This window comes from Phascolarctos cinereus, unplaced genomic scaffold, assembly GCF_003287225.1.
Source record: "Phascolarctos cinereus isolate Bilbo 61053 unplaced genomic scaffold, phaCin_HiC Scaffold_5;HRSCAF=322, whole genome shotgun sequence".
Taxonomy (NCBI): Eukaryota; Metazoa; Chordata; class Mammalia; order Diprotodontia; family Phascolarctidae; genus Phascolarctos; species Phascolarctos cinereus.
The window spans coordinates 298,681,076-298,741,974 of NW_027555958.1; the positions used below are offsets into that span (position 1 = coordinate 298,681,076).

The following is a 60,899-nucleotide window of genomic DNA, read 5'->3' on the forward strand; positions in this document are numbered from 1 at the left end:
TTTCTGTAAGTGCCCTGTGGGAATCAGAAACCCAGAAGAACGAATAGGATGTGTGAGTGAGAAAAAATGGAAGGCATTTGCTATGAGCTTTCTCTTCTCCTCTCTTACGCATTTCCTATCACTCAGATGACTTGATTATCATCTCCTCCTTCACTCCTATTTCGTATGACGAAGTGGCCTCACTCCTTACCAAGGCCAACCCTCTACTTATCCAAGTGATCCCATTCCATCCCATCTCCTCCAATAGATTGCCCCCTTTGTTATCCCCACTCTTTCACTTATTTTCAGTCTCTCCCTGTCTACTGGCTCCTTCCCTACTGCCTATAAACATGTCCACGTCCTCCTTATTCTGAGAAAAACCTCTCACTTTGTCCTTCCATTCCCTGTAACCACCTTCCTGTATGTCTTCTCTTTGTAGCTAAATGCCTCAAAAAAGCCATCTATAATAGTGCCTCTACTTTCTCTCCTCTCATACTCTACTTAACCCCTTACAATCTGGCTTCTGATTTTATCATTCCACTGAAACTGCTCTCTCCAAACTTACTAATGATCTCTTAGTTGCCAAATCCAATGGCCTTTTCTCAATCTTCTTTCTCCTTGACCTCTCTGCAGTCTTTGCCACTGTTGATCACTCTCTCCTCCTCCATACTGTATTCTCTCTAGGTTTTCAGGACACTACTGTCTCTGGATTCTCATCCTACCTATCTAACTGCTTCTCTTCTGTCTCCATTGCTGGATCATCTTACAGATCATGCCCTTTAACTGTAGATGTCCCTCAGGATTCTGTCCTGGCCCTTCTTCTCTTCTCCCTCTATACTTGGTGATCTCATCAACATCAGATATGGGGAATTTAAAGGAATTTGAAAAGGGAAGAGAAGGAAAAAAAGCAGGAATGAGAAAAGAAACACAAGAAAGGGAGAAGAAAAGTGGAAGAGTGACAACAAAGAAGAAAAGAAAAAGAAAATCGAGGAGAGAAAAGAGAAAGGAGAAGAGAAGTATGGAAGGAAGTAAACAAGCATGCATTAAGTGCCTTATATGGGCTAGACACATACTGCTAAGTGCTAAGTGCTTTACAAATATCATCTCGTTTAGTCCTCAAGACAATCCTGGGAAGCTGGTAATGTTATTATCCTCATTTTACAGTTAAGGAAACTGAAGCAGACAGAGCATAACTAATTTGCCTAGAGTCACACAACTAGTTAAGTATCTGAGGCCACATTTGAACTCAGGTCTTGAAGGGAAAAAAGGGTAGTGAGAGAAAGGAGAAGAGAGAAGAATATGGGGAAAGAAAAGAAAAGGGAGATGAGAAGGAGAGAAGAGGGAGGAAAGAAAAAAGAGCATGGAAGAGGGAATAAAAAGTAGAGGAGGAAGAGAGAGAGAGAGAGAGAGAGAGAGAGAGAGAGAGAGAGAGAGAGAGAGAGAGAGAGAGAGAGAGAGAGATAGTGAGACGCGGGAGGGGGGAACCAGAGGACGAGGCGAGGCTCTCGCCTACCTCCCCTCCTCCCTCCCAGCCTGGATCGCTCGCAGTCCCCTCCCTCGGGGGGCTGCGCCGCTAGGAGCTCTGCTTTCTCAGTTCTGCTGTCTGCGCTTCGCGCTCCGCGGGGCAGGACGGGCCAGGCCAGCCCCGCGAGGGAGGGCGGCGGAGGCGGGGCCGGAGCCGGGCGGCGCTGTCAGTGCGGAGCTGAGCGGAATGCAACGGCCCGAGGCCTGGCCACGTCCGCACCCAGGGGAGGGGGCCGCCGCGGAGAAAGAGGCGGCAGCCCGGGGGGGAACGGCGCAGGGCGCTGGGGCCACGGAGCCCCCGGGGCTGCGGGTACGCTGCGCGCTGGGGAGCGTTCGGAGCTGCGGCCAACTCACACAACTTCCCCAGCTCAGGGGCGGCGGCGGCGGCGGCGGCGGCCAGGGCGCAGCTCCAGGAACTTTCGGCCACTGCCGTCGTCCGGGCTGGGGCGCGGGGGTGGGACAGCGCCAGAAGGGGTGGGAGGGCTAGTGGTGTCCCGAGCCCTAGTAAGGAAAGGGCTCTAGGGTACGAGAGGAAAAAAGTTACAAACTCACGGGGAGGGTTCTGGATCGGGGCTTGGTTGGGATTCTAGATCGATTTGGGATCGGGATGGTGTTGCAGGGTGTGGGCACAGTGAACAATTCGACTGGGCTCATCTACTGAGGAAAAAGTCTGAGTGCCCATTGCTTTCTGGGAGTCTCAGGTGGGCATGCCAACTCTAGGAACCCGAAAGAGAAAAGCAAGGAGGCCAGCGTGATAAAGGATGAAGGGTGGGGGTGGGGAAAGGGGAAGCTGCCCCTCCTCCTGACCAAGTTCGACCCTGTGGATGTGTCGGATTCTGCATCTGATTGACATTCCCAAGCTTTCTGGGAAAGTGGATCCCAGTCCTGGATCAAATCCTGAAACTCTGGAATCAGTAGGGAGAAGGTTCTGCTGGGGGGGTCAGAAAAGGACCCCCGTCAGTCTCCCCAGCCCAGGTTCTGTGATACACTCCGACTTAGACTCTGGAGCAGTCAGTGCATGACAGAACTTGGGTTTGGGTGGACCTTCTGCACGGAAAGGGGTCACCCAGCAGCAGGCCTTGGCCTCTGAGGCAGGGAGTAGAAGCTGCCTGGAAACTCAGCAGCCTCAGAAATGAGGAGTCAGTGGGGATTTCAGTGTTGGGGCAGTGAGGAGACTCCCAGAGTCAGATACTCTGTGGATCTCCATGGAAGGGATCCCTTGAAGCCTGAACAATCCCTTTCTTCAGTCAATGGGATGAATATGTCTGGGGGTCACTTCCTTCCTCAGCCAGCTTACTCTACCTTTGCTTGGGGTCAGTTGCAGGAACCATCTCTCTACACTGTCAAAGCAGTTTTCATCCTGGATAATGATGGACATCGGCTTTTGGCCAAGGTAACTCCCTTCCTCTCTTCTTCCCTAAAGCCTCCCCTGCCCCAACTCATCAGAGAGGTCCCTGGGAATATAACAACTCAGAAACCCAAAGATGAGAGCCCCCTGGACTCCAGACCGATGTAAAACACTAACCCTCTTCCATGGTACCTCAACATATGTTCCATGAGAGGTCCACTCCCCCTGCTACTTTCAGATTTTTAGTTTGGGTTGCATGTAGTATGGGAAAGGAGTTGTCTTCACCCTGCAGCATCTCTTTGAGGAGAATCTGCTTTTTCTCTACCCTTTCCACTGGCCAGATGGATCCCAAGAAAATGAAGGGACATCATATTCAGCCTTCTAGGGATTTAGAAGTAAGGACACAAATAAATGGAACTCAGGAGTCACAGTTGCCCCAAATCTAGCAACTAAGCTCTCTTCCTTATCTGCAAATTAGCAAACAACCATAATATCACAGAATGTCAAAACTAGAAGGCAGTTTAGAAATTATGTGGTCCATCCCCCTGCATTTGACAGGCAAGGGACCAAAGGCCTAGAGGAGGGAGGTAACTTGCCCAAATTCACACAGCTAGTTAGTGGCAGAAGCAGGATTAGAACTCAGGTCTCCTGATCACTAATCTGCTTTATCTGCCTTGCCACATTACCTCTCAATCAAGTCTCCATTATGTGTTTCTTGGTGGAGGGGAATCATGACCTAGTTAGAAAAAAAAAATTATGTAATTAAGTTGTCTCACTTGTCAGGGTACACAACCTCCAAATTGATCACTCTGAAGTTTGGAGTGAATTTTTGGATTTTTAAAAAACTATACTTTACTTTTCATAATATTCAAATGGATTTGTACTCCCAAGCAGACAATGCCCCAGACCATTCTTCTGGGAGGGAGAGAGGCAGCTAGTCCATTGACCTAGAAAATCCACAAGTCAGATGTGCGTACAGTTAATTGAGACTCAATTATACCTAGTCCTGTATAGCTGAGAACAAATCATAGGGTCATAGGATTTAGAGACGAAAGGGTCTAGCTAGTATAGCCCCATCATTTTAAAGAAGTGGAAACTGAAGCCCAGAGGAGGTGAAATAACTTGTCTGTGGCACACAGCTAGTAAGTGTCAGAGACTGGATTTATACCCATCTCTTTGAACTGGCCTGGGATTTAAAGTTCTATCCAGACATGGAAAATAACACATTTTTCTATGGTTCCTTTCTGGAAAAAGTGCTTTTCATCACTGTTATTTCATTTATCATCTGACTACACAAATCTCCATGTTAAAAAATGGTGAACCTAGAGATGACATTGTAAGTTCATATAATACAGCATGCTGGGAAATAGAGCTCAAGTCTCTTTGACTTTGATAAAAAAAAAATAGAGCTTTGGTCTCTTTGGCCAAGGTTTTTTCCTCATCCCAGGTCATTAACTGAACACCTGATCCCAAGCATTCCAGGCTACAGGTCCTCCCAGAAACATCATACTAAGCTATCAGATAGTGGTCCAAAGCTCAGGCCGCAGCTTCTTCATCCCACCTTGAAGAAAGGCAAGGCAGATGTTGTACAAAGCCCCCAGCCTGGTGCCCCACTGGGTAGCTTCCCCTCCCAGAATAGCTAAAGCAGCTCACTGTCACCAAATATCAGATCTGGAAGGGACCTTTGAGATCAGCTAGCCCAACCCCTCCATTTTACTGATAAGGATACTAAGTGGGGAGGTGATTTGCCCAAGGTCATGAAACTAGTAAAGTGTAGGAGGCAGGGCCCCAAACACTAGGTTCTAGAGCTGGAATGTTCTATTCTTCATTCTATTTGAAGCCCCAGTAATTATCACAGACCCTGAAAACTTGAGTGAGATTTGCCTCTGGAAAAATTCTCTGCAGAAGGAATTCCTTAAATTAGGCAGAACTCTGGCTAAACCAGGTTTTTTGGACCAAAACCAGTGGAAAGGAAACCCCTCCAAATACCTGTAAAAAAATGGCTCTAAACAAATTCTAAAGCAAAACCAGCGGGAAGACTAGCGGTGGGGTGATTGTTCCCCTAATGTAGTCTAATTGACATATTAAGGCCTTGAAGCAAATGTGCAGACAGTTAAGAGAAAACTAGATCAGCTGACTGACCTCCAGCTCTTTCTAAAAGAAGACGGTTAGCAGGCTTGAAAAACATACTTTTCTTTTTATAATCTTTTTGTTTGGAATTGGCCTCGATGGGGTGGGACAATGCTGAATGTGTTTGCTCAAGGCAGACCCTAGGGACCTGGGGAGCAATAAGAGGGGGGGACTTTGCAGGGAGGTGGCTCTGAGAGTCCAGCCTGCTGCTCAGCCACATTCATTTAAAGTCCAGGTCCCACCACCCCACACTGTGGTCATCTCTTCTCCTCCCTTTTCTCTAGTATTATGATGATACATTCCCCTCCATAAAGGAGCAGAAAGCCTTTGAGAAAAATGTCTTCAACAAGACCAATAGGACCAACAGTAAGTGATTGCGTTCCCATTGTTGTACCCCAACTTAACCCACTTCAGCTTCACTCCCCATCCCCAAACTCCGCCCTCCAACCAGGCAAAATTTGGCCCTGGCTCCTCTGCACTTCCTTTCCCACCTCTGAGACTTCATACAGGCCATTTCTTTTACTTGAGGTGATAGCTGTCTGACTCTGACCATCCTTCCCTTCCTTCTGCCCTTCTTCTCACATCCCTCCCATTTGCTTCTTAATAGAAGCCTTCCTGACCCACTCAACACCCATGCTTTCTTATTACCTCAAGACTAGTATCTAGAGGCCTGCCCTTGTCCCTCTAAATGCTTGGGTTCCATTCTCCTCTCCCTCCTGGCTTCCTCTAGCTTGGAGTTCTCTGAGGGCAGAAATTATGTTTAGCCTAGCTCTCAATGGGTCAAGTCTCCTTTCTATGAAAACTTTAGATGGTAGATTGCACCCATAATATATCTCTAGGCTGTAGGCTTGCATCCTTGCCTTCATGAAAGCCTCCCTGACCCAGCCTAGTAAAATATGTTTGGACTCCACAGAGGAAAAGAAAGGAAGTTGTGGCAAATGCACAGTCAGTCAATTAATAAATATTTATTAAGTACCTACTACAGTTTTCCCTTCCACATGGCAGTTTTCCCCATCGAGGTTTCTTATATCACAGGGTCAGCATAAGAAATTAAATGGGAATTTTTGGGGACTTTTGTGGAAGCCACAGATAACACTTGAAGGCCAGCAGAGGACACAGAAAAAGTTTAGAAACTCAGAAGTTCATAGAATGTATGTTTAATACCGTATAATATCAACCCAAATTTTACAATAAGGTACTGTAAACACCCAGCAAAAGAAAAAGAAAAAATTCAGACTTCTCTGGTGTGAAGGGAGGGCCTAAAAATTTTACTCAGATTTTCCAGATCTCGGGGCTCCCCATCCCCCTAACTCCTGTGATGTGTGGAAGGGATAACTGTTTATGCCAGGCACTGTGCTAAGCACTTCGGATACAAAGAAAGACAAAGGATGGTCCCTGATCTCAAGTTGCTACAGAGATGGGAATAAGTAAGACAGGGCTGGGCCAACAGAGGCTAGAAGGCAGGGGGAGCATGAGGCCAGTGAGAGGGAGCCTGAATGTCCTCCCTTTCTTCCCTCCTCACATCTTTCCAGGCGAGATTGCCTTTTTTGGGGGCATGACCATTGTCTACAAGAGCAGCATCGACCTTTTCCTGTATGTGGTAGGCTCATCCCAGGAGAATGAGGTGAACACAAGGGCCTGGGGGAGACAGTGGGGACCAATGAAAAGTCTGGGAAGAGGGTTGGGATGGGTTGGGGGGACCACTCTGAGGATTTGGTGGGCGGAGTATTGATTTTCTTTATGGGGCCTAGTGATCCAGCCTGCCACCCAAAGAAAATCCTTGATCCAGAAGAGACCTTGAAAACTCATCTCATCCATGCTACTGCCTCCAGGTGAAATGAGGCCTGACTTATCTTTGTTAGCCATTCATGCTTTTCTTGTCTCAACAAAAGGAGACTCCAAGATCTCTTTTCATACTATGATCCAGCTTCACTCAGATGTGAAGCCATTCACTTCCCCACTAAAGTCTACCTACTTCAGGGCCATCTCAATACTGCTTGGGAATAGAAAAACCACTTACCCCCAGGCATCTAGTATTGTTTTTGAACTCTCTCTTTGGCTTTGCTGGGTCCAGTCTGTTTTTCTTTTCTGCCTCCTGCTATCCCACCCAGGTGATGCTCATGTCGGTCCTCACCTGCCTATTTGATTCCCTGAACCATGTATTGCGGTAAGTGATACCCATGGCCCCAGGGTTGAGCCATTCCCCTGAGCCGTGAAAACTCTCATCCTTTAAACACCTTCTATACCAAGGAGGTGCCTTCTTCTTATCCTCCCCCAGCCTCAGCCTCCTCAGAACTGGAAAGAGAACCTGGGCCCCTCCTTTTCTAGTTCTCATTCCTACCCCCTTAACCCATGAGGGCATGGCCATTTAGAAGGTGTGGCCATCGTGGACTTTGACCCAAGCTAGGTCCCTTGATGAATGTGATGTTGCAGCCTTAAGTGAAGGCTTGGGCGAGTGAGGAGTAGGGTAGTTAACGGAAGTCCTACCACAGGATCAAGGGTACCTAGACATGTTCCTCATTCTCCTTCCCACCATACTCCCCCTCAACCCCTGAGCACCTCTGTGTTTTATGGGAGAGGATAATTGTTGGGGGACTCCATGGTCTCCTGCCAGAAGCAGGAGGTAGCTCAGATGACTGGTTATACCTTCAGGAGGAACATAGAGAAACGTTCATTGGTGGAGAACATGGATGGCGCCTTCTTGGTGGTGGACGAGATCGTGGATGGCGGGTAAGAAGGAGATGGGTGGGAAACAGGGCCACTGTGGACATTCAACAGGAATTGTCAGGGACATTCATATATTGCTATCTAGATAAGGGTCTGAGCTACTGCTTTCACAGAGGGTGTGAATGTAAGAAAATACTTTGTAGACTTAAAATTCTACGTGAGAGGCAGCCTGTGAATAGAGGGCCAACCTGGAAGTCAGAAAGACCTGGGTTTAGTTCCTGCTTCTAACACACACTAAGTGGGTGGCCATGAGCCAGTGACTTAACTTCTCAGGGCTCCAAGCAACCCTAAGATAATCAATTACCAATAAATTGTTAAGCTATTTTGGTAGAAGGACTTTCCCCACCATGAACTCCTTACATAGGTAAAATCATTTGTCTGTCTCCTCCCTCTTCCAAATCTATAGAAATGTGAGTTATTATGATTTAAAAATGCAACTAGACCAATATGGATCATTCTTCACTTTCCACAGTACATATTATTTGTAAATCCTAGGTCAGCTTTTTCCTAATATGCAGCATGGGTTCCATTCACTTTCCTGCACTACTTAGTGAGAGCTTGGAGAATCCAGTCTAATTTTAATATTAGCCAAGCCCAAACAGAGTTAGGGAGTTAGACCTGATGAAAAAACATAGACTAGAATATTGAATAAAAATGACTTTTTGGATTATCTACTATTCGGGGATTATCTAAATTGTGGCCACCCAACATTGGTTCAGATAATTGGGAAGTGGCCACTAATGTCCTTGGCCTTTTAGACAGTATAAAATACTCTATACACAGACTCTTCTCACTCCCTGAGAAAAATCTCAGTCTCTATAGGGAGAATACCAGACAGTTCTGCAATGCAGAGTAAAGCTAATGTCTCCTTGAAGCCCCAGCCTTTCTTGGGAAAATAGGAGGGGTATTTGATCAAGAGGTAGATCTCTGCAAGAGAATGTCCAGGAAAGAATGAGGTGCTTTGGCACTAGGAAAATCCTTGTTTGTTTGTTTGTTTGTTTTACCAGGTAGGAGTGGAATATCTTGGGAGATTTACTATGAAATCATGACAGAGTAATCAAAGAAACTTACCTGAGCTCCCTGAAAGGTCACTGGGGATACCCTGCTGTCAGACCAAATCCTGAGTTCAGGGCTTGGCATTATGAGAGGAAATAGATGCACTCCCAGCTTTTAAGGAGACTGATGGGGGAAAAGAGTACCACCCAAGCTGCATAGAAAGATGGACACATAGAGCAGCTAGGTGGCACAGTGAATAGAGCACCAGCCCTGAAGTCAGGCGGACCTGAGTTCAAATCTGGCCTCAGACCAAACATATGACACTAGCTGTGTGACCCTGGGCAAGTCACTTAATCTCAGTTGCCTAAACAAAAAAAAGATAAAAGAAAAAAAAAGAAAGATGATCACAATGCACACAAACCCTTACACAAATTATTTAAGAGCACAATAAAGCAAAGTAAAAACAAATAGCAATGACTCACATTTATATAAAAAAATAACTCATATTACTATAGTGTCTTAAGGTTACAAAGCACTTACAACACTGTGAGATCATAGGGATCGCAGGAACATAAATTTAGAGCTGGAAAAAACCTTATACACCATAGAGTCTGATATTTTACTTTTCATTTTACAGATGAAGAAACTGAGGCACAGAGAAATTTATTTGCCCAGGTCACACAGCTAGTGTCTAAAGTGAGACTTGAACCCAGGTCTTCCTGACTCCATATCCATTGTGCCACAGATGAGAAAACAGAAACCCAAATAAGTTAGGTGACTCAGCCAAGATCATACTACTAGTGTCAGATCTGACATTCAAACTAATATAAATGAACAGAGTAAAACCTCAGTGATTAGGAATATGTCAAAAGAAAGGCCTGTCTGACTCCTTTAAGTTTTTTAGATAGTGATTTCACAGATACAGGGCACTCCAAATGAGGAAATTCCCTGATTAATGCTGATGGCATCTGCTCCACATTTTATAATTTGAGAGAGTCACCTGGTGAAACTGAAAAATTGAGTGACTGGCCCAGGGCCATACAACTAGCATGTGTTAGAAGTAGGACTTGAACCCAGGTCTTTTTGACTGTGAGGCCAGCTCTCTATCCATGAAACCAAGCTGCCTCCTTTGATTATGGCATTATCAAAAATAAAATGATTTTTGATATGTAAATAAAATATAAATTTTATACATAAATAAATATAAATAAAAATTAAATTATTAAACATGTCATACTTTCAAGGATGGTGCATGTTAAAACTGAAGACAAAAGTGGGATGCTCATAAGTAAAATGAAGAAAATAGATGAAAAAAATTACAATTCACAATGGGACTTAATTATATAAGAATGTTCCCTAAACATCAGAGCCCTTTCAAGTACAGGAGTTTATTGCTGGGCTGAGGGGTGGGGGAGGGGAATAACTATTTATCAATTGCTACTATGTGCCAGGCACTGTGCTAAGCATTTTACAACAATTATCTCATTTGATCCTCACAACAACCCTGGGAGGTAGGTACTATTATTATCCTCCTATCCATCCTATTATTCTTCTCCATTTTACAGTGGAAGAAACTGAGGCAAACAGAGATTAAGTGACTAGTAATTATCTGAGGCTGGATTTGAACTCATATCTTCCTAAATCCAGGCCTAATGCTCCATCTACTGCATTATCTAGCTGCCTATAGAGGTTGAAGGCATAAATTATGAAAGAGCTTTTAATTTTGTAGCTTTAAAAAGCTATGCATTTGAGATTGGATCCCCTCTACCCACTAGTCTAAAAACTGTGATATTTCTGCCCTATAGGCAGTGTAGTGTAGCATAGGGTGCTAAATTTGAAGTCAGGAAGACCTGGATTCAAATCCTGCTTCTGACACTGACTGTAGGACCATGAACCTTAACTTCTCTGAGCCTCAGTTTCCTCCTCTGTAAGATTAAAATGGGAATGGTGTCCCAGATACTACAATTACTAGTAATATATAATATAATAATGTCCTAGATACCACTGCCAGGATTGCTGTACTTCTCCTATTGAGCTAGTGTGTGTAGAGCACTTAGTCAGCTATCATTTGAGACTCAATGGCAGTCACAGTGTGTGAATTGTTAGTGCCAGGTCCCAATTCATAGGATCTGAATGAATGGAATTCTGTTGGGTAGTACTGGAGGCCTAAATGCTGGGCCAGGATGGGGGTGGGAGGAAGGATTTAAAGGAAAAGGGCAATCCAATCCAAGTAAGTCAGGGAAGGCTTCCAGGAGATAATCAGTGTTCACGTGGGTTTTGAGAAGCAAAGAAGGAAGGAAGGAAGGAAGGAAGGAAGGAAGGAAGGAAGGAAGGAAGGAAGGAAGGAAGGAAGGAAGGAAGGAAGGAAGGGAGGGAGGGAGGGAGGGAGGGAGGGAGGGAGGGAGGAAGGAAGGAAGAAAAAAGGAAGGAAGGGAGGGAGAGAGGGAAAAAAGGACGGGAAGGGGGAAAGAAAGATAGAAGAGAGGGAGAGAGAAAGGAAGAATATTTATGAAAAACTTACATGCAAAGCACTGTGTTAGTGCTGAGGACACGAACAGAAAAGCAGGTCAGTCTCTGGTCTCAACGGATGCTTAGTAGAAAGGAAATTGGGAAGATAACTAATTTTGCACCCTTTCCATCTTGTTTTTATTTTTAGTGTAATTCTGGAGAATGATCCCCAGCAAGTGATTCAGAAAGTGAACTTCAGGGTAAGGGTCTCTGCTCCCCATCTTTGTCCTAGCCTGAGGCACAGGGTAGTAGGGAGGGTTGGCTGGAAACCACCTTTCCTTCTTTTTTTTCTCTTGTGACTGGATACTGGAGTACCCAATACCTGGAAGGCTGCAGAGACCTTATTCTGTAGAGACCTGTCTGTTCTTTGACCTAGCCCTCAAGGTTTGGTTGGATTTGGGACTGCCAGGAACTGAACGGAGAAAAGGGCAAGTTTCCTAGAAAGAAAAGTGAGGAAGCTGTAATAAGTGAAAGATCATTGCCTCTTTAGACCTCAACCCTCCACCTGGCACAGCTACTACCCACTAACCCCAACCCCTTTAGATCTCTAAGCACTTGGTCCTACTACTGGGAGTAAGCACTCTTTGCCAAAGAGTTGTAAAAACCATGTCCTCTAAGAAAAGCAGTGAGTTATAATAGGAAATCCACCGGATTTGGGTCTACAGCAGAGATATCAAAACATCTGCTAGGTCACGTTAGGCCAGAGTAGGAACCAGAGTAAAATGTAATTGGGAAATATTTAACACAATAAATAAAAATACAATAAAATGTAAATAATGTTACATTTTAAAACTAAGTCCATATGCAGCCTGCAGCGATCCTTATGCACAGATTAGTGGCTACCTTTTCTTTTTCTTTGGGAGGCAATCAGGGTTAAATTACTTGCCCAGAGTTATATAGCTAATGTCTAAGGCCAGATTTGAACTCAGGTCTTCCTTACTCCAGCGCCAGTACTCCATCCTAGCTGCCCCTAAATAGCCCCATTTTCTTTTTTTTCTTTTTTTTAAATTTTATTAATTTATTTTGATTTATCAACAATCACTTCCATATGTTTTTGAGTTGAAAATTTTTCTCCCCCTTCTTCCCCCTCCACCCTCCCCAAGATGGCGCACATTCTGATATAGACTTTACATTTACATACCCATGAAATCTATTTTCACATTAGTGAAGTTGTAAGTAATAATTAAAACCAATAGGAGGAACCATCAGAAAGATGAAACAAAACTCAACAGAATGTAAAAATGAGTGATAGCGATTCGACTTCCATAGTTCTTTCTTTGGATGTGGACAGCATTTTCCGTCCCGAGGCCTCCGGAGATGTCTTAGATCCTTGTAATGCTGAGAAGGGTTCAGTTTAACAATATTAGTCACTGCATAACGTAGCTGTTATTGTGTACAGAGTCCTCTTGGTTCTGCTCACTTCACTCAGCATCAGACCATACAAGTCTTTCCAGTTTTTTCTGAAGTCAGCCTGTTAATCATTTCTCATAGCATAATAGTATTCCATTACATTCATATACCACAACTTGCTCAGCCATTCCCCAATTGATGGGCATCCTCTCCATTTCCAATTCTTTGACACCACAAAAAGAGCTGCTATGAATATTTTTGTACATGTGGGGTCCTTTTCCCATTTGTTTGATCTCTTTGGGATGTAGCCCTAGAAGTGCTATTGCTGGATCAAAGGGTATGCACATTTTTGTAGCCCTTTGGGCATAGTTCCAAATTGTTCTCCAAAATGGTTGGATCATTTCACAACTCCACCAACAATGTATTAGTGTTCCAATTTTCCCACATCTTCTCCAGCATTTATCATTTTCCTGTTTTGTCATGTTTAAATAGCCCCATTTTCTACTTGAGTTTGACACTACCCATCTATAAAATGGTACTGGTAATACTTTTGCTAATCATCTCAGAGGATTGTTTGAGAAAAGTATGTGTTAAAGCTTAAGGATCTATGTTGTTGTAGTGGTTGTTCAATTGCTTTCAGTCATGTCCAATTCTCTGTGACCCCATTTGAGGTTTTCTTGGCAGAAATACTGGAGTGTCCTTCTCCAGCTCATTTTACAGATGAGGAAACTGAGGCAAACAGGATGAAGTGACTTGCCCAGGGTCACACAGCTAGGAAGTGTCTGAGGCCAGATTTGAACTCCAGAAGATGAGTAACTGTCTACAGGCCTGGTTCTCTATCCACTGCACCACCTAGCTGCCCAAAGGCTCTGTGTAAGGGAGGAGGAGGATAATTATATTATCTAAAGTGAGACTAGATGATCTCTTAGGTCCTTTCTTCTAGGTTCCAGGATCCTAAAATCCTGGTTGCCTTGGCCCTGAAAGTCATTCATCTTAGTTTAGTTTCCTTCATAGTAGAATGAGATTTCCTCCCTCACCCCTTCCCTTAAACATCAGGAGAAATCCAGGGTCCCAGTTGCCACAGTGCCATCTCAGGGTTTATCTCTTGGGTGTGAGATAGGTGCCCCTGAGTCCCCCACATTCCCCACCGGTCCACCATGGCCCCTTTCCTGCGCCTCTGCTCTGGTCTTCTGTCCTGTGTTCCTGTCCCCCACCACGCCCCACTCTTTCTAACGGCTCCCTCCGTCACTGGCTTTGCTTCTTCACAGGTCGATGACAGCGGCCTGTCTGAGCAGAGTGTGGCCCAGGTAGGCACCCTGGAACCTGGAATCTGAGATGGGAAGAGGATTTCAAGGGATAGCTTGAGGAAGGGGAGGGCAAGGAAGGGCAGGCTCAGAAATTTGCAGGAGGGAGGGGGCAAAGATGAACAGTCCCTGGAAGAAAGAACACGACAGAAGACTCCTGGGGATCCTCAGAAGGATGAGAACTTGACCTTATCAGTTGATCTCTTCCTTCCAAGCTTCCAATAAGAGGCCTTTACTCCCTTCTCCCCTTTTGACTGAAGAAGGGGAAAAAGAACCTTCTTACCACCCTCCTCTCCATTCCTCCTTGGAGTTCGTGGCTATGGCTAGGGACTTTTGGACCCTGTAGAAGGATTTATACTGCTCCCCATCCTCCCCCCACCAACTCTTTATTCCCATTCACCCTTAAACCCATGACACCAGGCTCTTCTAGGACTCAGTCTGTAGCAGAAGCCACACTTGCCACATCCTCTGTAAGACCATGCCTGGGGTGGGGAGGGAGGTTCCCCCAGCTTTGGTTCCACCCGGTTTCCAGCTGCACAAACTTCCTGCTTATCTGTCTGTCTTTCCTCTACTTATCCACCCCACAGGCCCTTCTGCCCAGACTAATCCTGTTTGCATGAAGCTCCCTGCTCCAGGCATTCACTAACTAACAGGCATTCTTCCCCTGCAACGGTAACTGAGGCCAGAGGACTCGCTCGTGTTCATTCTGTCTCTTGCACTGGGCTCCAGGTTTGGTACCCACATTTCCTATTGCAGCTTGTAACAGGTTACCCTAGCTCTTGCTTATCTGGGCTCACTACTTGTCTTCCCTCCTCACACTCCAGCTAGGCAGAGCCAGCTTCATCAATAGATTTGGGGGTGGACAAAGGCTAGAAGGTGGTCACTTAGCACAGCTCCCAAATGCCCAGATCACTAGCTGTCACCAGGAGGGGATGGAGAGGAGCTAGCTCCTTCAGTGAGGGGGATCCCTGGGAAAAGGATTGATAAGAGACTGAAATGAGGGAGTTGGGTTCCAGGTGGGGACATGCCGGAAAACCCCACATTCAGCCTCTGGCTCAGTGCCTGTCTCTGAAGAAGTGAGAAGAAAAGTAAAGGGTGAGGGAGGGTTAATGCCTCTGGGGCCAATGCTGGAGGGTATGTCCACTGCCCAGACCTGTGGGAGCACAGCTTTGTTATGTAGGGAGATGTAAATTGCTCGGCTGGCTGGTGGGTATTGTCAGGTGTGTCTGAGCATATCTTTGTGTGTGTATAAGGAAGGAGAGGCCTGTCTCCACAAGTCCCAGGGCCACGTTGAGTTCTTTATACCTCAGTGTTTGTCTTTGGGTGTGCTAGGGGGATGGGGTGGGGATGGGCCATCAGCATCCAAGCTGTACCACCTTGGGTTTGGGGACCCTTCCCCAGAGGATAAAGTCAGACTGCCCTGGTGACTAGCCCTGGGTCCCCCAGGTGGGCCGAGAGGTGCCTGGGTGGGGTGAACACTGGGGCTCTATCTCCTATCTTCACCTCCGGGCTTGGACGTGGCACTGGCATCAGCATGGGCGGGACCTGGCTCCCTCTGGCCTTCCTATGCCAGTGGAGGGGGCTGGGGAGACATGAGCACCACTCCCTTTCTCCACGTGTCAGCAGATGGCAGAGAACCTTGGGCTGCCGGGCAGGATTGGGGATGGGTGTGTTAGTTTTTAGGTCCTGACCAAGACTAGAAAGCCAGAGTTTGAACTCCTCAAATTCCCTCTCCCTCCTCCCTCGCCTGGCCAGGTAGAGAAATACTATTGCCACCTAGTGGCTGAGTGCCAGCCCTGTGGCAACCCTCTCACCTAGTTCAGAGCGTCCTTGGTACATAGGGTCACTAACTTTCCTTCTCTCTCCTCCTGTTCTCTCTCTCTTCCCCCCCACCACCCCCACCTAAATAGGTTCTACAGTCTGCCAAGGAGCAAATTAAGTGGTCTTTACTAAAGTGAAAACCATAGGAGCCAAACCTGCCTGCCTGCCCCAAGGACCATTTCCTCAGTTCCGTAAAATGCTGAGGACACAGAGAGACAAGAAGGTCCCCTTCCCTTTTACCCTCCCCAGGCCTCCTCCTAATACTAATGCAGAACCCTGAGTTCTTGACCTCTGATACATTGACCAGAGGGGACCCTATCCTTTGAGTCATAAAATCTCAGAGCTGAAAGGGACTTTGTATCCAGACATCCAAACAGGCATTCCCTCTGCAGTATCCTGAAGGGGGACAACCAGCCTCCACTTGAAGACTTCCAGTGCTGGGGAACCCATTACTCCCCACAGCCTGTTTCACTTTTAGATCACCCTCATGGTTCAGTCAGTCATCCCTTCTGCTGGCTCCCCAAGGCAACCAAGATCTGCCTCCTTAATTTCTCTCCTGTCTGGGACCTGAGACCAGGCACTGAGGACTGCAATAAAACAACTTTTGTGTCCTGGCTGAGGTTTCCCATTTCTCCTGACTCAGCACTTTGTGTGTCTGTCTGTATGAGACTGGTGCTTAGGCAATATGTGCCCCTGTGCCATCCTGTCAGGGTACGTGACCTTGTGTTTGTGTGTGACTATGAGGATGGATCATGTGAAACATGAGAGAATAAGGGGAAGGAGGGAAGCTGATCCTATGTTGTGTTTGCCAGCACACGGTGGGTAGCTTTACTGAAGATCTTGGTCCCTCACTTTTTCCTGCTTTTCTCCAACCCTCCAGAGGTTCCTACCAACTCTGGACCAGCCATCATCATTTGTCTTTTCTTGCCCTATCTGGTTCTCACCAATCCTTTCATGATCCCTAGTCTGGACTCTAGAGAGTTCTTCAACATAGTCATCATCTTCAGACCAGCCACAAATGTGCACAGGTATACTGTGTTTATGGGGCTAGGTGGTACCATGCATAGGGTGCTGAGCCTGGAGTCAGGAAGACTCATCTTCCTAGTTCTAATCTGGCCTCAGATACTTACTATCTGTATAACCCTAGGCAAGTTACTTAACCCTGTTTGCTTCAGTTTCTCATCTGTAAAATGAGCTGGAGAAGGAAATGGCAAAGTACTCCAGTATCTGTGCCAAGAAAACCCCAAAAGGGGTCATGAAGAGTCAGACACGACTGAAAAGACTGAACAACAATACTGTGTTAGTATGCTGAAAAAGGGAGATTTGCAGCTTCAAGAAAGAGTTGGGAGGAAGCAGGGAAGACTGCCCACCACAAATATGTGACCAAACACCTATCCAAACAGATTATGAGAACACACCTGTTTTCAGGTGGGGCAGGTGCATGGGGAGGAAGCAAAATAATCCCAGGAGCATTCTGGAAAGGAATGGAAAACCCTTTCCATTCCAGGGGTTTTCTCAGGTACCACAGGCTGAAGTCATCTGGGCTTCAGAGCTGGAAAGGACCCCTAGATCTAGTCTTAGATGAACAAGCATCCCTCTGAAATATAATAATAGCTAATGTTTACACAGCACTTACAGCACTTTCCATATATTATCTCATTTGATCCTCATAACAACCCTGTGTGATGCTACTATTATCTCATCTTACAGATGAGGAAACAAAATTAGAGAGGGTGACAGAGTAAATGTCAGAGGCAGGATGCAAACCTGTGCTCAGTGCCCTGTGCTATGCTCCCTCTTCTATGATACCATCATGCCCCCTTCTTCAGGGTCACTGAAAGATCACTGGATTTGGAGTCACAGGTTCTGGGTTCAAATTCTAACTGCCATTTAATCTGCACCACCAAAGGGAAATTCAAGTCATCTCTCTGGGTTCTAGTTTCCTCCTCTTCAAGATGAAGTTGAACAAAGCATTTACTAATTGCCTATTACATGCCAAGCACTGTGCCAAGCCCTGGGGGTATAAAGGTAGAAAACAGTCCCTGTCATAGAGAAGCTCCCAGTCTAATGGTGAAGATAGCTTGCAACAACTATGTACAAAAAAGACGTAGAAGAGATAAATTAGAGGTTATCAGCGTGCCTGTAGACCTGTTTGGAGATCCTAGAGATCTGTTTTCCTATTTTCTTCCATGACCTGGAAACTTTGCATTCAAGTTAAGAACTTTCTTGAGGATGCCTAACATCCAGGCCCCAATTGGCTCATTTCCTTGGAAGTGCTGGGTTCTCCGTCTCTAGTCCCGCCCCTTTCCAGGCAGAACTAAACCAGTTCTAAGCCTTCAATCTCATGCTTAGCTCCACCCCCAGGGCGACATCTGCAATCCTGTAGCACCACCTGGAGGGCAACTTGGAGCATTTCAAAGCAGTCTCAGCCCCTCCTTTCTTCCCTGATTTGCCTCTCAGTCCCCTCCCTCCATCTCACTCCTCCACCTCCGCTAGGTACAACTTGGGTACCTCCCTAGAGACCCTAGGTAACTTAAACCCTGGTTGCTGGGAGTTGCAAGCAGGGTTTAGTGGCCAGGTCATCATAAATAATAAGCCAATGTTGGCAGCTGAAATTCCATTCCTCCCTACCCCCACACCTACCCTCCTCACCTTTACAGTCTGCCTAATACGACCCGGCTTAACCGGTCTTAAAAATAATAGACCTAAAGTGTGCACAACTGTGGAAGGGGGAAAGACTAATGCAATTAACTCAGATTTCAGGTTCTAGCTGCCAAGAGAGTAGTGCGGCGACAGAGAATTAAGGAATTTTGCAAAAATAGCTTGGCGGTTATCCTGTCCCAGCCAGTACTCGGCTCCGCCACCTCCCTCCCCATCCCCTCCTACCCCAGACTGCTGGAGGCAGGGAGGGGTTAGAGTTTCTCCCAGGAGAATAGGACCGGATCACACTGACTGACCCAAAGTGGGTGGGGTGGAGAAGAGGCGAGGAGCTGGGAACAGTAAGGGGATGAGCCAGGGGTCACAGTTCCTTCCTGGCATCCGGTGCCAATGTCTTAGAATTCAGTTAATTGAGTTATGAGAACAGGAATGAAGCAGGGCGGGGCGGAGTGAGGGCGGGAATGGAAGGAGCTGAGAGCCAACTAGGGGTGAAGAGAGCTGCGGAGGTCCAAAAATTTCCCTGGCCAGGGCAAAACGGGAAGGAGGCGTGGGTGGCAGGGGAATGGAGGTGCGGGTTGCAGGTGATGGAGGTATGCACTGCAGGGAAAACTCTTGCGCCCACCTTAGGCAGATTGGAAGAGCCGAGAAAGGGAGTGTAGCGAGAAGATCCAATGGGAGGAGAGGAGAGAAGAGAGGAAGGGCGGGGTGCATTGGGGAGCTGAAGCGACTATTCCTGGGAGTTTAAAAAAAAAGCGTAAAGTTTCGAAGTCAGAAATTCCTCCGCATCTCCCCCTCAACATCCCTCTCCTCCCTGGCGCCCAGAGGCCAGAGGGGCTGGCTGGCTGCCCAGAGCTCTAGCCGCTGGCACCAGTCCTCTCCTTAGACGACCTCATTAGTGGGTGACATTGGGTCGGAGTCCCCAGGCCGAAAGAAGGAGAGCAGGAGAACTGGAGACGTGGATGTAGAGGGCGGGCGGGTGAACTACCAGAAGACAGACTTTCGGGAAAGGCAAATTAGCTGATTCCGGGTTGCTGCCCTGGCCTTCCCGCTCTCCTTTTCTTATTCCCTGGCTTCCTACCTTATCTTTTAAGTCCCGTTCCCGTCCTCCCCAACAGTCCCTCCCACCGCCAGACTCTCTCTCCCCACCGCTCCCCTGGGTGGGAGCCAGAGAAGGTCGCAATTGGAGGAGTGGAGGCGGGGATCGATGGGAGTGCTAGGGTTCAGTGCTGCCCCTCTCTCCTCATTAGATGGACACCAGGGAACTTTAGGACACTGGGTATTACGAACCAAGGTTCCTGACTGTACAATATCAAATTTGAACTCCACACCTACTAGGCAACAAGAGACCACACATTTCCCGCTACCCCTTAAAGCCAGGATGGATAGATGGATGATGGGAGGGATACTGCAAACTAGAGAGTCTCAGTCTTTGAATCCTCCCCCTCCCCTCCTTTTATAGTCTCACTGAGCCACTTTCCGCCACCACCCCCACCCCCAACCATCTTCTGGTCATTGGCTGGCTGAAAGTCAACAGCCCGTCTGATTGGCTGGAAGCCAGACAGTGATGGATGGCTCGCCGTCCCACTGGCTGCTAACCAGGCTGGCGTCCAGGCCTAGTATCTCAGGACTGGGGGAGACTGCAGCAGAATCCGACCTAGGGGCCTATGGATCGAAGACGGGAAGGAGCAGAGGCTAAGGGAGCCTCACCCCCTGACTCCATAAAGAGGATGCCTCTTCCCACGTCTCCTGATGTCAGGGCAACTTTCTTTTCAGGACTCTGTCTGGGGTCTCAGTACCACCTCCTTTCCTGTACATCTGTTTCTGTTCTCTCACTCTTCATCTATGCTATGCCCTCTTCCTAACCAGATGGAGTGCTGCCAGACCAGTGCAGTGTTGTATCTCAAAGTTAGAGACACAGATCCCCACTGGTTCTGGGATAATATAAACTATACTAGGTATTCTTCCTCTTTGCCTTCCACCCCTGTGCACATGTATGCACCTGAATCAATACTAGAGGGAGGCAATGCGATCAACGAGCAACACAGGCAGTTATTTAGGGCAAAGTGCTTAAAGTGGGAAGTATCGACGTCAGAAAAAATTGTACTCTCCATTGTACAAGGGCAACAGTGTCTTGAAAAGTTCTCTGGTTCTGAAGGTAGAAACCTTTAGTTCATAACCATGGCAGGGGCTGTTCAGTTGTGTCTGAATCTCTGTGACCCCATTTGGGGTTTTCTTGGCAAAGATACTGGAGTGGTTTGTCATTTCCTTTTTCCAGCTCATTTTACAGGTGAGGAAACTGAGGCAAACAGGATGAAGTGACTTGCCCAGGGTCATACAGCTAGGAAGCTGTCTGAGGCTAGATTTAAACTCAAGTCTTCCTGATGCTAGACCTGGTGCTCTATCCACTTTATCACCTAGCTCCCTTGCCCTCCCAAAAAAATATTTAGCTGCTAAATTTAGTTCAACCTACAACCTTTGCATTCAATTCTATTTTAAGCTCCTACTCTGTACAAGGCACTGTGCCTTCAGAATTCCAGTTTTCAAATGGATCTGAGATCTCCTTGGTTTCAGGAGTTCTTTTCAATGGTTCAGATCATAACCAATCCATGCCTGACTGTCCTATTTGACTCTTGTCCATCTTCTCCCAAAAGGTCACCATAGGGGGTCCATCCAATATTCTGGAGGCCTTCCTCATTTTTTTCCCTACATCTTGAAGGTACCAGTGATACTGACCATTTCCCTGTCACTCCTCACCACTATTGCTAGTTGATCTTTTCTTCCTGTAATAGAATTGCTTGATGATAATAGCTAGCATTTCTATAGCATTTTAAGGTTTGTAAAACATTTTACAAATATTATTTCATTTTTATCCCTCCAACAACTCTGGGAGATAGTTGCTATTATCATCTCCATTTTACAGATGAGGATGGTAAGGTGGATAGCAGTTAAGTGACTTGTCTTAGGTCACCCAGCTAGTAAGTATGTAAAGCTGAATTTGAATTTAAGTCTTCCTGACTCCAGGTCAGGCCATTTAGTGGCCTCTTGAGGACTTTCTACTGTTCTTCCTTGTACCTTGTTGGTTATAGGCTGCAGCTTGCTCATACCCACAATGCACCTCTCTGTTGCCATTTTTGTAATGCTCTTCTCTAGTTTTGTTTTGTTTTGTTTTGGTTGGCTAGGCAATGGGGTTAAGTGACTTGCCCCAGGGTCACACAGCTAGTGCATGTTATGTATCTGAGGCTGGATTTGAATTCAGGTTTTCCTGACTCCAGGGCTGGTGCTCTATCCACTATGCCACCTAGCTGCCCCTCGTCTCAGCACCACTGGCATGAGGGCTGCTAAGCCCTTTTCAGGGCTGTGAATTTGGTGTCCACCTTCACCCGACTCTCACCTGTGGCTCCAAGAAGCTGTAGCATGCGCAGTGGCCACATCTCAGTTACAGTCTTGGTAGATGTTAAGGGTAACTGATAGGCCTCAGACCCATTGGTGAGTTAGTGGGGTGTCTACCCCAAGCATGTGAAGACTTTCCCTGGCAGAATGGGCCAATGAGAACAATTTGTTCCAACAGCCATGAAGGTGGCTGAAGCAGGTGCTGTGGAGCTTTTAGAGCTTGGTCAGACATTGAAAATGCCAAGGTCATCCACTGCATCTTGGGCCATCAACAATCATATTTTCAACATTTTTATTTTATTTATTTATTATCATTTTTATCTTTGCTTTTTGGTGAAGCAATAGGGGTTAAGTGACTTGCCCAGGGTCACGCAGCTAGTAAGTGTCAAGTGTCTGAGGCCAAGTCTAAACTCAGGTCCTGACTCCAAAGCTGGAGCTCTATCCATTGTGCCACCTAGCTGCCCCACATTGATAGTTATCCTGACTTTTGTCCTGTCCCTGGACTTCGATGACTCAGGAAGAGAGAGTGAAGCTGATGACTTTGTGCAGCTCTGCCTCACTTAAATCCAGCTCACACTCAACGCAAGCTATCATCCCATGCAGTCACTGGTCCCCTTCGAAAATGAAGGACCAACAGCAGCCATACAGTAACACTAGTAAAATGTGAGTATTTAAAAATGAGCCTTTGCTTTTTATGGGAAGGCTGGGGTTGACAACTGGTGATTTCCTGAAAATGAGCCAGGCTGGTCTCTTCCTTTTCAGCTCTGGGCCCAAGTCACTGTCTGTTCATATTGTTGTCCCAGATACTGTCAGTGAGACACAAAGACAAAAATGAAAATGTCTTGGCCCTTAAGAAATGTATGTGGGGGGCAGCTAGGTGGCACAGTGGATAGAGCACTGGCCCTGGACTCAGGAGGACCTGAGTTTAAATCCCGCCTCAGACACAAAACACTCACTAGCTGTGTGACCCTGGTCAAGTCACTTAACCTCATTGCCTAGTCAAAAGAAAAAAAAAGAAATGTATATGGGGGAGAGAAGGAATAATAACATGTAGAAGATAATAATAATTGGGATTTATATAACTCTTTAAAGCATCCAAATACTTTATATACATTTTTCTCATTTGAGCCTCACAACAAAGTAGATGCTACAGGTATTATTTCCCCCCCATTTACAAATGGGGAAACTGAGGTTCATATATAGTAAGTGACTGGCCCATGGCCCAAGTACTATAGTGAGTGTTAGGGGTAGAATCTGAACCCAGATCTTCCTGACTTTTAATCCAGCCCTGTCTCCATTACACTAAGATACAAAGATAAACTGAGAAGAGATTAAATGCCAACAAGAGGAAGGATCAGAAAGAACTTCCTGGAGGAGATGGTGCCAGAGATGAGCTCATTCATTACCTAATCCTTCCTTCACTGGACCAGCTGTTTTCTTCTGATCCCCAGATGGCCAGGTCTTTTTTTTTTCCTTTTTGATGAGGCAATCGGAGTTAAGTGACTTGCCCAGGGTCACACAACTAGTAAGTGTTAAGTGTCTGAAGCTGGATTTGAACTCAGGTCCTCCTGACTTCAAGGCCAGAGCTCTGTTCACTGTGCCACCTAGCTCTTAAGAGAACCAGCACATTTGCAGTAAACATAAGGAATGCCTAGAAAGTATTGAGAGAGATTTTTTAAAAAAATTAACAAATACTTTCACAACCAAATGAGTGGTGCTGTCCTCTTCAAAGCAGTCACCTTGGGAGGCAATGTACTTGCTGCCATGTGCTACCATTGCTCAAATTATATTTAGAATTACCTTTAAAGTCAGTTTACAAAACATGAGAGAAAAAATCAGTCACGTTATTTTTTTAATTTTTTTTTTAGTCACATTATTTTTATAGTTATTGTGTGGGGTGTGAGGAAGAAAGGAGAGTGGGGGGAAAGGAGACAGAGAAGAGGATAAAGAGGCAGGGAGGAAGAGAGGGAAGAAAGAAGGGAAGGGAGGAGGGAGGGGAGAGAGAGATGATGATGATAATGATGATGATGATGATGATGATGAAGGGAGAGAGGGAAGCTGCATGAATAATGGACATGTAATCAGGTGAAGACTCAAGGTCAAGAAATGCCTCTGACATAGTCATATGTGTCAAAGCTAGGTTAGATACTTTGTGACTATGATCAAATCACTTAAGCCCTAGATGTTCCCAGGCAACTATAAGACTATAAATTGAATGTGAGTTGCTAATCTGCCCCAGTGGATGGAGTTTCCACACTAAGTGTTCCTCATATATATAAAATCACAAATCAGGGCCAAAAAAGATAATTAATTATTTAAGGGGGCAGGGGAGGGAGGAGAGACACCAAAAACAGTCTTACTAGTCTGATCATGCAGCTCGGTAGCTCATTCACCCACTTGGTTTCTGCCTTTTCCCCAAAACCAAGATTGTTTCCAAGGAATGAAGATGTAACATCCTTACAGATAATCAAAAGATTGCTTTGGGGGCTCAGAAAGCAGTTCTAAGGGAGGACTTTCCAAATTAAGTGAGAAGCCTTCTAAGGTGCCTGTTTGAAAGAGGCAATATACATAAATATAAAAGTTATGCTGTGCTCGTTGAGGAGACAGCATCAATGCTGGAGCTGGAGATAGAAAGCTAGGTTCAAATCCTGCCCCCCACACACTTAATAAGTCTTCTAAGCATGGACAAATCAAATAACTTCCCTGAGTCTCGTGTAAATATCTTAAGACTTATCTCAAGCCATATAAATGTTATGTTGATGTATTTGTTTAGAAACGGCAAAGTCAGTCTCATTACTTTCTATTCACACTTGAATTTGTCTGACACTCAACAGAGAGTCCTAAGAGAAATGAATGATGTAATAAGAGAATCATGGGATCACAGGTTTTAGGCGACTTCTGATCTACCTCCTCTCCTGCTCAGTAAATATTTGAAAAAATCTTTTGGCTACTAAATCCTATCCAATCCATGATCTCATGATATAGTTCTGATGATGAGCTCTGATATAGCTCACCTACACAGTCCAAACTATTACATAAATATTAGTTATGATGGTGATGGTGATGCTGTTGATGGTGGTGGTGGTGGTGATGGTGGTGATGGTGGTGTTTTCTGCTTTGAAAATGCATTGTTCATGGTTGTTCTAAGGCTTCTGCTTCTTATCCTTTCCTAATCTTCCCAGTCCTTCTTGCTCTGTCCCTCTTGAAATTACTTTGCATAGTAGTATCTGAATAGTGTAGTTGATAGAGAATTGGCCTTGGAATTGGGTGGGTTCAGATCCTAAGTTTAATAGATACAGATGGCCACCTACGAGTCACTTAACTCTCAGTGTGTTAGGCAACTCTCTAATGCTATAAATTACAAATAAATTGCCAACTGCATCTAGCCCCATTGCCCCCAGTTCCAACAGACCCCAGGTTCCAAGAGAAAAAGTTACTTATTTTCAGTTGGATACTTAAATTGCACTCTGCTAGTAGAATATAAACTCCTAGAGGTCAGGGATTGTTTTATTTTTGTCTTTGTATCCTTACTGATGGGACCTGGAGTCAGGAAGACTCCTCTTACTGAGTTCAAATCTGGCCTCAGACACTTACTAGCTGTGTGACCCTGGACAAGTCACTTAACCCCATTTGCCTCAGTTTCCTCATCTGTAAAATGAGCTGGAGGAGGAAATGGTGAACAAAGTATCTTTGCCAATAAAACCCCAAATGGGATTGCAAAGAGTCGGACATGGACGTGACTGAAAAACAATAACAATCTTTATTCACTTGTGACTTATACATAGTAGGTACTTGTTTCTGTCCTTAAAGTTAGCCTGCAAATCCCCCTTTCTCCACTCCCATCCCTCACTTAGATAATATCTGAAAAAAGCTTCAGATATTAGCTAATCACTCCCACAGCCTTCAGACAAATTTTTTTGTGGGGTGGGGTGTGGTAAAGACGAAAAAAGGGGAAAAAAACATTTATTAAGCACCTATTTTGTGCCAAGGAACAGTGGTTAAGCCCCTTCTCTCATTTTATCCTCTACAACCCTGAAATATAGGTACTATTATTCCAATCTTACAGTTGAGGAAACATGCAGATAGCAGTTAACTGACTTGCCCAGAGTCACACAGCTAGTTATTATCTGAGGTTGCATTTGAACTCAGGTCTTAATGACTCCAGGCCCAGCTCTCAATCCTTTGTACCAAGTAGCTGCCTTGAAGCAAGGGGGCAGGGGGAGGTGGATGAGGAAGTGGTAGAAAAACTAGGGGAGGCTAATAGACGACCAGAAGAGTTCCCTGCATCTGGGACACTGTTACTTATCTATGCGTCCAGAATGTTGAATGGGCCCCTCAGGTTGCTGGGACCTTCTTCGCAAGCAATTTGGATAAAAGCCTGAATTAGTACCAGAGATTTAGTAGCCAGAAATAGCGCCATGAGTTGTATCCTGCTTTCCCGGCTGAGAAGTGGAAAGAAGGGGTTTTGCTCACAGCTAATCTGTCCAGGAGATGGCGATATAGGACAGGAGCCTGCTTGTCTCTGGCTGGAATTGAGGGGACTGAGGGGTTGGCAGGAGAAAGGACCTTCTCAGAAGTAGACCCCTCCTTGTGTGAGGAGCCTAGGTCTGGGGCAAAGCACACATCAAGAGGGGAAAAGGTCCCTGACCAGTCCAGCGAGCAAATGCCGGCAAATGTTTAACAGCCAGCTCTGAAGAAAAAACAACAACAAAAACAATACATAAACCACACACTTCAAGTTTAATCTGTTTTATTAACATTTTCTCTATCACTTAATTCTAGACAATTAGGAAGACAATCAATCAAACCCTAGATTCATGCCATTTGCTGATTTCCAAGGGGTAAAGGCTCACATTGAAAAGGACATTGTAGTCCTATGCATTCTATTTAAACATTATTCATTAAACTTTATAAAAGTTATTTTAAATATTATTAAGGAGTCCATAAGCTTCACCAGACTGCCAAAGGGCTTCATTGAACAAAATTAAGTAAAGAACCTCTGATCTCTAAGGGTCATTCCAAATGTAATGTTCTATGATTCTCTGACCTTCCATTATCTCCACAGGGGAGCTCTCAGAGGCAGAGTTTCTCAAACGAATATGGAGGTGAAATGAGTGCTGTCTTTGGAGTAGGAGGACATACAATACATGTATGACTTCACTCTTCGGGTCTAGGTTTCTTCATCTGTAAAATGAAGGGGTTGAACGAGAGGCTCTGATATCCCTTCCAACTCTGAACCTGTGAACACATAACCACCTATAAAATACCTAGGACCACAGGTAAAATAGAAATAAGGGGAGAGTTGGCATTGGAGGACCTGGAGGGGGGACAAGTGGGAGAGACAGGGAAACTGTTCCTAGCTAGGAACACAAAGTAAGATGATTCTGAGAGGGGAAGGCAGGCTCCTGTGAAGGAAGATGGAAATTAACGGGCTATAAACACGATCCCCTTAGCCAGAAGTATCTTCCCATAGGGAAAATGTAGTAGAGCTTTTGGCTGAAAATAATAATTTGCCTCTTGCCTTGCAGTTAGTCTGTAGAGGTTCTAATTCTAAGGATATAAAAAAAAAATTAATACCCAAATGCCATCATATGCAATTTTTCTTCTCTTTCTCCCTCTCCCTTTCTTCCTTCTTCCCTTCCCTCTTTTCTTCTTCCTTCTTTTCCCTCTTTTCTTCCTTTCTTCCCTCCCTCCTTCTTTCCTTCCTCCCTTCCCTCTTTGCTTCCTTCCTTCCTTCCTTCTTTCCTTCCTTCCTCCCTTCCTTCTTTCCTTCCTTCCTTCCTTCCCTTCCTCCTCTCTTCCTTCTTCCCCCATTCCTTCTTCCCTTCCCTTCATTCCCTCTTTCCTTCTTTCCTTCCTTCCTTCCTTTTTTCCTTCCTTCCTCCCTTCTCTTCCTCCTCTCTTCCTTATTCCCCCTTTCCTTCTTCCCTTCCCTTCATTCCCTCTTTCCTTCCTTCCTTCCTTCCTTCCTTCCTTCCTTCCTTCCTTCCTTCCTTCCTTCCTTCCTTCCTTCTTCTTCCTTCCTTCCTTCCTTCCTTCCTTCCTTCTTGTGACTAGAAATGCAGCCACTCACAGGCCCAATCCCACTGCTTATCAGCATATAAGCTTTGACCTACTTCATTTCTAACCTGGGCCAATTTGCCCCTCCTTAGGCAGCCTGGTAGCCCTCCCTCTTGGGGTCTCACTATATTGAAGCTGTACTTAGTCTGGATACTGGGTCACCTTTAGCCATACTGCAGCTCAGAACTCCTGAGCTCAAGCAATCCATCAGCTTCAGCCTTCCCCATCAGTAGGGATTACAGGCATATACCATGGACAATTGGTTTGCATTTGTTTTCAGATATCCAAGGTTTGATACCAGGAAATCAAAACGCTTGGTTAAACTAGTTTCATCCTCTCCCAGGTTGGGAGAGATTGGATCAATAGCTGACTAAAATAGTTGATCATTGGTTCTTGGGAAGGGAGGCAGGTAGGATCTGAGCTTGCTTCTGGGCTTCACCTTTTCTACGGCTGAAAAGAGGTCAGCTATCTTCTAAGTCAATGTCTTGCTTTGCCCTGCTGCAGATGTCCCCATGCCCTTGCCACCATCTATCTGCTGTATACCCATCTACCTTATGCTCAGATGGCATGGAGAATACACTCTTTAAAGGCTTTCCTCCAATAAGATATTATTCATATATCTGTTAAAATCATGCAACATTCATGAGGTACAGAAATCTATCCTGCCCTACAGGAAAATAGGAGGGGAAGGGGATAAGAGAAGGGGGGAAGAGATAGAAGGGAGGGCAAACTAGGGGAGGGGCTATTCAGAATGCATGCCATCTTGGGGTGGGGGAGGGGCAAGATGGGGTGAAAATTTGGAATTCAAAATCTTGTGGAAGTAAATGTTGAAAACTAAAAATAAATAAATCTACATGTAAGCCTTCAAAAAAAAAATCATACAACATTCCTTTTCAGATGTGAACATGGAGCCAGCATTGTTTACATAACACTGATCAGAGGAGTTTCACCATCAAGCAAAGCATTGAACAGGGAGATGTGTGCTCAGCAACAACAACAACGAAAACAACATTTACCAGCATCATGGAGGATGTACCGTGCACAGACCAAAGAGAAGAGGGATTCCCTGTCTTCAGAACGATACCTCAAAAGCTGTTTTTGAATGACACAGTGCTGACTGCACTGGGCCCTGGAATACTACTCTCTAAATGAAATAATGGGATCGTAGACTTACAACTGAAAGAGCTCCTCTGGTTCAACACCTCCATTTTACACATGAGAAAACTGAGGCCCTGAGAGTTTAAATGATTTCCCCACAGTCACACCCATAGCAAATAGCTGAGACAGAAACATTGGCCCTATTACTCCAACAGCCATTACAAAACTAAGCTGCCCCTTTCACCCCCCCGCACTTGACAAATGAGGAAATGGGGGCCTAGAGAGGTTCAATAACTTGTCCAAGGTCACACAGGAAGATTCACCCCCATATCCTCTGGCTCTAGATTTAGCCCTCCCTTCACCACAGAATGCTTCAGAAAACCCTTTTAAATAGCAGAAGCATTCTGGAGGTTGTCTCATTTGGAATAGAATGAAAAGGATGAACTGGAATTTATTTAGGAGTCACTTATATCAGTTTCCATTCGCAGTTAAGTAAACCACTATAATAATACATGGCTGAACGGCCCCTTTGGATTCAGGAAGAACAGGTTCCGTTCTTGGTGGAGGAGGGGCATCTCAATAATAACTCAAATTAAGGTTCAATCCCTCAGGACATCTGCATTAGACTCATTTCCAGCTCTCCCCTAGGGGTATTTAGTTCTCCTGCAAGCATCCGAGGCTCTGTGCTTGCTCAAAAGGGAGTTGCCTAGCCATCCACAGAGGAAAAAGAAAATGTATGTGCTTATATTGCTCACATTATGCCATGTGGTTGGTCGGGCATTGAATTAGTTGAGCTGTACAAATACGTCATGGAGGTACTACAGATAGACAATAGGCTGGGCTGCGCCCCAAATCAAATAGGAAAGATCTGGCTAGATCGAATGTAGGAAACTGTTCAGTCCTTTCAATGACCCTAAGCTGCCTGCTTCCATAAAAGCCCATCTTCTAAATGCCAGGGTTGTCCCAATGAGGTTACACAGCTTCTAATCATGGGAAACCATGACCTCTAAAGAATTAAATTGCAGATGACCCCTAAGGGCAATGGAAAGACCTATGGTGGCTGTAAGTAGTCTGGAAAATATTACCAACAGCAACTCACCCTTGAGGAGGGACACAATAATATCATCAAATACACACGTGACCGAAAAGGAGCCGAGACAATTGTCATGATAATAATAACAGCTATCATTTATATAGCAGTTTCAGGATAGCGAAGCACTTTACGTATGTTATCATTTCATTAGAGACTTACAACCAAACCTGTGAGGCAGTGCTACTATTATCTTCATTTTACAGACAAAGAAACTGAGTCTGAGAGGAGTTTAGTGTCTGAGGCACAGTTCCCAGTCAAGTCTTCCTGACTCCAGTGCATTCTTGCTACTCTAACCCTGTGCCTGGGATAAAAGACGGACGGCCCAAAGGTTGTACTGGTCTCCAGAAAATATTCAAAGAACCAGAGGAAGGATGTCTGATCCATTGGGTGCAAAAAGACACAGACCAGAGGCACATAGGATGAGAGGGCATGGGTGGTTTGTGATTTTCACCAGTGCGGGCAGTATACACTCTGATGAGATAAAAGATTCTTTGAAGTAGGGAATTACAGGAGGAACCGTTGGAGGTGGGGGGGGAGGGGAACAGTCTTCCTCTCCTGTTACTTACACAGTCATCATTCAGGTCAGACCCTCAACACCTCTCATCTACACTATTGCAACAGCTTCCTACTTGGGCTCCCAGCTTCTAGTGCCCTTTGTCTGTTCTATTCCATTAAACTTCTATTTGTTCTCCCTGCATTCAGCCTCCTTTATCTATACTGTTACAATTGCTGCCTATTTGGGCTCCTTTCTTCCAGTCTCCCTCACCTGCACATGGCATTAGATTCCTAGCTGGTCTCCCTACTTCCAGGCTTCTCCTCTCCAATCCACTTCCTCAGGGCTGCCAAAATAATCTTACTCAAGGATAATTCTGACCACGTTGTTTCTCTGCTGAAAAAAATCTTCAGTGACTCCTCCCTATTGCCCTGTAGGATAAAATACAAATAACTCTTTTTGGCATATAAAGACCTTTCCAAACTTCTTTGATATTATTTCCCCTCACAGGCTCTAATTTCTAGCCAAACTGGGCCTGAGTACTGTGCCAGGACAGAAAATTCCATTTACTGCTTCACAGTCTGCAAAGGCTCTGCCCCATTCCTAGAATGTACCTCTTGGGAACCCTAGCTTCCCTCCAGGCTCAGCTCAAGTGCCATCTCTCTTGTTTTGTTCAGTCATGTCCGACTCTTCGTGACCCCATTTGGGGTTTTCTTGGCAAAGATACTGAAACGGTTTGCTGTTTCCTTCTCCATTCATTTTTACAGATGAAGAAACTGAGGCAAACTGCATTAATTGCCTTGCCCAGGGTCAAACAGCTCATAAAATGTCTGAGGCCAGATTTGAAGTAGTTTACCATTTTACAGATGAGGGAACTAAGGGAAACAAGATTAAGTGACTTGCCCAGGGTCACACATCTAAGTGTCTAAGGCCACATTTAAACTCAGGAAGATGAGTCTTCCTGATTCCAGTCACAGCACTCTATGCTACCCAGCTGCCACGTCTTCCTTGATGCCTTTCCTGACCCCACCAGTTGATGGTTTTCTCCCCGGATTACTTGCATTTACTTTTTATACTATCTATTTATTTATTTATGTGTACATGTTCTGTCTCCCTCCCCATCCATCCGTTATCTGGCCTGAGCTCAAGGTAAGCTCCTTTGTGGTTTTTTTTTTTTTTGTCTTTGTGTCCCCAGCATTGAGCACAGTTCCTGACTCTTAGCAGATGCATTTAATGGGATTCATGATAGAGCTGGAAGGGATATTAGAGGTCTTGTAGTCCAATCCATTCTTTCTACAGATAAGGAAACTCCCCTCCAGGGGGTTAAGCAACTCTAAGAAAGGGTACTACACAGGTAAGAATTGGCAAAGGCAAGATTTGACCCCGGGTCAAGATCCAGGCCTCCAAAGCCAGTGTTCTCTGAGGTCCCGATGGAATGCTAATTGAATTGAATTGAATTGAAATTCCTGTTTCCCAGAACACTTGAAATGGGCTATTTTGACTACCACTGCAATGCACTATTAGTGAAAACATTAGAGGTCACCGGGAAGGGTGAGGAACCTAGCAGATAGCAAAGACTCACCCCCATCCATTTCAAGGGTTAGCATCAAAACTGTTATTGTTGTTTGTCCTTCCTTCCTGAAGGGGACCAGGACAACAGGAAGGTGATCCCATGCCTTGCAAGTGAATTGGATTTAAGTGAGGGAAGGCTGTGCAAGGTCACCAGCCTCACTTTCTCCTCTGAGCCATCTAAGTCCAGGATCAAAGCAAGGTAGAGACAAGAACACTGAGTCTAAAGTTAGAAGACTTGTGTTGTAGTTCTGGCTTTTCTAGCCAACTGTGTGACCCCTGCCCAACTGAGACTCTCTGGGCCCCAATTTTTTCACATACAAAACAAAAGTTGAATTGGTTGGTGCTAACATTGTGAGTCTGTAAAAGAACTCTAGGCAGCCTCTTTTCTTGGGAATGGGTAGGATGGTATCTGCAGAGCAGGCTGGGCAAACTCCAAGCCACCATGCAAGGTTTCCAATAGCTTAGGCCACCAGTAGCACTTCCCAGGCTTCTGAAGGATGCTCCAATGCTCCTAGGGAGACACCCCATTCTCAGGATTCAGATTCCCCTCTACACTCACCTAGGAGGAGCTGTATGTAAGCATCATTCAAAAATGATCAGAGGAAGTTCAGATGCAAGGAGAGGCTAAGTAGGGACCTCTAAAGACACTGAGAGAATGGAAAATACCAAAGCCATGGTGCTATAGCCCTGCAGGAGAGAGACAGGGACAAAGAGGGAGCAGTGGGGAGGGAGAGGAAAGGAGAGACAGAGAGAAAGAGAGAGAGAGAGAGAGAGAGAGAGAGAGAGAGAGAGAGAGAGACAGAGAGAGAGAGAGACAGAGAGAGACAGAGAGACAGAGAGAGACAGAGAGACAGAGAGACAGAGAGAGAGAGAGAGACAGAGAGAGAGAGACAGAGAGAGAGAGAGACAGAGAGAGAGAGAGAGAGAGAGACAGAGAGAGAGAGAGACAGAGACAGAGAGAGAGTCAGAGAGACAGAGAGAGACAGAGAGAGACAGAGACAGAGACAGAGAGAGAGAGAGACAGAGACAGAGACAGAGAGAGAGAGAGACAGAGAGAGACAGAGAGAGAGAGACAGAGACAGAGAGAGAGAGACAGAGAGAGAGACAGAGACAGAGACAGAGACAGAGACAGAGAGACAGAGAGAGAGAGAGACAGAGAGAGAGACAGAGAGAGAGAAAGAAGGAGGAAAGGAGGGACAGGAAGGGGGGAAAGAGTAGAGACAGGGAGGAAGGGAGAAGGAGGAGAGACAGAGACAGACAGACAGAGAAACAGACACAGGCAGAGAGACAGAGACAGAGAGAGAGACAGATACAGACAGAGAAACACACAGACAGAGGCAGACAGAAGGAAAGAGTGAGAGAGAAGGAAGGAGGGACAGGCAGGGGGAGGGAGACAGAGAGACAGAGAGACACAGACAGACTGACAGGCAGTGAGAACAAGCTTTAATGGAAAGAGGGGGGAAAGGATTTGAGCCACTCCAATAAAGCTTGGAACTTGCTTGCTTGCTAAGGTTCCAGAAGCAGCTTGCCTGTGCCCAGCCAGAATCATGGCAGACAGTCTGCTCCAGATAGCAGCATTGGGGAGGGAAGCGAGGAGTCCCAGGACAAAACTATTTCCCCTAAAAAGGTCATTTATTTATGTCAGAGGCGGAGGAATTTCTGAATTCTGGGGGGTGGGAGACTTGTCCAAGACCAAAAAATGCAAAAACTTTCCCTGGTAACAAACTACCCACTATTGTCCCTCCTTATTTAAAATTTCCCCTCCTTCCTGTTTTCTAAAAAACAGCTAAGTCCCCAAGGCAGCTGGGAGCAGCAGAAGCTAGAGAGATTCGTGTACGAAGGAAATGGGGGAGCCTAGAAACAGCAGAACCTGGGAGAGAGATCCGTGTACAGGGAAAATAGGGGTTACCTCGAAACAGCTGAATCTGGGGAGATAGAGCTGCCTATTGAGGGAACAGGGTGGGGAGCCTGGAAACAGCTGAATCAGGGGAGACATTCGTGTACAGGACAAGCAAGGGGGAATCTGGAAACAGCAGGATCTGGGGAGATGGTACCATTCGTGTACAGGGGGCCAGCGAGGGCAGCCTAAAAACTATTGAATCTGGGGAGGCAGATTCGTGTGCCGGGGAAACAAGGGGAGGCTGGAAACTGCATAATCCGGGGAGATGGATCAGGGTACAGAAGGAGCTGGGGCGGCCTGAAAACAGCAGCATCTCGAGGGATGGAGCTGTGTGGGTTTGCAGGGAGTTGATGGGGGAGACAGATTCGTGTACAGGGGAAACGGGGACCCTAGAAACAGCAGGAAAGTTGAGTTGGGAATTGTCTGTGTGTGTCGTGGTGGGGATTGAAGGAAGACTTTTCAGAAATGCTGAGTAGCATCTCATTCTTTTTGGAGCCTAAGGGGTGTGTGTGTGTGTGTGTGTGTGTGTGTGTGTGTGTGTGTGTGTGACCCGTGCCCTTATGTGCCAGTCCAAATGGGCCCAGGATTGGCCTTGCCACTCTCTTCCTTACCCCCATGCCCAAGCACATCCTGCTTTTTAGCCCAGCTTCATTCCTGGCATTGCAGCAGGAGGGGGGATGGGGAGGGCAGTGGGGATGGTAATGGTGGGCGGGATCTCGAGCTAGGGTTGTCTTGGGCCAAAAGCTGGGGCTCCATAGGACTGGCTACTGCCGAGGCTCCTGTGAAATCTGCTTTGAGGGTGGGTTGGGGCAGTTGATGAGTGAGAAGGGATGTCAAAGAGAAGAAAGCCCAGAGAGGCTGACTTCATCTGTACCCCTCCCCCCCACCACTCTATGACAGGGGACATGTCTCCCTTGTCTCCCTTTCTACCCGACAGTCCTGACCTTCCCTACCAGCCTTTCACCCCTGACTGACAGAGGGACAAAGATAGAGCTCTAGACAATTGACAGAGAAGGGCCCAACAAAGCCAGGTTCCCCACCCACCACCCCCTGAGAGGAGTTGTCACTGGGTTATGGAATGGTCTTCAGGGTGACGAGTCATTGAGGGAAGGGACAGTCAGGTGCCCACAAAGGTCCTGGGATTTTTGGAATTCTACTGCTGCCTCTTGGAAACCGGAGATTTCTCAGTCGGTCGAAGGGGATAGGCCTAAAGGGGTGTCAACTGGGTAGGGGTATGGGAGTGGAGAGAAGGCTTGAGAACAGAGTAAAAAGAAAGCTCCGGGGATAGCATTTTGTTCACCACCACAGGGGCCTGGCAGACAAACGGGGTGGCCTTTTAGATGGGGTCGGTACGTTTAAACGGGTTTTCATTTGTAGCAAAGTTGTGTCTGTGCTTCTCTCCCCACCCTCAAACTCCAGGGTCCTTTACTGGCTTAAATCTCTGGTTAGGAGGGGCTCTCAGAGCTGCTGATTTACACTGGTGTATGGATGCACACTCCTTGGTATGGTGGGCTCCCCACCTTACCCCTTCTGTCCCTCCTGAGTTTCCCCAACCTATGGTTCCCTCCCTCTCCATCGTGAGCTCAGGACAGTTGTGAAAGATGCCTGCAGAGACAGGTCCCAAGAGTTAACAGGATAGGACTTCAATCAGAGAGGCAGCTGGGGGCTCTGCTATCTTGAATTAACAGACACTGCCCATGGTGGGGAGTTGGGGGTGGGCGGGAGGTAGACTTAAAAGCAATCAACAAGCATTTATTAAGTGTTTATTTTGTGCCAGGCTCTGTCCTCCCCAGTTCCTGGTCCATTTTTCTAATTAGTGCCCATGCAAGTGCCTATGAGTCAGCTTCCTGGCCAGTACAGAACCTGGAATCAGGAGATCTGGGCTCAGAATCCTGGCTCTGACTGCCTAACTGTGTGACCCCAGGCGGTACCCTGGATCTTTCAGAAAATGTTTCCTTTGGCTAGGAAAGAAAAAAAAAGGAATAAGAATATTTCCACTATCTACTTACAAGGGTCTTGGTGAGAAAAGCACTTTGTAACCTTAATGCCCTTTAGAAATAAATGCAAATTGTTGTTGCTTTTTCCTGTTAGCTGGGCTGCAGAGAGAGAAGGACAAAGAAAGCAAAGACATATTTGCTGAACACTGCTACTTCTTTCCATCTCCACTCTGCCATAGAATTCATTCCCGGCATCTCTCAGGATTAGAAAAGAGGACCCTGCCTCAATCTAGGCTGGGCTGAGGGGAGGGAGTTTGGTGGTTCTCTGCCACAATCTCATAGATCTTGAGGCCTTCCTCCCCACCGCATTTGACTAGCACTCAGACGAATAAGAAGCTGATACTGTTGAGAAGTCAATGCTAGCTGGTTGGGCAGGACCCCCAAGTCCATCATCACCCCAGGTGGCCTCAAACCTATCCCCTTGGCTGTCTCAGGTCCAGTTAGCTGCAGGGAAACTGAGGCCACTCTCCTTTCCCAGTTTTCTCCCCCCACCCCAAGGTCAGGAGGGTATGAGAAAACTTAGGTCATGATTTGGGAATTGGGGATAGGACCCCTATGTCCAAATCCATTCCAGGTGGTTCATCCCTTGGCTGCCTCAGGGCCAATCAACATGTAGGGAAAATGAAGCCTCAGACCCTCTTGCTCTCAGGCAGATCTTCAGGCTTCTCCCACTTTTCTCTCTTTACCCCCTGCCCTACTCCCTTCCCCCCAAGCACCAAGAGGTCTTGATGAACCCCAGGGAGGGATATGGGAGCTGGGGATGGCCTGGGACGGGGAGAGTAGATTCTGATGGGGTATGCAGCAGGGAGAGGCCCCCGGGATGGGGGTGGGGAAGGCCGGGAGGGGGGGGAGGGGATTTGATTATAATCTGGGCCGTATGGTGAACGCTGCGGAGATGGAGGTAATCACTGAGTGAGCAAGACAGCCGAGCTCCAACAGCAGGCGGTCTCGGCCGTCGCCATGGCAACCGAGGCCTACTGGGCCAAAGCAACTCAGGCCGAGCTCCATTTCCGCGGCTTAACATCTGCTTTGCAGAGGGCTGCTGGGAGCTGGGGGAGTGGAGGCGCGGCTGCATCCCCCATTAAAAAAAAAGAAACAAATTAGGCCAACTGTCCAATGAGGGGCTGCAAATTTATTTATTAATGCGAGGGAAAGGTTGTTCCGGGGCGCAGTTTGATTAATGTTTGAGCCTTCAGCTTGTCAGTCTGGTTTTGTCTCCTGCAAAGGGGGGGGCAGGGAGAAGGGGGGGCGGGAGATGGGAGGAGAGGCAACAACAAAGAAGGAGGGGATGTTAATGGCTCCAGAAGCCCTTTTTTCATGTTTCCCCCAGACTGTCACCCGTGATTGATAGCTCAGACAGAGATTGGAGAGCGTCAGGGAGATGCTTATCCCCAGCATCTTCGACCCTCCAAGGGAAGAAGGAGGGAAGGGAAAGGAAGGGAGGAACTGGGGGAATGACAGAGGCTGGTGCTTGCTGGCTTGTCTCTGGGGAGTGAGCCTGGCTGGGAGGCCCCCCGGAGGGCTGAAGAGGGGGAAAGCGGGGGCTGCCTCACAAGATGGGACACCTTAGGAGGAAAGGAATGATTAGTGTGTACACGCACGCACACACACACACACACACACACACACACACACACACACACACACACACACACACACACTCTGCCATGTCTTGAGACCCCAGAGAGACTGCATCAGGGTTGTCCTGGGTCACAGGGCAGGAGATATTTAGCCTCAGGAATGAGGGGGGAGGGAGAAGAAACTCTGTGTTCTCTGGGTCCTTACAGGGTTCCAGAGGGTCTCAAAGAAATAGTTTACATTCTTCTCTCTCTCTCTCTCTCTCTCACACACTCTCTGTCTCTCTCTGTCTCTCTCTCTCTCTCCTTTCTCCTTTTTTTCTGTCTATCCATCTCTCCTTTCTCTTCTCTTTCCCTCTCCTATCTCCTTTTCTCCTCTCTCCCTCTCCCCTCTCTCTCCCTTTCATCTATCTATGCATCTATCTCTCATATTTCTCTTAGCTCTCTCTCCTCTCTCTGTCTCCCTCCCTCTCCACACTTTTTCTTCTCTTCCCCTTTCCTCTTTCCCTATCCCCTCTCTCCTTTCTGTCCTCCTCCTTCTCTCTCTCTCCTTTTCATCTATCTACCCATGTATCTCTTTCTCCCATATCTCTCTTAGCTCTCTTTCTCCTTTCTCTCTCCCTTTTCTCTTCTCTCTTTCTCTCTCTCCTTTTCCTCTCCTCTCTCCCCCCTCCTTATCCTCTCTCCCTCATCTATCTATCCATCTGTCTGTCTCTCTCATATCTCTTAGCCTCTCTCCTCAACTTTCTCATTCTTTTGCTCCCTCTTTGTCTCTACCCCTATTGTTCCTTCCCCAACATTCCCCTTCTCTTTCTGTGACATCACCCTCGTGGGGACTGCCATGCCAGGACATCCTCCCTGGTTTCAGACTCGGGGGCAAGGATGATTTCTCTTTCTTTCTCCCTTCTTTTCTGAAATGTCTGAGGGAAAAGAAGCCAGGGCCATCTCCCTAAAATCTCAGTCTTTACCCAAATACTGAAAGAAAACCCAACCCCATTCCCCCTCTTTGTCCTCTCCTCCAAGCAATTCTCAGTTCCCATCCCTAGGAGATGTGTGGAAAGTAGCATTTTGGGGACTGGAACAGTAAAACAGGAAGGAACAGAATCCTTTCTTTAGGACAAGTTATGGAAAATCTGGACTTATCTGAGATTACATTGTACCATCTTCTACCCTCTGCTCTACGCTCTCCATTAAGAAAAGTAAAGATAAGAGGTTTCCCCCAACCCCAGAATACCTGACATGTACCCACTACACCATGGCATTGCCATCACACTTACCCAAGCCAAGGACTAGCATAAACTTGCATAGTGTCTTTCATTCTCTCCCATGAAGGGATTTGAAGTTGGATAAAAAGTTTCCTAAGAGGGAAGGCTGTTAGATATCAAAACACGTAATCCAGGAAGATCCAGTTCAATGCAATTTAAAAAAAAATTACCCAATTTCCTTTCCCAGAAGTCTTTAAAAATAGAGGAAGTACGGGTTCTGAATGGGATGGGTTTTTTTGACAATCCTTCCAGGAGGGAAGAGTTAGTGAGTTGACCCACAGAAGAGCATCTCAGCCTGAGAGGTATCTGACCATATCACGATGAATTCTCTCCATGTAGAGGTTTATCTAGTGTCTTAAGTTAATGTTGTTATCACTGTCATCATCAACAATAATAGTGATAGAGTGCCACAGCTTTTAGCATAGTGCCTGGCACTAGGAACTTAGTAATTGCTAGTCGACTGACTGACTGATCCACAGGACAATATTCTAGGGATAGCATAAGAAATGATCCCTTGAAGGGCTTACATTCTAGTAATTCTAGTAATCTGAGGTCTGTGAACTTGTTTTTTTAAAAAATATTTTGATAACCATATTTCAATATTTTTTCCTTTGTAATCCTGTGCATTTTATTTTCTGCATTTAAAGACATTCTTCTGAGAAGGAGTTCATAGGTTTCACCAGACCGCCCAAAGGGGTCTAGGACACACAAGAAGGTTCAAAACACCTGTTCTACTTTGGAGAGACAAGTCATGTAGTATCATTACATCAAATGATAAACAATAATGCAAGGCACTAAATAGAACCATCCTTCAACACTTCAATGTATTGGTACCATTGATGCCCTCACCAAAATCCATTCATGCCTTTTTGTCCTGAGATTCTTGTGTATGTCTTCCTGTAAATTTCCCATAGGGCATCTAGGTGGCTCCCTGGATAGAGCACTAAGCTTGGAATCAGGAAGACTAATCTTCATGAGTTCAAATCTACCCTCAGACCCTTATTAGCTGTATGACCTGGGCAAGTCACTTAACCCTGTTTGCCTCAGTTTCTTCATCTGTAAAATGAGCTGGAGAAGGAAATGGCTAACTACTCTAGTATCTCTGCTAAGAAAATCCCCAAAATGGGGGTCATGGAGTATCTGAAACAATTCAACAAAAAGCTTTCCATAGTGTATCTCCCCAGTGGAGGCCTTAGAGGGTTCCTTAGATATTTCAACATTCCATGGGTACCACTGTTATCTCTTATGATTGTTAAATGACTACCCCTGCTCTTTTCCTGATCATATGTTATCATGGTGAGTATCTTTTGTGCCACTCCTTTTTTTAAAAAAAAAAGTTTTATATTGATGCTTTTGGGTTTTTTTTAAATATTCCAGTCATTTCCTGATATGCACACTGTCCTTTCATGCCCCCATGAATAAAATAATAATTATTATTACAAAATAATAAATACTTATTTAATAAAAAAGAAAATCTCCTTTTAAGTAAAAAAAAGATTAAACCAAACCAACTAGTAGAGCCATCTGTGATAGAATATATAATATCACATACTATTCAGAGGCAGCTAGGTGGCATAGTGGATAGATTATTAGACTGGTCATCAGGAAGACCTGAGTTCAAATTTGACCTCAGATACTTCTTAGCTGTGTGACCCTGGGCAAGTCACTCTGTGTCAGTTTCTTCAACTGAAAAATGGGGATATTAATAGAACATACCTCTCAGGGTCCCAGGGTTGTCATGGGAATCAAACGAAATAATATTTGTAAAGCATTTAGCAAAATGCCTGGCACATAGTAAGTGCTTAATAAATACCGATTTCCTTCTTTCCTCTTTTATGTCAGTTACTGCACATAAGTCTTTGTTAATGAGAGATTGCTGTCTTCCTAGGCCCACCATGTGTCTCTCTATTGCTCTTTGAGTCACTTGATTTCCAGGAAATTAGGTGATGCTGACAATAAATGCTACAGAATTTCAGAGGAGGGATTAATTAACTGAGGTCTAGGGCTAGGTTGGGGAAAAGTTCATGGAAGAGGGGAACAATTCAGATCTTGATGGACAGGTCAGACTAAGGAAAGTGGAAATATAGGACTGAGGATGTCCCAGGCAAGCTGATGGCATGAATAAAGAATCTGAGGCAGGAATAACAAGGATATACATTTTATTGGAGTAGAGGTTTTACGTGGAAGGACAATCAGAGACAAGGGTATGGAAGATAATGACTAGAGTATGGAGGGCCTTGAATGTCAGGCTAAAGAGCTTAGATTTTATCTTATAGGCAATGGGGAGCCATTGAAGGTTGTTGACTGAAGAGGGGCAGTGTGTATACAGTGATATTTTGGGAAGATTCATCTGGAAGTAGTGTACAGGTTGGATCATATGGAAAACTTTCTGGAAGCAAGTAAACTAATACTTCAGGTATGAGGTAACAAGGGCCTGAGTGGTAGCAAAGGGGAGGGAAGAAGCTGGCTAGAGGTGATGGGCAAGAGAAGAGTCAAGGATGATTCAGAGATTTTAAGCCTGGGTGACTGAGAGGAAACCTGGATGACCTTGGCTGGGTCAATAGAACCTCAGACACATGCATAACCTGAAATCCAGTTCAGGCTTGGGTTCCTCAAGAATGGCAGGTTAGGGCACAGTTTCTGGGAGCTGGCCATCCAATGGTCCCCTACCGAAAGGTCTGTGTCGTCTTTGTTGACCCAGTTTTCCATGTATGAAGCAGGCCTGAATTCAATCAGCTTGATAAAAAAAAATATGCTTTAGATTGTGGTGATGGCTTATGCTACTGAGAAAACCACATATTCTCCTTTAGTCCCCCACGATTAGTGAGGGTAGTGGTGCCATCCGTGGTCAAGATAACAATCCCTTTTGGGGACTCAGTATGAGATCCCCCTCCCCGCCTACAGATTCATTAGCATAGTGCTTTAAACCAATGAGCTATTAAAAAACTGCGTAAAATATAGGCTCTGTCTTCTAAGGACTAAAACCCTTAAGTTGGCATATAATAACTACATGGGATATTTTGAAAGGCAGTGGAGAAGGAGCATGGCATAGTGGATAGGGAGTTGGATTTGGAGTTGGGAAAACCTGAGTTTGAATCTTCCCTCTAGCATTGGGAGCTGTGTGACTACAGGCATGTCACTTCATCACCCTGGACTCAGTTTACTCTTCTGCAAAATGGGCATAATAATACCTATAGAAAGCATTTAAGAGGCAACATGAGAGAGTGAATGGTCTTAGTTTATTATTTGGGGAGTCAGCTGAATTGGTACTGGGTCTTGAATCTCATTCCCTTTGTCAGTGCTATAGAATTTCAACATTTTGGGAACTTCCCCCAGCCCCCCAAAGGCTAGTATCTGGGAAATCCCAGCCCAAAAAAGAGGTGGCAAATGTAAATCCCTAGAAAGGAGTTATCAAAATTTCTCCCTGTTCTCCCATTTTTGGGGGGACCTTAGTGATGAACCTTCACCAGATGGCCAGAGCCTTCCTTGACACAAACAGTGCAGACCCCTCTGACTGCAGATGGGGGATACAAAAATACGGACCGGCATAGAAATCTGTCTTGGGCCCCAAAGTAGCATTAACGCTGAGCAGACAAGCAAACCGAGAGGTGTGGATGAGCGTTGAACTTGGAGTCAAGAAGATCTGGGATTGAAACCCCCCTATGACACTCACTGCTGTGTAACCATGGGTAAGTAACTTCACCTGTCTCAGCCTCTATTTCCTCATCTGTAAAATGGAGATTATCATACCCAGAACATCTACTTCATGGGGTTGTTATGATCTTCACATGAGATGATGTGTTCAAAGCACTTAGCACATTTTCAGGTGTTAATACAAATGCCATTTTTTATTGTTAGATATGGCTAACAGCAGATAAAATATGTGACTTTGTTTTTTTATTATTGTTTTTTCATAATGATATCAGATTTCATACATGTGTGGTAAGGCCCTTTGTATATTGAGGACTGTTGTTTGTGCTTGAAGAGAGGCAGAATAGATATCTCTATCCTCTTCTCCTCCCACCCTTCTCCAAAGGAAATTTTCATTCCTGCAAAGCAAGAGTTTGGGGCCACAAGCCTGTCTGCTCTCCTGAGAAGGAGAGGGAGCCAGGCCAGAATTATATCTATCTGCTCCCTTAAATATTGTTGGTCTAGGGGACGAGATCAGGTTCAATCTAACATCTGATTTCTGTTTTTCATTATACTGAGGTTACACATGCAATGGAGAACTCTCCTCTTCAACGTAGTCCCCCTTGGGAGGTTAGACACTTATTCCATTGATCCTGCCTTTGTTCAAAATCTATTTATAATATCTTTCTTGGAATCCCTTTCACAGACTTCAGTACTTTCTTCTTAATCTCATCAGTGGTAGAAAATATTGCTCTTTTGAGGACAGATTTGATTTTTTAAAAATAAAAGTCAAGCCAAGACAGGAGAATCACAGGGACAGTGTGGCATAACAGAGAGAATGCTGGATTTGCAGTTGGGTAGGTACTGTACCTAGGTACTGACTGTCATTTACTACCTATTCAACCTTGGAAAAATCTCCTAATAACCTCTCATGGCTTTAGTTTCTCATCTATGAAATGAGGGGACAGGACTAGATGTTCTCCAAGACCCTGCTCACCATGAAATCTACAATCCCAAGGTCAGTTATTTATTAATCAGGTAGATGATCAAATTGGGTCATCCTATACAGGGTCACAAGCTAGGGGGAGGGGGAACTATAAAATAGTGATTCCAGTATGCCAATAAACAGTCAAACAGTCAACAAGCACCTACTATGTGCCAGGCACTGTGTTAAGTGCTAGGAACACAAAAAGAGGCAAAAGACAGTCCCTGCTTACAATCTAATGGGGAGAGAAGAAGCAAACAAATACTAAAAAATAAGTTACATATATGTATGTGTATATATATATGGATGTTTATATATATATATATTATATATGTATATATATATATTTATTGATGTTATATGTATGTGGATTTTATATATGAGTATATATATATATATATATGGATGTTATATATGTAGATATTTTATATTTTATACATACACACACACATACACACACACACACACACACACACACATATATATAAAATGTTTATGTATGTTATTTTGTTATTTATAAACTGTGTTTAGAGGTAGCTAGCAAAGTGATGTTTCTGCTTGGTGGTAGGCCCTATTTTGTGTCCCAGGGCCTAGCACAGTGCCTGGTAGGTACATAGTAGGTATTCAGGAAACATTTATTGAATTAAAATAAACAATGGAATCAGTGGAGTAGATGTGTAGCCTGCCGTGGTGATGACTTGGTAAATAACACTCATTTTGATGGATACTTTTTTTTAAAATCACTTTCATTACTTTATAATCACACTTTGTATGCTACCTAACTTCATGTACACAGATGTTGGTTAGGCACATACACAGGGTTGTAAAAGTTGAATAACTAGGTCTCAAAAAAATATTTCTGCAATGCACTTTTCAGTTTAATTTGCATTATTAATATTTCTTCCATCACTTTCTTAAGTCTAGCCAATCAACAAAACAATCAAATGCAGCCTGAATCTGTAGCATTTGCTTTTTTTCCCAGGTGCTCAAACTGAAAATTTCACGATTGGCTTTCAAGAGCTAGTAGGAGCTGGCTCCAGGACCCCCTTCCACATGCCCTCTCCTTTTTTTACGGTTTTAAGGGACATAAAGCCTCTCTCCAATGGCCCCTCATTCTTTCGTTCTTTTGACTCTTCTTTGCTCCCTTTGCCTCCTCCAAATGGATTTTGCCATCTGTCCTGAGACTCTGCTGAAGACTTCCCATGTCTGGTTGAATGAGAGCGTTTGCCCTGGGGCCCTGCTGGGCTGAAATGAGACCAGGGGTTCTTAACCTTTTTTTGTGTCATCGCCCCCTTTAGTAATCTAGTGAAGTCTGTGGACCTTTTCTCAGAATAATGTTTGCTGCCTATAATCAATAATTGAAGGAAATGCTAAAGTTCAGTTAAGAGGTTAGTGAGAATAAAAATGGAATTTCTTTTTCTATCCAAGTTCACAGACCCCCTGAAAGCCATCCACTGACAACAGGTTAAGAACCTTTGCTCTATCCCGAGGCTTCATTATGGTTAAATCTGGCCCATCTTTGGCTTTTTGCTGTTGAAACAAATGTGAATGAAAGCATAGAACATTGGACTGGGAGAGATGCTTAAATTCAGTGATATCAGACTCAAAAAGAAATAGGGCCATTAAATTCTATATAAGAATCTCTCCCTGTGAGCCACATATTGACGTAGAAAACCACATATTAACACCATCTGTGTTCTATTTTATTTTTTATTTCTTTTGTTAAATATTTCCCAATTATATTTTAATTTGGTTTGGGCAGCACTGGACAGACTGGATATTGGATAGGTCTGCAGATCCATCAGTTCTCAAATTTTTTGGTCTCATGGTCCCTTTACATTCTTAAAAATTGAGGACCCCTCCCCACAAACAGCTTTTGTTTGTGGGTTATATGATAGCTAGCATTTGTATGGAGCTTTAAGATTTGCAAAGCACTTTATAAATATTATATCACTTAATGCTTGTAATACTACTGGGAGGTAGGTACTATTTTACCATTGAGGAAACTGAGGCAAATGAAGGTGAATGACTTGCCCAGAGTCACACAGCCAGTAAGTGTCTGAAGTAGGATTTTAACTCAAGTTTTTCCAACTCCAGGTCCGGCATTCTATCCACTGATACACATAGCTGCTTTTTATCTATTGGTATTTATTGTGTTATTATTATATCTATGTATAATAATACATAATACAATAATTTTATATGATTATATTGATAATTAAAATGTCTTAGTATTCTTGTGCAAATACTTTTGACCTCATGGATTCCCTGAAAACTTTCACGGATACACATCCACAGACACAGACACACACACACACATACACATATACACTTTGAGAACCACTGCTTTTATCTATTTTTTTTTTGCAGAGGAACAAACTAAGACCCAGAGAAGGTGAAGTGACTCGGCTGAGGACACACAGCTGGCTTGGAATTCACTTCTCTTTACTTAGCCTCAGTTTACTCATCTGTAAAATAAGGAGATTGGGTTAGCTGACTTATAAGCTCTTTCTAGAGGCAGCCATGTGGCACAGTGGATAGAATGCTGGCCTGGAGTCAGGAAGACTCATCTTCCTGGGTTGAAATCTGGCCTCAGACACTTCTTAGCTGTGTGACCCTGGGCAAGTCACTTAATGCTGTTTGCCTCAGTTTCCTCATCTGTAAAATGAGCCAGAGAAGGAAACAACAAACCACTCCAGTATCTTTGCCAAAAAAAAGCCCAAAAGGGGTCATGAAGAGTCAGATACGACTCAACAACAAAAAAGTCCTTTCTGGCTCCAAATCCATGGTCCTAGGAACCAAGGTCTCCTGATTCCTCGCCTAGGGTTATATGAATTGTTGTTGGGTTTTGTCCTTCATTTTTGAAGAGAATGACATCATTTGGGCGAGTTGGATTTAAGTGAGGCCAAGCTCACTCTCAGGCTTACCCTCTTCCAGAGTCACTGAAGACCAGTGGTGAGACAAAAGTCAAGGCAATAGGCATGATGCTGGGAAGTACCAACCTCTACCTCCTGTCTCCTACGTCTGAATTCTTCTCCAGCATATTTACAAAACCCCAATTCTTACATTTGGGGAATACAACCTGGGATCTCAGGAGTGTTAACTGAGGTACAGAAAATAAGAAAACTAATTAACCAGTGCAGATTGATACTCCCCTCCCCCCAAGCATCTTCAAGCCCTATAAAATCTTAATTTCAGTATTGTTTTTCCAATACTTTTCTCTTTTAATCACTGGAAGGGTGATTAGTCAGTCAGCTAAGAGACAAAGGAAGAAAGCAGATGAGTTTTGTCTGGCTGGGGTGTGACTACCTGCTTAACACAGGGCTTCCATCATGTCCCCGCCTGTCCACAAGACAGATCAGGCTTCCCTCCTGCACTGCTCCCTCCCTTCCCCGCCCCCCACAACCTCCAAAGGCCCACTTGATGGTGTTGCCAGCATAATGAGATCCTCTCTGGGCTGATTCTCAGCAGGCAGAGGCCCCTCCTCCACAGGGCAGAGCTCAGTTTGATCTTCTGGGAGGCAACTTAATCTGTTTTGAGCCTCAAATCTTGTTTCTTCTCTATAATACACAATTTCAAAGCCACAAAAATCTAAGAGATCCCAGATCCAAAGAGAGACAAGAGATTAAGCTCTTCAGAATGGAATCTGATGTCAAAGATTTCTTCCCCTCATGCCCATTTTTGGGGACCCTCAGTGACAAGACTTTGCCAGACTGTCCAGAACCTTCCCTGGTACACATAGTACTGTCCTTCTGGCTGTGGATTAGGGGGTACAAAAACAATGAAAGGCATGGAAATGTGTCTTAGGCCATAAAGCAGTTCAGAGTGTGAGCGGACAACCGTACCCAGACCTTAGGGAACCCTGAGGGGTGGTATGGATAAGGGTACTGAACCTGGAGTCAGAAAGATATGGGTTTGTTACTCACTAGACATATGACTATTGGTAATATGTGTGACTAAGGCCCCTCTGAGCCTAATTTCCTCTTCTGTAAAATAGGGATTATCATACCCATAGTGCCTGCCTCATGGGATATTTGTGAAGTTCCAATGAAAGAACATATGGAAGGTGCTTTGTAAACTTTAGAGCATTCAATAAGTGTCAGTTATACAGCCTTAGGAGGGCTGAAGTGTTGGGGCCTCTATCCCCTATTAGTTAATGCAGCCAGGGAATTTATAACAGGACAAGATGGCATATCCTACTAAGAGTGGAGACTGAACAACAATCCTCTCTTTAAATCCCCCTTCCCCTGCTGGATTTCTTTGTACCTGTGTTCACACAGACATAGCCCAAAGTGATGGTTTGACCCTGGCAGGAGACACTGGTGCAGACAATAGAGAGGACATGACTGTTAGTATTAAAATTGCCAAAGGGACCAAAGACAGACAGACCGACGAAGAATGGTAAACAAATGAATTATTCCCCTTCAAGAAGAAAGACTGTGTGTTTTTGTTGGGGGAGGGGTGTTAAGGGCAAAAAGGAAGGGTTGACAGACGAGAAGAGAGGGAGGAAAGAGGAGAAAAGGGACCAACAGAGAGTGTCACAATAAGAAGGGGGGGGGGAAGTTGGAATGGACAGAGAATGACGCAGAAAAGGGGAAAGGACAGACAGACAGCAGATGGGAAAGGAAAAAGGATGGACAGAGATCAAGGGAAGAGGGCCAGATGGTGTGAGGCAGACAAAGGGGCTCGAAGAAGATGGACAGGAGGGACAGAGGAGCTGGATGGGGGGTTGGGGACCAAATCGGGGGAGGAGGGAGAAGGACAGACAGACCAAGAGTGAGTGGGGGTAAAGCAGGAGACGGACAGACAGATGGCAGGGACAAGAGGGTGCCCTGAGTTGCCTGCATTCTGCTGTGTTTACCAGCTAATTGAGTTAAATTATTGTCAGAGATGTAATTAAAGGGTAGAGAGAGCTCTCTGGCAGGCCTGAAACAGATGGAGGGGGCTTTAATTGGTAATTAAATTCTTCCCTGGCAGCTGAGGTAGGAACTTGTGCTTCAGCCTCACAAGGCCACGGGTGGCCTTCCCCCCACCCCCTGGCCCCTCTGAGGGGCTCTTTGGGGAGGGGGCTGGGACTCTGAGCACCAGCAACCTGGCAGGCAGGGAGGCCTGGAAACCAGAAGAGAATGCAAAGCCAGCCTTCTGCCCCCCTGCTGGGTCTGGCTCAACTCCCTTTGGCTGCTCCAACCAAGCCCTCCACTCTACCCTACCTTGCTGCCCCCAAAAGGGTTTGAGTACCCCCCCTCCCCACTAGCCACCCCTACTCAGCAGATCGCTAGGTGAATTCTTGACATGGCCCCTTTTGATAAAGGTGGGGGTCTCTGGGAAGGGTGATTAGGACTGAGCCACACAGGCTGACTTGGGGAATGATACTTGCTCTCAGGGACAGGCAGTCCCTTCTGTTGGCGTGGTTCCCATGAGCACCTGGGCAATTGCCCAGCCTCTGAGGACCTCGAGCAGAGATTGTGTTCTGCCTGGCATATCAAAGAGCAAGAAGCAATTCTGTTTCTTTCATCAGTAGCCATATTGATAATTAGGAGCCAGGGAGGTGGCTTCTGTAGTCTCAATGGGCAAGGTAGCTAGGTTGGATATGGGCACTTGAACTGTCAGGCCTCAACTCCTAATCCACTGTGACCCAGGTTTTACTGTGGAAGGCGAAGCTTGGGTTGGGGCCTTTCTCAGAAACCCACATATTCTTGGGCTTGGGGGAAAAAAAAGAGAGATAATGATAGCATTATTATAGCTCTTTAAGGTTTGCAAAGCATTCTACCTATGTTATCTCATTTAATCTGCACAATAACCCTATAAGGTAGGTGCTATTATTATCCCCATTTTACAGATTTTGCAGGTAGGTTAAATGATTTTTCCCAGGGTTACACATCTAGTAAGTGTCTAAGGATGGATATTAACCCAAGACTTCCTGACTCCAGATCTCCAGTGCTCTATCTTCTATCTTAGCCCACTGCCTCTGAAGAAAGTATACAGGGAAGATGGGATAGGAAAACAAACAATTAAAAAACACTGAAAAGGAATATGGACCAAAATAACATTGTTGTTGTGTGGTTGTTTTCATTCTGATACTTTGTAACCCTATTTGGGGTTTTCTTGGTAAAGATGCTAGAGTGGTTTGCCATTTCCTTCTCCAGTTCATTTTACAGATGAGGAAACTGAGGCAAAAAGGGTTAAATGACTTGTCCAGGGTCACAGAGATAGTGAGGCCAAATCTGAATTCAGGTCTTCCTGACTCCACACCCAGTGCTCTGTCTACCGTGCCACCTAGCTGCCCCACAAAACGCAGTTCTGCAAAACAAAACCCAGAGAGAGTGTTGTTGCATGGCCCACTATTAGCCGCAGTGCTGCAAATGTGGGCAGGGATACAGATTTGGGAGCTGTGAGGTCATACTCGCGCTGATTCACGTTCCACATCCAGCTCTGGGCTCCACAGGACAAGATGGTCATGAGGAGCTGCAACAAATTCCAAGAAGAGCTACAGTTATAAAGGGAGAGAGTTACGGGGGAGAAAAAGATCTGTGGTTAAGGTTAAGAGAACTGGGATATTAACTAAGGTTAAGAGACAAGATGGAGAAGAAAAAACCCAAGTCAAATTCGTAATAGACATCAGCTCTCTGAAGGGATAGTCAATGGAGAACATTGCTAGAGATGCCATTTTAACTCTACTGATGCCAAAATGAGAAAAAAAATGTCCTCATACTTTGTGAAGTAAGAGGGATTTAGGTTAGTCAAAGGGAAAACTGTCCTGATTAATAAATCAAGAGGCATTATAATAATAGATATATACATATAATATAGCACTTAATATGTGCCAGGCACTGTGCTAAGTGCTTTACAACTATTTTCTTCATTTGATCCTCACAACAATCCTTGGATTTAGGTAATATCATTATCCATATTTTATACATGGGGAAATTGAGGCAAAGTGACTTACTCAGGGTCATACAGATAGTAAGCATCAGAGTCTGGCTTTGCACTTAGGTCTTTCTGATGGCAGGCCCAGCACTCTATCTACTGTGCCACCTCTCTGCCACTATACTAAGAGAAGATGCGGAGCCTCCTCTTGAGGTTACAAAATAGTGGAAGGCTTCTTCTTTGATGGGACTGTTTTTAGCCAGTGCATAACTGAAATTTCAGGTAGATGGATTAGAATCACAGGATGTAACAAGCTGCTAACCCTATGCCTTCATTTTAGAGCCATTTTTTTTACAGGTATTTGGAAGGGTTTTGGGGAGAGCTCAAGCAAATCACTGCTTTTACTCCACCATCTTGGCTCCACCTTTGCCTTAATTTTATAAGCCATAAGACCTCAGATTTAGAACTGGGAAGGAATCTCACCTAGTCCAACCTTCTCCTTTTACAGAGGGGAAAAAGGAGGCCCAGAAAGATTAAGCCCAAGATGGTGGTGGGTGGATTAAGCAGGGCTGGGATTCCAGCCCAGGTTCTCTGACTCCAACCTCAACTGCTCTACTTTTTTTTTTTTAATTTATTTTCTTTTTTTAAAAATTAATTAATTTATTTAATATAAATTTATTTATTTTTAGTTTTCAACATTCCCTTCCACAAGTTTTTGAGTTCCAAATTTTCATCCCATCTCCCCCTTCCCCCCCCAAGATGTCATGCATTCTGAATATCTCTTCCCCTACTCTGTCCTCTCTTCTATCTCTTTCCCCTTCCCTTATCCCCTTCCCCTACTATTTTCCTGTAGGGCAGGATAGATTTCTGTACCCCATTTCCTATATTTATTTCCCAGTCCTCCCTCCCCACCCACCCTCATTGAAAAGACAAGCAACTCAGTACAGGTTATATATGTGCAGTTATGCAAAACACGTCCATAGTAGACATGTTGTGAAAAACTAACTCTATTTCCCTTAATCCTATCCTGACCTCCCATTTATTCTATTCTTTCTTTTGACCCTGTCTCTCCTCAGAAGTATTTACTTCTGATTAACCCCTTTCCCAATCTGCCCTTCTCTCTATCATCCCCCTGCTCTCTTGTCCCCTTTCCCCCCCTATTTTCCTGTAGGGTAAGACAGATTTCCATACCCAATTGAATTCAACTGCTCTACTTGACAGAGATGCTGAGGATCCTAAGGCCCAGGGATATGAAATGACTTGCCAAATATTGAGCAGCAACTTAGTGGAAGTCACGGGATCAGAGAATCATAGGTCTACATTGGAAAGGACATATGAAACCACTTAGTCTTTCACTTTACTTATGAGGAAATTGAGGTCCAAGAAGTTGAAAAAAAAATGATGGTGGTAGTGCAGTGGATAGAGCACTGGCCCTGGAATATGGAGGACCTGAGTTCAAATCCAGCCTTAGACACTTATTAGCTATGTGACCTTGGGCAAGTCATTTAACCCTGATTGTCTCCCCTTCTACCCCCTCAAAAATGACTTATCTAAGGTCAAACAGGTAATAAATGCCAGAGCATTTGAACCTAGGTTTTTTGAGTCTAGAGCTAGGATTCTTTCCACTGGACCACAATGACTTTGTAAACCAAAGTTCTTTGGATCTTTGATTTTCTAACACCTTCCAGTTCATTTCCCAAGCAAAGACTGGGGAAAGACTTCAACTGAGCTAATTAGCATACAGTACACAGGGTCAGAACCTAAAATCAATTAAACTGGATTTTAGAAAACATGATATGGTTATGTCTTCTTTTTTGTGCCCATCATGGCTCCCAGCACAGGATTGGGCATACATTAGGAAGTCAAAATATAGATGAAAGGGGTGTTGTTCAGTCGTGTTGGACTCTTCATGATTCTATTTGGGGTTTTCTTGTCAAAGGTAATGGAATGTTTTGCCATTTCCTTCTCCAGCTCATTTGAGAGTGAGGAAACTGGGGCAAACAGGGTTAAGTGACTTGCTCAGGGTTACACAGCTAGTAAGTGTCCAAGGGCCAGATTTGAACTCAGAAAGTCTTCCTGACTCCAAGCCCAGAGCTCTGTGCACTATGGCGCCATCATGGTACAGCAGAAGAAATACTGACTAATACAATCTGAGTCCAAAGTCCACCTCTGATGCTCAATAGCTGTGTGATCTTGGCTAAAATGAAGATGTACTATGTGACCTCTGAGGTGCCTCTTATCTCTAAATCTATAATCCCACAAACTTGGTGCTTATTTTATTCAGAGATAAATAATGTCTTCATGAGTTCAAATATGACCTCAGACACTATGCTATGTGACCTTGGATAAGTCACTTAATCCTGTTTGCCTCAGTTTCCTCATCTGTCAAATGAGCTGGAGAAGGAAATAGCAAATCATTCTTTGTTTCCCCCCCCAATCTTTGCTAAGAAACCCCCCCAAAACGGGGTCATGAAGAATCAGACATGACTGAAATTACCGAACAACAGCAAATAATGATAACACCTCATATTTATATGATCCTTTAAGGTTTGTTTTTTAAGTTTACAAAGTACTTTATTTTTAGTGTTACCCTTTGTTTTTAATATTGATACTAATTATGACATTTTAAAAACTATATCCCTCCCTCCCACCTAGCTAGCTTCTCCTTGTAACAAAGATTTGAAAAGAAAAAGAAAAAACAACTAGCACATGGACCTTGTCTGATAGCACATGGAATATTTTGTTATTCTGTAGTCATGTCCTCCACGTCTCCAGCGAAGGGAGTCAGCTCTTTGGTCTAGACTTGGTCACTACAATTACATAGTTTTAAATTTTGTTCTTTTTGTTGCCATTGATGTGGTCATGTATATGTTGTTGTCTTGGCTCTGCATCAAATTGCGTAGGTCTTCCTAAGTTCCTCCAAATTCTTCACATTTAAATGCTTATGGCAAAGTAATATTCTGTTCCATTAATGCACCACAATTTGTTCAGCCTTCTGCAATGGGTAGGTACCTACTTTGTTTCCAGTTCTTTGCTATGTCAAAAAAGTGCTATGACTATCCTGGTATTTAAGGGGACTTACTGTCTTTTTCCTCCTTAGGCTCTATGACAAGCAATAGCACCCCAGGGTTAAAGGGTATAGACGTTTTAGTCTCTTATAAAAGTAGATTTACAAATCAATTCCTTCCCCCTCCCCAACAACCTGGTGCAGTTGGTATTACAGGTATTGTCATCACTCCCACTTTATAAATGAGGAAACTGAGGCATAGATGGGGAAGGACTTGCCCAGTGTCACACAGCCATGAATGTTAGAGCTAAGCATTGACCGCTGGTTTTCTGATTTCCACTCCATGAATTCTCTCCTCCTTTCTTCTGGTCTCCATTTCTCCCTACTCCTTAAAAAAAAATCTAAAAATATTCAGGTTGGGGGATATGCTTTGAGACTGCATTAGCATATTCCCATTTGATACAACGAAGGAACTGGGATATAAAAAGGGTATGGACTTGGTCTTCAGCATCACTTAACCTTTTCTGGTCCTCTCATTGTTAGTTAGCATTTTCTTCCCCTAGAAATTATTTTGTCTTTATTTCCTTTACATACTGTAATTACTACGTGAATGTGAGTTCTTTGTGTGAAGGAGACTGTTTCATGTATCCCCAGAGCCTAGCAAATGCTTTGTACATTTTAGGTGCATAACGAATGTTTGTTGATTTGATCTGAATTTAACTGCTGTCATTGAATTGTTCAAGGTTAATGAGATTGACAGAGATGAGATCCAAACCTCTGTCTCTTGCTGGTATCATCACTGCCATTTTCTTTTAGGCAATTGGGGTTAAGTGACTTGCCCAGGGTCACACAGCTAGTAAGTGTCAAGTATTTGGTCTGAGGCCGGATTTGAACTCAGGTCCTCCTGACTTCAGGGCCAGTGCTGTATCCACTGTGCCTCCTAGCTGCTCCACATCACTACCATTTTATAATATTGACCAAGCATTCTTGGCTGTCCCGCTAGAGATGTCTGGTTTTCCTTCTTTCCTCTTGGCTCGTCCTGTCCCCTATGGACCTGGATATCACATCACTCCCTCTATTCACCCTCGTGATTGTGGTAGAGGTGGGGTTGGGGGGGGGGATAATGATGCTAATGTGTTTGAGAGGTAGAGAAATGAATAAAGGCTCTTTGACTAAATTAACTCCTGTCCTGTCCTGACCAGAGAGTTATCATCGCAGCAAACCAGGCCTCCTGGTAAGACTCCTCAAATGATATCATGGCAGACAGAAATGTTGCCTTGGAAAAACTTGGAGAAAGTTCAGGATAGTCAGGATTAAGCGTGAATGTTCCACTGGCCCCTTGTCAATTTGCTTCTTCACTTATCAGAGCAGCCTTACCATGGAGTCCAAGGCTTTTCCCAAGTTCTTTCCTCTTGCACTTCTCTTCCTCTTGTGGTCCAGTTTAACTTCAGATCCCAGAGAGCTAAAGCTAGAAGGGCCTTACCTTGATAACCATCAGGTCCAGGCCCAGAGAGGGGGTTTGACTTGCCTAAGGTCACACAATAAGTTAAGAGGCATAGCCTGGTCTAAAATATAGGCCTCCTGACAAAATAGCCCAATGTGATAGTCATTCTGCTACCTATCTGCTCCTCATCTTTGTGGGTACAGAAATGGAAATCAATGTATTTGTGCTGTTTGAGTGACTGGAAAATCTGACAGTGGAGAATGCCTCCTAGCTGAGCAGCATGAAGTCTGGTTTTTATCCATACCTTCCTAAACTAACTGACCTAGGCATGCTCTGCTAGTAATCTATCACCTATGCTAAAGGAAAGCATAAACCACCCAGAACCCTTTGCAAACTCATCTCTTGTGGTCTGAGGTCCATCATTTCAGTTCTCTAGGCCTCAGTTCCCTCTTCTGTTAAGTAGAAGTTTGGATTCAATGATCTCTTACAGAAGTCATAGTCATAGGCAGGGAAAAAGGGAGAGAACATCCCCTCCTCCATCTTGTCCCACCCCGCCTCTTCCCCTCACCATTACTACCATGGCTTCAAGGCAGACAGATACTTTAGCTGATTTATACTGCAAAAGTTTACAAATTTTTTACAGTAAATTTTCTTCTCCTTAGCCCTATTAGGCAGTGTGGAGCAAGGACATACATACCATACTTCTCTATGGAGAAGGGTGTCTTTTGACAAGCTAAAGATCCTATCTAGACAGCCCCAGCCCCTTTTCCCCAGTCCTATTCTTCCCCCTACCCCCCCCCACTTCAGTAAGGTCTCTCATTCTCTTTCTTTATTCCCTTGAGAAGTTCGTCTCTGCTCTTCAAGGCATTATTCATAATCAACCCATCGCCTTCATTCCTCCCGATTCTATGAATATGGTGGACAAGGTGTCTGAAACCTAAAGTAGAGCAGCCTCTGCATAGGCAGGCAGATGACAGCTGCTCTCCTATTTCCTAAGAATGTTTCATAGCTATGTTCCTTCCCCAGAAACAAAGGTCAGAGTGTCCGAGGGGAGGTGTATGTGCGGGGGAGGGGGAGAGAGGAAGGAGGGTGTCCCCTCCTCTTCAGACTCAGGTTATCACCCAATCTGGTTTGGGGGTGGGAATGGTGACAAAGAGGATTCTGTGCTTCCTTGACTGGCTTAGCAGACTCACTCTCCCTGCCTTCCCCAACCATGGAGGGAAAATAGGGCCCAGTGAACAACAGTCTGTTATCACTAGCCCAGCTCTGCCGAAGCCTGATAGAGCCCAAACCTCCCCCACCAGATCTCATTAAGGGGCCGATGCTCTCGCTTCCCAGCCGCCCCCCATCCATCTTGGGCCACGGGTGACAGGCTGGGCCCTGGGGCTGATGTCCAGCAGGTGACAGGGTTAATGGCAGGAGAGGGCAGAGGGCAAAGGGCAGTCAGCTCACAGCGGCTGGAGGGCCGGCCGAGGAGCCCTCGAATTACTGGCACCTGGATGAAGTAGGGGTGGGTTGGTCCCTAGACCCATCCCCTAAGGAACAAGCTGGGTAGGGAATTTGTCCTTCTCTGGCAGCAGCAGCTATTATTGGAAGCAGATGGTAGGAGAGAGGAAGAATGGTGAGCAGGAGAAGCAGTGAGGCTTAGTAGGTAGAAAGGCTGAAAGAAGAAAGGCTAAGATGTTCCTGGGGTTGTGGGGTGTGGGCAACAGAATGGCTGAGGGGATAAGGTTGACCTAGAGTTGAGGTGCAGACATCACTTTATCTCTCTGGGCCTCAGTTTCCTCATCTGTAAAATGAACGGATTGAACAAAGATGACTGTTTTTGGTGCTAAAAAAGTAACATGTCTTTATTTTTGAAGCCCCTGAGATCTTCATCAATAGGCACACATTCATAGATGTGGCTGATGTGAAATGAGGTTTGGGGGATGAATGGATCATGGGTGCAGTTAGGCTGCTTTAGGGTAGATGCAATTACTTTGTTTTTATCTTAATTTTTAATTTTTCAATTAATGAGCATTTATTTTCTCTTTTCTTTCTCTCCACCCATCTCCCACATTGGGGGAGGGGGGGAACCTCTTGCGACAGATACATAGAGTCAAACAAAACAAATTCCTAGATTGTCCAGGTTCAAAAATATATTCTCATTGCACTCTCTGTTTCCATCACCTCTTAGGGGTGGGTGGGATATGTCATTAGTGATTCTCTTGAATCCTGACTGGTCATTGCATTGACCAGAGTTCCTTGAGTCTTTCAAAGTTGTTTGTGCTGTTACTTGAGCAAAGATGCAAAGGAGGAAGAGAACCCTAAAAAAAAATAGTGTTTGCTCAAGGCTCCCATCTCTGGTTTCCCTCACCCCCATCTCAGCATCCTCAGACCTTTTCCAGCCCTTCTGGCTCTGGGCCTTCCTTCTGTCTGACCTCCCTCACCCTCCAGGATCCTCTTCCAGGCCCTGGTCTGCTCTCTCCTAGAGAGCTGCTTAATATTGTTCTAGGGGCAGCTGCCATACTCCCAATCCTCCCCCCCCACTTCTGGACTGTGCCCCCAGAGAGGAGGCCCCACAGGGACACCTGCAGGTTCCCCTGGGCCTTTGAAGCCTCTTCGGAGGGAGGGGCTGCCCTGGGTTTCTGACCTGGAGGGATTTGGCCCCCGTGGGAGCAGAGCCAGAGAACAAAGGGTGGAAGGCTCTGGCTCCAGGCTCCAGCTGGCAGTCTGGGGTTGGGAGGGGGTTGGGGGTACCCGGGTGACAGGCCACTGATCCAAGACTGGGAACTTCCTTCTGAGAACTGGCAGTGAATTGGGGCCACTCTGGCAACGTGGACCGCAGGGAACCTTGGATTTTAGAGGAAGGTGGGTTATTTTCAAGTACATGTTACCTCCTAGGTCTAAGGCAATCTAGGTCCTCATATGTTGGGAGAATCATCATAAAGGGGCCATAAGGAAGACCTTTAGCAGAAAAGAGCTTTGGGATCATCTATTTTGGTGCTGGCGAAGAAGCCAGGTAGCAGCTCCCCTCCCCTCTTCACAAAGCCTGGAGGGGTCTGGAGTGGGGTGGAGTGGTTCCCCCGGGTGGCTCCGATTGCCTCCATTAACTCCTCAATCTTGCGAGGATAATGCATTGCCGAGGCACTTCTGGGGGAGGAGGCTGGGCCCACAGGGGAGCCCAGAGGCAGGAAGGAACAGGGCCTGAGCTACATGAAAAGGAAGCTGGGACAGGCCACCCCTGTTCTGAATCCCAGCCCGGAGTGGGATGGGGCATTTGATTGTCTGCCATGACTCATGGCCCTTCCATCACTCTCTCCTTGACTAGATCTACGCTGTTACTAAGTTCTTCCATCCTGGGATGCCAGCAGCTCTTACCCAGTCCAAAGAGTTGTTAGAATTACCACCCAACCCTGAGATCCTCTCCTCTACATGCCCAGAGTAATCTAAGCAAGCAGTCTTTCCCATTCCTCATTGGAGAGCCCCTTTGCCTTGGTGTCCCTGAGGAAGCCAAATGAGAATCCCAGTAAGAACAAAAACAAAAACAGAAGTCCAGAAGAAGGTGTTCTGGGTGCCGAGCCTCTGAGGAACCTTCTTCCTCGTCTTCTCTCCATCATCTTTCCACAGGCCATCTTGTCACACTAGGCTCAGTGTTATTTCATTTCCTGTATTGTCTCCTCATATTCCAGGCTGTTTCCTGATTTTTTTCACCCTAACCTCCCACAATGGAAAGAATGCTGGAATTCAGTTTAAAGGACCAGGTCTCTCAAATCCTCTTTTGGTATTATGACCTTGGGCAAATCACTTTGTTTCTCTGGGCCTCAGTTTCTTCATCTGTAAAATGAGAAAGTTGGACTAAGAAGACTTTTTTTCTGTAATTAAAAAGCATGATACCTTTATTCAGCTCACTTTTAAGTCACACAGGAGAGGGCGTAAGGCCTAAATTTTTGCAAGTTCATAAATTTAAAACTGGATAGGACCTTAGAAGTTCTTGAGGGACTTTCTAAAGTCTCTTGCGTCTCAAAATCTATGATCCTATGATCTCCTTTTAGGGTAGTGAAGTGGATAGAGCACCCAGCCTATCTGAATTCAAATCTGGCCTCAGACACTTACTACCTGTGTGATCCTGAGAAAGTCACCTAACCCTGTTTGCCTCAGTTTCCTCATCTCTCACATGAGCTGGAGAAGGAAATGGCAAACCACTCCAGTATCTTTGCTGAGAAAACCCCAAGTGGAGTCACAAAGAGTCAGCCAACTGAAAAAAAAAAAAGATGTATCTCCTTTGAATACAATAGTCTCATCTTCTGTGGGCCTCTTCTGCTTCCCTATACTCCCTTTCTCCGTTTGCCTGACCTCAACCTCATCCCTATTCCTTCACCTTCTACTGAGAGAGTATTGATAATAGTAATTTCCACCTGCATAGCATTTAATTTTTAAAGCATTGATTTATGTTATTTCACTTTGCTCCCTACAACGTGAAGAGAGATAGGGTAAAGACTACTCACATTCCTACTGAAAAATAGTTGGGTAGAGATAAACCTGATCTGGTAACCTGAGTGGGGGAGCATAAGGAAGACCCCCAAATGCACCATGCATATATGGACTGAGAGAGATCATTTTAGCTCAATCTCTCCATTTTTTCCTTCCCCAATTAGATCTTTATCCCTCCACCCTCTCAGACTAACAATGCTATCTTCTATCTACTCAGGAACCTCCCCCCAAGAGCCAAGGGCAACCAGCAGCAACTCCATTCGCCAGCATGTGAGAGTCATCCCAAGGGGTTCAAGAGTCTGATTTTCTGTCCTGACTGTGTGGTAATGTTTGAGATAATGGGAACAACAATCTGTATTAGAGGCCCATATTTCACTACTGATCAGATGCAGGGGAGGTGCTGAGACAGTTATATTAATAACAGCGGCATTAAAAATAACCAAGTGACATTCTCATAAAACATGAATTGGTTTGTGTGCATATACATAATGGTGGTGGTAGAGGCTTGGTTTTGGGAGCCATAGAACTATGTTGTGAGATTACGCAGCTGTGAAATTATTTCGGTTCATAAAGAAGGCAAGTTAGAGGAGCGAAATGGGTGGGGGGACCTTCTCCCGCATTCTAAGCCTTCCCCTGGCCTTGCTTTTCACTAGGCTACTCACTACCTTGACAGATGGGGATACCGAGGCCATGGAGATTAAGTGATTTGGCCGAGGCTACCCACACAGGAAGCACTGAAGGCAGGATTTACACCCAGGTCTTTGGATTTTAAAGTAAACTATCTTTCCCAAGGCAAAAGGATCAGGGTAAAGTATATTTTTTAATTGACAGGTAAAAATACTTGTCCAGCTGTTGCCTAGTTGGACTCTTTCTTCTGGATCACTTTGTACCTCGGTCAGTCTGGAATAGTGAAGTTCTGGACTGACCTCCAGAAGGCAGAGGGGATAAAACATTGGCTCAGGGTTCAAATCCTACCCCAGACACCCAGGACCCGTGTAACCTTGGGCAAATCACTTCACTTTCCTGGGTCTCAGTTTCCTCATCTATAATATGAAAGGGTTGGGACTAGGTGGTTTCTGAGGTCCTTTTCAGTTGTCAATCTGTGATCCTATAAACCTTCTGGATCTCACTTTCTTCATCCCCTAAATAGATGGCTGCTGAGGTCCCTTTCAGTTCAGGATCTATGATCCTATGATTTGCAGTCAAACCCTCCCAGCCCCCCAGGATTTTAGGATAACACCACTAGATTAGGCTTGACTAGTTTGAATCTGGAGACCTGGATTCATAGATGTGTGGTTTTTCCTGCTGCCCAGGCCTTGGTGGGGCAATCCTTAGTCCCCTGGAGACAAGCATAGCAAAAGAGGCCAAGCGAGTCTTTTAATTCAACATTAAAAGCCAGCGGTTCCCTCCCCCTCTTCCCCCTAGCTCCCTCCCCACCACCTCAGCAGCCTTCCAATCACAACAGAGACCCCTGAGGGGTCTTGACCCCTGCCCCCTGGGGAGGTTAGCAGGGATGACCCTGCCTATGTGCTTAGTGAGGGCCCCGTGAGAGAGGAACAGCTGCAGGCCCTGGAGGGGTGGAAGCGCACCCGGAAACGGGCTGGGGTCAGCAGAGGGCGAGGCCCAGGCTGTGACTGGCTTCGCTGGCCTTTTGTGAGCTGATGGGCAGAGGGGAGGGAGATTAGTTCCACAGGCAGCCCCTG

General features: G+C 45.3%; 1 protein-coding gene and 2 long non-coding RNA genes across 6 annotated transcripts; 2 read left to right on the forward strand and 1 right to left on the reverse strand.

Annotated features, from left to right (window-relative positions):
- Nucleotides 1-1,590: 1,590 nt before the first annotated feature.
- Nucleotides 1,591-16,301, forward strand: COPZ2 (coat protein complex I subunit zeta 2). Of its 4 annotated transcripts, none has more exons than XM_078156001.1 (10): nt 1,591-1,813; nt 2,822-2,896; nt 5,266-5,347; nt 6,514-6,605; nt 7,093-7,148; nt 7,634-7,711; nt 11,361-11,412; nt 13,831-13,868; nt 14,535-14,595; nt 15,777-16,301. In XM_078156001.1, the coding sequence occupies exons 1-10, from the start codon at nt 1,691-1,693 to the stop codon at nt 15,822-15,824; spliced, it is 705 nt and encodes a 234-aa protein (XP_078012127.1). In that variant the 5' UTR covers nt 1,591-1,690; the 3' UTR covers nt 15,825-16,301. The 4 variants fall into 4 exon arrangements, 3 of the variants coding, with proteins under 3 accessions (XP_078012127.1, XP_020853322.1, XP_020853320.1); XR_002326630.2 differs by having other exon boundaries at nt 1,592-1,813; nt 13,831-13,869; nt 14,454-14,538; XM_020997661.2 differs by lacking the exon at nt 14,535-14,595 and having other exon boundaries at nt 1,596-1,813; nt 13,831-13,869.
- A 10,000-nt stretch (nt 16,302-26,301) lies between these two features.
- On the forward strand, nt 26,302-30,683 carry LOC144457745 (uncharacterized). Its single transcript, XR_013487205.1, has 2 exons — nt 26,302-27,014; nt 28,693-30,683. It is a non-coding gene; the product is annotated as an uncharacterized LOC144457745 (long non-coding RNA).
- A 6,377-nt stretch (nt 30,684-37,060) lies between these two features.
- On the reverse strand, nt 37,061-38,925 carry LOC144457955 (uncharacterized). Its single transcript, XR_013487544.1, has 2 exons — nt 38,803-38,925; nt 37,061-37,166 (listed from the first exon to the last, which is right to left on the reverse strand). It is a non-coding gene; the product is annotated as an uncharacterized LOC144457955 (long non-coding RNA).
- Between the last annotated feature and the right edge of the window lie 21,974 nt (nt 38,926-60,899).

Coding starts and splice junctions, on each gene's coding strand:
- COPZ2 (XM_078156001.1), top strand. CDS start 1,691: ATGCAACGGCCCGAGGCCTGGCCACGTCCGCACCCAGGGGAGGGGGCC. Junction 11,413..13,830: donor TTCAGAAAGTGAACTTCAGG/GTAAGGGTCTCT, acceptor GCTTCTTCACAG/GTCGATGACAGCGGCCTGTC. Junction 14,596..15,776: donor TCTCTTGCACTGGGCTCCAG/GTTTGGTACCCA, acceptor CCACCTAAATAG/GTTCTACAGTCTGCCAAGGA.